The sequence below is a fragment of the Lepidochelys kempii genome, chromosome 6 (genome assembly GCF_965140285.1).
Source record: "Lepidochelys kempii isolate rLepKem1 chromosome 6, rLepKem1.hap1, whole genome shotgun sequence".
Classification (NCBI taxonomy): domain Eukaryota; kingdom Metazoa; phylum Chordata; order Testudines; family Cheloniidae; genus Lepidochelys; species Lepidochelys kempii.
Genome location: NC_136385.1, coordinates 2747318 through 2818200, shown reverse-complemented (window position 1 = coordinate 2818200; position 70883 = coordinate 2747318). Strand labels below are relative to the sequence as shown.

Sequence of the window (70883 nt, the reverse complement as noted above, 5' to 3'; positions counted from 1 at the left end):
ATTGCAATGATCCATTATTATATTCCACGCTGTAGAATGGGCATGTGAACTATACCTCCTCCTCGTAGTTAGTGATGGAATTCCAACATCTGGAAAACAAGGAGGAGAGGGAATTGATGCAAATTAGATACTCTGTAGTCAAACATGCAAATGAGGCATCACGTCATTTGTGTAATGCCTCCTAGAGCCCAGAGTTTTCGTAGGTGTGCAATAAAACATGGCTGATGTCGTCGGTGGTAGGTGGATGTCTCTGTCTCTACAACAGAGATAACTTACAGAACCGCCTGCCACTGGATTGTCACTAATTCTGGACCTCTGTGTGTCTGTTCCTCTAGGCTGTTCAGAGGCTGACGGCCTCTCCTTGGTGCGGGAACCCATCATATCAGCCATGCCCAGATTTGGTGCCTTCATCCCCCTCCTCCTCTTCATCTTCCCTGGGGCCTCCTCCCATTGTCACACAGGCACGGTCAACGAATGCAAGAAGCACACGGCCTTTGTGCCCGGGCACAGCCTGGCTGGGGAGGGCATCGATGTGACCACGATGGCCAGAAAGGGGGCCTCTCTGGTAGACAGCAGCCTCTGGCAACATCAGGACAGCACCTGCACCCTGTGCCAGAACCGACTTCAAGGAGGGCAGTGGCAGAGGCTGCCACTGGCCGTGGTGGACTGGCAGGTCCGCGTCTCGTGCCGCCGGAAGCTGAGCAGCTCGGTGCAGCAGTCGGCCATGCGCATCTTGGAGTTGGCGGAGTCCGCGGTGCAGAACGACTGGAAGGTGGGGCTGGACGTGCCTGTGAAGCCCAAGGTTAATGTGCAGGTGGCCCTGGCTGGATCACATTCCAAACTGGCCAGTTTCGTGGTAGCCCACACGCGGAAGGACAAATACAGCTTCATGAGCCACGAGGTCTCCTGCGGCTATTACGGGTGAGAGCCAGCTTGGGTCAGGAGGGCTGATCTGGAATTGGGATCAGAGCAATACCACACAGAGATACGGGGCCTTTCCCCTCTATGGGGTACTGGCTCTGATCCATGCCCAGGACGGGGGACTGGCTGTCTCAGGGGTCCATTGAATGTGACACAGAACGTTTCCTCTCTAGGGAATGCCAGATTCAATCTGGCCCCAGGGCGGGGGACTGCCTGGCTAGGAAGGCAGCAGGGATTGGGACATGGAGCCCTTCCCCTCTAGGAGATGGCGGTTACCACCTAGGACTGGACAGCTATGGGGGATTTTCTTCTCGTGTGTGTCAGGACAGCCTGGCGACCTGCTGTAGCCAGAGTAGGGGATGTCTGTCTCAACTATCAAGCAGCTGACAGTATCCCCAGCAATGTGGTCAAGTTCAGCTGACTGGGTGACTGCTTTGAGTAGGAGCTACCTGCTTAGATCATTGCTTGTGGGTTGGTTAGGGCCTTAGGATACACTGCTGTCTCAGTAGGCTAAGCACACTCCTTGCCTTTTGTCCCTGACCAGGTTCCGGGTCAGCGAGACGCCCCCGCTCACCAGCCATTTCACTCGGGCGCTGAAGAACCTCCCAGAGCAGTACAACAGCAAATCCAAGGTGGAGTATCAGCAGCTAATCAACAACTACGGCACCCACTACATATCCCAACTGCATCTGGGGGGCCGGACACGGGACTTGACAGCCGTGCGGGTCTGCGAAGCGTCAATGAGCAGCTTGAGTGACGACGAGATCAAGGACTGCTTGAGTATGGAGGCGGGTGTGAGTATCGGAATGGGCTCAGTCAAGGGTGGGCACAGCAAGTGCGAGGAGAAGAAGAAGGGGAAGGTCCAGGGGAGCTTCCATGAGACGTATCGGGATCGCCACGTGGAGGTGGAGGGAGGAGAGAGCACGACTGATGTGCTCTTCGGGAGTGATGCCAAGGTCTTCTCCACCTGGATAGAGAGCCTCAAAGCCAGCCCCGGCCTGGTGTCCTATTCGTTGCACCCCATCCACATCCTGGTGGAGCAGGGCAACCGCAAGCGGGAGGCACTGAGGCGGGCAGTGAGTGAGTACATCCGTGAGAGGGCCCTGTGGAGGAATTGCACCCAAAGCTGCCCCTCAGGGACTCAACGCAGCGCCCATGACCCCTGCTCCTGCCTCTGCCCCGGGGATACCATGACCAACACCATGTGCTGCTCACGGGAGCGCGGCCTGGGGAAGCTGATGGTGACAGTGAAGACGGCCAGCGGCCTGTGGGGGGATTACGTTACTGCTACGGATGCCTTCGTCAAGGTCTTCTTTGAGAGAAGGGAGATCCGGACCGGCACCATCTGGAACAACAACAGTCCCGTCTGGAACGTCCCCTTGGACTTCGGTACCGTCCGCATCACCAGCACCAGCAAGATCCGCATAGAGGTCTGGGACGAGGACAACAAGTGGGACGATGACCTGCTGGGAAGCTGCGACATCCCGCTGGTGTCTGGGGGCCCCACCAGAAGGATTGCTACCTGAACCACGGCCGCATCTGGTTCCAGTACAGCCTGCGCTGTGGGCCCCACCTCGGGGGCCGGAGCTGCTTCGACTATGTCTCCCAGCCACCCCAGCAGAGCACAGCCAAGGGGAAGGAGGTGGAGGCCTTCTGGTGAGCCCCACAGACAGGGGATCCGAGAGGGGCATGGGTGTGCATTGATTGTTCGTGCTCCCTGTTCCCCAGAGCATTTCCTAGTTCCCCCTCCGCTGATGCTACTGGGCTTCATGCTGTCATCCCTGCTTGGGAATCTGTGTCTTCTATGCCACAAGAGACGGCCTGCTCCTGTGGGCCCATCATCCTCACAGCTCCCTCTGGGAAAATACCCCACCATGAACCGCCCATTCCAGATCCCTCAGACCAGTGTGCCCGATGATTCCAGTCATCCAATGTATACATCCAACCAACAAACCAAAGTATTTACCTTCTGCATCCAACCTATCTGCCCCCCACATCCAGCCAACTGCCAGCCAACCAACCAATTGTTGCATTTACTTTATCCAACATATTCAACCAGCAAGCCATCAACCAATGAATGTATCCAGTACATCCATACAACCTACACATTTTATCGAGAGCTGCCAATGTAAAAAAGCCAGCCCGCCAGCTAACCAACCAGTGGATATGTTCAGGTTGTCAGATGTAACCAGTCAACCAACAAATGTGTTGAGCATATCCAGCCAACCTGCCAAACTATTCAACCGACGTATCCACTGCATCCAATGTATCCAACCAGCCAACCAACCAGTGTATGTACCTCGTCCATCTGGTGTATCCGACCAACTAATGCCTTACGTACGTCCAACCAACATGTGTAGCCAGTGCAACCAACCAACCCATGAATGTCAAGTTCATCCAGTCAACCAATACGTGCCGGCAGTGTGACTAATCCCCCAGCCCACGTATCCATTCACCCACGGTCATTACCTGTCTAGTGCATCGAGCTGAAAAGAGATCATCAGGAGCAAAGCTCACCCCCTGTCCTATTGTGGCATCAGGGATTAACCCTCTGCAGAAACCCGACGATACTCCAGCGATGGGCACAGTTCTAAACACCCAGGGCATGGGATGGGCTCCCAGAAGGAAGATTCACTCAGAGGCTGTTTTCTGGTTGTGATTTTTCTTGCTTTCCACTATTACCCAGCAGCTCTGGGGTTAATTATCTCATCCTGAATGTTCAGGCCCCACCCACCATCCAGCTGGATGTTCATTCCTCAGATGATCAGGAGCGATGCTGATATATCACTTGCCATCCATAGAAATCAGAGTTAAATGATGGAAGTCATGCCACAGGACTGCTGATTCCGGCTGTCAGCAAGCTCAGAGAGAAGGCACCGTATTGGGGTCGCATTGGGAAGGGCATCTGCCTCTAATGCGGGGATTAAAGCATCTTCCTGGTTCACCCCAATCTGCATCTGTGGGATCCTAGATAAATAGCGCCATTGTGCAATTAACTGGTGAATGAGGGTTGTTAACTCTGAACCCTACCGACTGCAAGTTAAATATCTCCTCTGCCTGGAAAACCGCCATGCTGCTTTGCAGCTCCACGTCAAAATTACTTGCTTCTGGGAGGATTCTAGATCTCTGAATTCTTTCAAATGTATCTCCCTGCTTCAATAAACATTTGTGAAAGCAAATTTCTAAGCAAAAAGCCTTGTCATTCTTCCAACCTCAGTGGGCTGGACCCAGATGTAGAGTAGAAATGAGTGGCTGCACTATACGCTTGGGAAAAGTATGGGAGCTCTGGGCTGGAGGGGAGTGTGGCATGGCACGACAGGGGAGCTAGACAGCTGGACAAATTTGCTGGTATAGGGAATCCAGTGTAATGTGGTTAAAGCCAGTCAAAGGGAGTGGCTTCTGTTGGGGACAGAGTGGGGTGGGTGGGAAAGAGATACAGGGAGATGAGCCATGTTCTTAGGGGTGCATTAATGTCCCAAAGCTGATATTAGCAAGACACTGCTATTGCCAAGGGATCCAGGAGGGGATATGAGGATTTTTACCTCTAAGGGGATTCAGCTCTGAGCTGACTCTTCAGCAGGGGGATTGGCTGGCTCAGGAGGCTGGGGGATGGGACACGGGGCCTTTCCCCTCTAGGGGGCGCTGGTTCTGATCTGGCCCCATGACATGGCTGGCTCTGGGGACTGGAGAATTAGAAGTAATAGTCCTCCTTTAATGGTACAGCTCCGATTCCTGCCAGCAGATGGCAGCCTGTTCTCATATAGCCCCCGACCGGTTGATCAACTAAATTTGGGGTAGGCAAACTAAGGCCCACATCTGGCCCATCAGACCTTTTAATCTGGCCCTCAAGCTCCCACCGGGGGATTTCCGTGTGGCTCCCGGAAGCCTTGGCATGTCCCCCCTCTGGCTCCTACCCATAAGGGCAGTCATGAGGCTCTGCACACCCCAAGCGCCGCCCTCCACAGCTCCCATTGGCTGGGAACCACCGCCAATGGGACAGGTAGGGGCGGTGCCTGCGGACGCGGGAGTATGCAGAGCCATCTGAGCGGTGCCACGCCTCTATGTCGGAGCCAAAGGGGGGACATGCTGCTTCTTCCGGGAGCTGCTTGAGGTAAGCACCACCTGGAGCCTTCACTCCTGACCCCTTCCCAGCCCCGCAACCCCCTGTCCCAGCCCCAATCCTCCTCCTGCCCTCAGAACCCCTTGGTCCCAGCCCAGAGCACCCTCCTGTACCCCAAACCCCTCATCCCCAGCCCATCCCCGGAGCACACCACCCCAGGCAGAGCCCTCACCCTCACTGCACCTCAACCCCCTGCTCCAGCCCAGAGCCCCCTTGTACACCATGAACTCCTCATTTCTGGCCCCACCTCAGATCCCACACCCTGAGGCAGAGCCCTCACCAGCTTCTGCACCCCAATCTCCAATTTTGTCAGTATTCACGGCCCGCCATACAATTTCCGATATGTGGCCACCCCGAGCTAAATGCATCTTGCACGTCAGTTCTAACAGTGCATGGAAGGTGTTATCAGGGGGTGGGGAACGGCTCTGAGTTCCTGACCTGCACATGGAATGAAGGCTGGGATCCTGGTGCAGAGGCTGAGAGATGGGGAGGCTCCGGAGAGCCGATGGGAGTGCGGTTGTGATGCATGGTGGACAGGAGAGGATCTTTCCATAGCCTCCTTCTGCTCCACCACACACCCAGTGGCTTCAGAGCAAGCCCCTGCAGGGTACATGGTCCTAGCTGGCACGGCATGAGGCGGGCGGTGAGTGAGTACATCACCGAGAGGGCCCTGTGGAGGAATTGCACCCAGCACTGCCCCCCAGGGACCAAATGCAGCTCCTGCATCTGCCCTGGGAATGCCACAACCAACACCATGTGCTGATCATGGGAGTGCATCCTGGGGAAGCTGACGATGATTGTGAAGCAGGCCAGTGAGAGACCACTTGACTGCTACAGATGCCTTTGTCAAGATCTTCTTTGAGAGCAAGGAAATCTGGACTGGCACCATCTGGAACAACAACAGTCCCGTCTGGAATGTCCACTTGGACTTTGGTACCATCCGCATCACCAGTGCCAGCAAGATCCGAGTCCAGGTCTGGGACGAGGACAACAATTGGGATGATGACCTGCTGGGAGGCTGCGACATCCCGCTGGTGGCTGGGGGGCCCCAAGCTGACCCCTTATATGTCACTGGCCTCAGCAGGCGGGGTCGAGCAGCACTTCCAAGCTATCACCCTCCTATGCCATGGACACTGCACCAGAATAGAGCACGTCTGAGCAGGCCGGGTTGAGCAGCACTTTCAATCTGCCACCCTCATAGGCCCCTGGTTCAGCATGTCTCTAGACCCACTTTCACATTACAATTTTTCTGGTAGTAACCCACTTGATGAGAAAATCCCACAGGATTTTTGGGCGCTGCAGGGATTTTTTAGCTTAGGTAAGAGGAGCATTGCTGCAGAGCGAATGAGGAGACCAAAAAAAAACCACCCACAAGGGGGAGAGAGAGAGAGAGAGAGAGAGAGAAGCAACCAGCTTAACCATGAAAGTTATTTATTGCTAGGTAATAACCACAGGGGAGCCAAACAAGCAAAACAGTGATAATATTAAATCTAACTTAAATTTGGTTATAAAAGTCGGGTTTACAAAACTATAACTGATCACACAAGTCAGGGTCAGAAGGCTATACCGAGACAGAGAGAGAGAGGGAGAGAGATCCGTTTTTACCACTCCATTAAGCTTGAATCGATCGGGGGTCCCAGGTGGTGGTAGTATCTGAGAGTCCGGAGTGCGGGAGACAGGCAGAGCCCCCAGCACAATCAGTCAGGAGAAGCTGAAGTCCCAATGGACCTGATGCAGAGTTTGGATCCAGGCATCAGAACACTTACTTGAGCATAGGTATCCAGTACATCCAAAGAACCAATGAATTTATCTTGAGCATGCGATGTAAAAGCCAGCCAGCCAGCCAACCAACCAGTGAATGAGTTTATTATATAGAAAATTTCCAGCCAGCCAACCAACAAATGTATTTAGTGTGTCCAGTGTAACCAGCCAACTATATCAAATATATTTAGCATATCCAGCCTACCTGCCAACTAACCAGTGTATGTATCTAGTGCATATCTATTCTCAACCTATTTACCATTGTGGGATGCATACACAGCTCTCTATGTGTTATGTGGGCCACATCCACAATATATATATATTATCTGTATGGCCCTCGGGATGTGATACGGGCTACAGCTGTGTTCCGATTGGGGCACAAGCGGCCCATGGGCCACGGGTTAAGAACTACTGATCTAGTGCATCCAGTGTAACTAACCAACCAACCAACTAAAGAGTTACGTACATCCAACCAGCCAACCACTAGGTGTAGCCAGTGCAACCAACCAACCCACAAATGTCCTAAGTGCATCCAACCAACCAGTCAACCAATATGTGCAGGCAGTGAAACCAATCCACAGCCCCATGTATCCATCCACCAACTGTATTTATCTGCCTAGTGTATCCACTTGAAAACCGATTGTCTCTACGGGAAAGGTGTTACGAATTACACCTGATAGGACACGCACACCAATGCTGCGAATTACACCTGATAGGTCACGCACAGTTCGAATCTAGGCTGAGGCACAGAAACAAAGTCCACAGCTGCAGAGTTCCCAAAAGACACTAAGTTTATTACGCTCGAGCGTGGGGACCCTGAATACAGATTATACAAAGGTTATATACTTTTTTAGCAAAGCATGTTGCCCTCGTGCATTGGAAACCTTAGCCAATAAACAAACCCTTGTCTTATCTACCACCTATCCCTGCTTGGTGCATTCCTCGTGCTATACCAGTATGTTAATTACACAGCATGGTCCTAAAGCCATGCATCAGTAACTTTTATTATCAGGATGGGAGGCCTCACATCAAGGCCAAGAGACAGGGAGTTAGAGACTGACAAAAACCAGATACTGGGAGTCAAGGCAGGCTGGAAACAAGGAGGAGGATTTTCACAGGGATTCAGTATCTAAGGATCACTCCTCCTGGTGTATGATGTGCTGGCATTTAAACAATGGTGGGCCCCAAACCAAAATGGAGTCACATGTGCTAACTTTTCCTTAACAAAGGAAAAGGTGCAAAGCTCAGGTCTGTCCTATTGTGGTTCAGTGATTAACCCTCTATAGAAACCCTAAGATGTTCCAGGGTGGACAGGGTTCTAAACACCCAGCGGATGAGCCGGGGTCCCGAGGGGAGGATTCATTAGGGGGCTGTTCCCTAAGTGTTGTTTCTGTTGCTTTCACAATTACTCAGCTGCTTTGGGGTTAGTTATATCATCATGAATACACAGGCCCCGACCACCACCCAGCTGGATGTTCTCTGCTCAGATTGTAAAGAAAGATGGTGATGTATCACTCACCATCAGTAGGCTTCAGAGTTAATACACAGGAGAACACACCACAGGGCTATTGATTCAGGCTGTCAGCAGGCTCAGGGAGATGGTCCTACATTGGGGTCACATTTGGAAGGGCAAATTCTCCCTAATTCGCGGATTAAAGCTTCTTCCTGTCTCACCCCATCTGCATCTGTTGAGAGCCTAGATCAATAGCTCCATGGTGCACCTCACTGATGGAGTGGGGGTGGTTAACTCTGAACCCTACTGACTGCAAGTTAAACATCTCCAGCCTGGAAAACTGCCAAGCAGCTTTGCAACACCATTGCAAAATGATTTGTTTCTGGGAGGATTCCAGGTCTCTGGATCTTTGCAAATGTATCTCCCTGCCTCAATAAACATGTGTGAAATCAAATTTCTAAGCAGGAAGTCCTGTCATTCTACAGGTGTGGCAAGTTGTATTAGCCCATGGACCCCGGGCTCTAGCAAATTCAGGGTCTGGTGGGCACAGCTCCACCAATGTTAGGGGCCGGGTCTCTCTGCCGTCCCCGCCTGTTGCCCCTGCACACCTCCCCCGGAGTGTCCCTGAGCCTCGCCTGCTTCCCCCGCACACCTCCCCTACCTGCCCTGGGCAGTGGGTGGCTGCCCCCTGCAGCTCCGCACTGTGCTCCCTTACCGGCCACTGGCGCAGCTGGCTACAAGGGAGCAGTGTCAGGGGCGAGCTGAGGCGACTCCAAGTCAACTCCGGGGGGTAGGGCTTATCCTGGCTGGATCTCCTGAGTAGCAGCCTGGGGGGCTTGGGTGAGTGTTGGGCCAGGGGGTCCAGGGAGGGCCTCCCCTCCAATGGAGCTCGCTGCTGCTGGCGGGGAGGAGGCTTGGGGGAGTCCTCCTCTCTGCCCCCCAGCCCCAGGGCAGCCTGCCTGATCCACCCCAAACTCTTCATCCCCAGCCCAGTCCCATTCCCCACATCCCAACTCTTTGTCCCAGCCTAGAGCCCGCAGCCAGCACCCAAACCCCCTCCGAAAGCCTGCACCTAGCACCCAAACCCCCTCTTGCACCCAGTACTCCAAACTCCCCCGGCACCCCCTCCTGTACCCCAATCCCCTGTACCAGCCCAGAGCCCACACCCAGCACCCAAACTCCCTCCCAGAGCTCACACCCAAACTCTTTCCCAAAACCTGCACCCCAAACCACCTCTTGCACCCAAACTACCTCCCAGAGCCCACACCCCGCTCCCCTCCTGCACCTCAACCCCCTGAGTCAGCACCCAGCACCCAAACTACCTCCCAGAACCTGTACCCCTTCTGTACCCAAACTTTCTCCCAGTGAGTTGGAGGGAAGTGTATGGGACTCATAGCTCAAGGGGTAAAGGCTGTTCTCCACACTGAGGGAGGGGGCAAACATTATGAGCCTTTATGAGTGCTCTGTAATGAACTCACAATGGTCAGCGTGGGTGACTGGGACTGGCTTGTGCTACTTCTCGCTCTGGCCAAGTTCTCGGTAGCGCTCCATCTCATGCCCACTGTCATAAATATAAAGGGAAGGGTAACCACCTTTCTGTGTACAGAACTATAAAATCCCTCCTGACCAGAGGCAAAACCCTTTCACCTGTAAAGGGTTAAGAAGCTAAGATAACCTCGCTGGCACCTGACCCAAAATCACCAATGAGGAGACAAGTTACTTTCAAAGCTGGAGGGGATGGGGAACAAAGGGTCTGTCTGTGTGATGCTTTTGCCGGGACCAGGTCAGGAATGCTCTTCAGAACTTCTGTTAAGTTAGTAAGTAATCTAGCTAGAAATGCGTTAGATTTTCTTTTGTTTAAAAGGCTAGTAAATAAGCTGTGCTGAATGGAATGGATATTCCTGTTTTTGTGTCTTTTTGTAACTTAAGGTTTTGCCTATAGGGATTCTCTATGTTTTGAATCGGATTACCCTGTAAGGTATTTACCATCCTGATTTTACAGAGCTGTTTCTTTTACTTTTTCTTTAATTAATATTCTTCATTTAACAACCTGTTTGCTTTTTCATTGTTCTTAAAATCCAAGGGTTTGGGTCTGTGTTCACCTGTACCAATTGGTGAGGATTTTTATCAAGCCTTCCCCAGGAAAGGGGGTGTAGGGCTTGGGGGATATTTTGGGGGGAAAATGTCTCCAAGTGGGCTCTTTCCCTGTTCTTTGTTTAACACGCTTGGGGGTGGCAGCAGAGGGTTCAAGGACAAGGTAAAGTTTGTACCTTGAGGAAGTTTTTAACCTAAGCTGGTAAGAATAAGCTTAGGGGGTCTTTCATGCAGGTCCCCACATCTGTACCCTAGAGTTCAGAGTGGGGAAGGAACCTTGACATGGTGGCAGAGCGGTGGGATCATTTTAAGATTTTTTTTTTTAGATAATTTTGAGATTTTTTTTTTTAGATAATTTTGAGATTTTTTTTTCAATCATTTGAAGCAGAAGCACAGTAGGATTTTAAAAGGACATTTTTTTCCCTTTGGGCTGCTTGGAAACAGGTTTTAAGCTGAAAGCAGTTAGAGTTTTTTTGTCTCTGCCTGTGGGCCAGAGCAGAGACAAAAGGGATTTGTCTTTTTTGAGCTGGAGTTTTCTGTATCTCAAGGCAAGGTAGTTAACCTCCTGCAGGGAAATTCACAAGTTTTTCACAGACCTGAAGAGGTTGTTTTGTTTTTTTTAGGTAAGAGCAACTAGAGCGTTTTTCTGTCTATTTGCCTGGAGACAAAGGATTTTTCTGTAGGCTGAGAATAGCTATCAGAGAACATAGGTATCACATTACAGCACAAAAAAAAAACTACAAGCCAGTTTTTTGGGTTTTTTTAACTCTCGGGTGTAAAGTTAGTTAAAAACAGAGAGTGGTGGCAGCAGAGGGTTCAAGGACAAGACAAAGTTTGTACCTTGAAGAAGTTTTTAACCTAAACTGGTAAGAATAAGCTTAGGGAGTCTTTCATGCAGGTCCCCACATCTGTACCCTAGAGTTCAGAGTGGGAAAGGAACCTTGACACCTACCAATACATCTCTGAGCATGGATGGGCTGACAATGGTGTTCTACTCTGTGTTCTGGGACATCCTCGGCCCGGACCTTGCCATTGTCTGGGGCTAGTCCTTGGGGAGCGGGGTCCTCCCTCTGTTGTGCAGGCGAGCCGTGCTCGCCTTGCTACCAAAGAAGGGGGACCTCTGCGACCTTCAGAATTGGCATCCCCTCTCACTCCTCAGCATGGACTACAAAGTCATAGCAAAGGCCATCTTGCTGCGGCTGGGGTCTGTGCTGGCGGACATGGTCCATCCAACGAAACCTAGACTGTCCCAGGCTGCACCATCTTTGATCATTTGTATTTGGTCCAGGACCTCCTGGATCTTGGGTGTACGGATGGTCTGTCATTCGTCCTCCTGTTTCTGGACTAGGACAAGGTGTTTGACAGGATAAACCACAGGTATCTCCTGGGTACTCTACGGGCATTTAGCTTTGGGCCCCAGTTTGTGGATTTTCTCCAGGTGCTGGATGCTTTTGTGGAGTGTTTGGTCAGGCTACACTGGACCTGACCAAACTGTCAGCTTCGAGCCAGGGGTCCATCAGGGCTGTCCACTGTCAGGCCTGCTGTATACTCTACAATCAAGCCCTTCCTCTGTCTCCTCCACCGGAGGATGACACGGTTGGTGATTCGTGAGCCGGAGTTGCGGCTGGTCCAGGACCAAAGAGACCTGGTGCGGGTGGAGGCCTCCCAGGGGATCTACTCAGTGGTCTCCTTTGTCCGGGTCAGCTGGGTCAATGGCTCTGTCCTGATGGTCGGAGATGGGTGCCAGATGAACTCCCTCCCCCCGCGCTTCAAGCCATTCGGTGGAGTGCGGGTCCACTGCCCTATCTTGGCGGTTACCTTTCTGCCATATATCCTTCTCCACTGGAGAACTGGCAAGATTTGGAGGCCAGGGTGGGTGAGTGGCTGCGGAGGTGGACAGGACTGCTCCGTTGCCTTTCCCTGTGGGAGAGGGCACTGGTGCTCAACCAGCTGGTCCTGTCCATGCTTTGGCACCGACTCAACACCCTGAGCCCAGTCCCAGGGATCCTGGCCAGGCTTCAGAGGATGGCTCTGGAGTTCTTCTGGCCAGGACTGCACAGGGTCTCTGCGGGGGTTCTGAGTCTACCCCTGGAGGAGGGAGAACAGGACCTGGTCTGTCTCTGCAGCCAGGTCCATGTCTTCCACCTCCAGGTCCTGCAGAGACTCCTTTATGGTGCAGGTAGTCTGGCATGCAGCACATTGGCACACACCTTCCTCCGCTGCCTCCGAGGGCTCCGATACGACCGGCAGCTCTTTTTTCTCTATCCGAGGGGTCCTCCAAGATCTCTCCAAGCTGCTGGTCTTCTACCAGGACCTCCTCCGGACCTGCAAGCTGTTCTCGGCAACCAGGTCCGTTGTGGCCACCGAGGGGGCAGACCTGCTCGCGGAGCCCCTGCTGCATGACCCCCCAATATGTAAGTGGCGGAGTCGCCCTTGATTAGCCAGAGGCTGGTCCTGGCAGAAACCACAAGAATCTGAGACTTCCTGGACTAAAACAGGAGGGACTGGGTGGATCCCTGAGCACTCATTTGGTGCCTGGGGCTCTCCACCCTTCTCCACCCTCCACTCCTGTGTGCGTACTCCAGGAGGTGGGGGCAGCCTTATTGCCCACCTCTCAGGTTTTCCTTGAGCAGGTCCTGCGAGGGGGTGCTCCCCACCCACCCCTCACCCCAGGTCCTCCAGAGCTTTTAGTCTGGCCACTATCCCACAAGCCCCTGACTGCCGGCCCCCCTACTCTCCATAGGCCGAGCTGCCTGCGCGCCTTGAAACCGGTTCATTTCCGAACTGTGCCAAGGGAACAATTATACAAGGTTGTGCTCACACGTTCCACTTCCTCACACTGGTGCGCTGTGCTTCAGGGTGGGGGGGCTCAGCAGGGGGCGCTCTCCCTCGGCAGGCAATGCTGGCCCCAATGCCCCAGTGTGGCATTAGGGGCTTCTCTGCTGCAGGGTGGGGGCTCAACGGGGGACACTCTCCCCGAAAGGCAGTGCTGGCCCCAGTGTAGCACTAGGGGGTGCTGTGCTGCAGGGCGGGGTGCTCAGGAGGGGGCCGCTCTCCCCGGGAGGAAGTGTTGGCCCCAATGACTCGGTGCAGAGTTTGTCTCACTGTGGTTTCCTTTGCAGACTCTCTAGCTCATCATACACTGGGTCAAGACCCATGGGAACCGCGTTTGATCCACCACAGGGGTGGAATAATTGCTGGCCACAGCTTCCTGTTGAGCTGGCTGTGGCTGGGGGTGTGAAAGGGGGACAGGAACTCAGCGCTGCGGGGAGCGTGAGGACGGCTGAGACACTGAGAACACGGGAGCCCCTTTGTGGTGCCTTGATCCACCTTCAGAGCTCATCTCTCCCAGCAGAGACACAGACCTGCCCGGGACGCCGACAGGCCCCAGGGCCGAAATATACCTCAGCTCAGTTCCTGAAGCAGGTAAGTGATGGGTGGGTCTGCTCAGACCCTGGCCAAGATCGGGGACCCCATCGTGCAGGATGCTGCTCAGACCTCGGCCGAGATGGGGAACCCCATTGCACTGGGTGCTACACAAATCCTGGCTGAAATGAGGACTGTGCTGAGATTGAGGCCCCACTAATGCGGGGCACTGCACAGATCCCCCCAGTCCCAGCCTGTTCACCCCATGTGCTCCACAGACCTCAACCAATATCATGGTCCCCACTCCCTCCTGCTCTAACCCACTTGATCCCACTCCCCTCCTAGTGTGACAAGAGAACCCAGGAGTTCTGACTGCCAATCCCGCGCTCTACCCACTAGAGCAGTGGTTATAAAACTGCGGGTGGCAACCCAGTACTGGGTGGCAGAATGTAAGGCCCTGGGTCGTGGCGGCTGTGGTCAGCACTGACGACTAGGCTCGTAAAAGTCCAGGTGGTTGTGGTGCTGCCTGGCTAAGACAGACTAATCCCTATCTGTTCTGACACTGCTTTGCGACCCTGAAACGGCCAGCAGCAGGTCTGGCTCTTAGGCGGGGGGGCCACAGGGCTCCGTGCGCTGCCCTCACACCGACCACCAGCTCTGCACTCCCATTGGCCAGTTCCCAGCCACTGGGAGCTGTGGGGGGTGGGGGTGCCTGCAGGCAAGAGCCACGCAGAGCCACTTGTGAACCTCCGCCTAGGAGCCGGACCTACCCAGAGACCCTTCCTGCACACCAAACCCCTCTTCCCTGGCCCCACCCAAAGCTTGCACCCCCAGCCCAGAGCCCTGACCCCCTCCCTCACCCTAACCCCCTGCCCCAGCCCAGATCACCCTCCTACACCCTGAACCCCTCATTCCCGGCCCCATCCCACAGCCCTCACCCCCATACCCCAACCCTCTGCCCTAGCCATGAGCCCTCCCACACCCCAAATCCCTGATCACCAGCCCCGTTGGATCATGGGAATCAACCATTTTCTTCAGCTGGGTCACCAGAAAATAAGTTTGAAAACCACTGCTCTGGACCACATTGCCATTCAGCTTTTGATAATTAATTTACGTCTTTTATACCTTTCATATCAGGGGCATCTTGCAATTTCAGGCTGTTTGATTTTCTATTGGCAACAAAGCAGTGGGGCAGCAGGTCAGGACTGAGGAGCACCAGCAGAGTTGGAGAGGGAACCCCAAGGAAGGACTTGCAGAGGGCTGCAGGCCGGGCAGAATCAAGCAGTCAATATTCAAGTGAGTTTTTCCTGCCCGGTTCTGCTGGGATGAGTTCAGACATTTACTGTCCCCTCCCAGTCAGAGCCTGCTACAATCATAGCAGAGCGGACACCCTTTCCTGCCCCATAGCCAGCATTGCTGTGCAGTTCCAACCCAAGTGAAACACAATTCAAATCTACATTTAACCCAGCATCCCTCGTGGTTAGTAAGGGGAGGGACACAAAGAGAAAGGTGAGGTGGTCAGGTACCTGGTGAGAAAGGAAGGGGACAGGATACCAGAGTAGATGGGGCCCATGGATCTGCTCTTGCATGGTAGGGAGGGGGCAGGATACCAGGCTAGATGGGCCCATGGGCCTTATCCAGGGCAAAAGGGAGGGAGCAGGTTACTGGGCTGGATGGGACCAGGATCTGTTCCGGGGCAGTGGCATTTCCTTCCTTCTTTCCCCAACAGCCACAGTGTAAAGCTGACAGCGCTAGATGCTGGGGCTGATGCTGACCATGAGAAACCCCAGAAAATGACCCTCCATCAGTGGTTAAACATTACCAAAACCACCACTTGGCGTGACCAGAAGGGGGACCCAGAAGATTCTACAGTGAGGCCAGTCATGGCTAGCGTGGCCCAAGCTCCCACTGCTCTCGCTGGTTATGAAAGCCACCACCCCCAATCTACGGGTTGTGCCTGGCTTTGAACTTCCCCCTAGTGGCCAGACCCAGCCACTGAATCAGCTCACTAAGTACAAGCCACGGACACTGTCCACGTGGCACCGTCCTCTAGTGGCCCCATTGAGGAATTGCAATGACTCATTATTATATTGCACGCTGTAGAATGGGCATGTGAAACTATACCTCCTCCTCGTAGTTAGTGATGGAATTCCAACATCTGGAAAACAAGGAGGAGAGGGAATTGATAAAAATTAGATAATCTGTCGTCAAACATGCAAATGAGGCATCAGGTCATTTGTGTAATGCCTCCAGGTTTCCTAGAGCCCATCAGTTTTCATAGGTGTGCAATAAAATACGGCAGATGTCATGGGTGATAAGTGGATGTCTCTGTCTCTACAACAGAGTTAACCAAGAGAACTGCCTGCCACTAGATAGTCACTAATTCTGGACCTCTGTGTGTCTCTCCCTGCAGGAGGGTTCAGAGGCCGACAACCCCACCTGGGTGAGGGAACCCGTCACATCAGCCATGCCCAGATTTGGTGCCTTCATCCCCCTCCTCCTCTTCATCTTCCCTGGGGCCTCCTCCCATTGTCACACAGGCACGGTCAATGAATGCAAGAAGCACACGGCCTTCGTGCCCGGGCACAGCCTGGCTGGCGAGGGCATCGATGTGACCACAATGGGCAGGAAGGGGGCCTATCTGGTTGACAGCAGCCTCTGGCAACACCAGGACAGCACCTGCACCCTGTGCCGGAACCGACTTCAAGGAGGGCAGTGGCAGAGGCTGCCGCTGGCCGCAGTGGACTGGCGGGTCCACGTCTCGTGCCGCCGGAAGCTGAGCAGTTCGGTGCAGCAGTCAGCAATGGGCATGATGGATTCGGCGGCATCCGTGGTGCAGAACGACTGGAAGGTGGGGCTGGATGTGCCTGTGAAGCCCAAGGTTAATGTCCAGGTGGCCCTGGCTGGATCGCATTCCAAACTGGCCAGTTTTGTTGTAGATCACACGCGGATGGACAAATACAGCTTCGTGAGCCACGAGGTCTCTTGTGGCTATTACAGGTAAGAGCCAGCCTGGGTCAGGAGCATTGTTCTCTCTAAGCTGTGTGCCTGGGCGTGCACACACAGATACTAAACCCCACATACACGGCGAAACACCGAGCGCACAGAAATTTGCACAGAAAACATTTTTTGCACACACGACCTGTCAATAATTGGAGGGAACATTGGTCAGGAGGGCTCACCTAGAACTGGTATCAGTGCAACATCACACAGTGATATGGGACTTTTTTGACCTCTAGGGGGTGCTGGCTCCCACCTGGGAGTGGACAGATATGGGGGTGTCAAGGTTCCTTCCCCACTCTGAACTCTAGGGTACAGATGTAGGGACCTGCATGAAAACCCCCCAAGCTTACTTTTACCAGCTTAGGTTAAAACTTCCCCAAGGTCCAAACTATTTTACCCTTTGCCCTTGGACTTCCACTGCCACCACCAAACGTTAATCTGGGTTACTGGGAAAGCGTTGTTTGGAAACATCTTTTCCCCCCAAAATCCTCACCAAAACCTTGCACCCCGCTTCCTGGGGAAAGTTTGGTAAAAATCCTCACCAATTTGCATAGGTGACCACAGACCCAAACCCTTGGATCTTAGATCAATGAAAAAGCATTCAGTTTCCTTACAAGAAGACTTTTAATAGAAGTAAAAAAGAATTACCTCTGTAAAATCAGGATGGTGAATACCTTACAGGGTAATTAGATTCAGAACATAGAGAATCCCTCTAGGCAAAACCTTAAGTTACCAAAAAAGACACACAGACTGGAATATCCATTCCATTCAGCACAACTTATTTTCTCAGCCATTTAAAGAAATCAGAATCTAACGCATATCTAGCTAGATTACTTACTAAGTTCTAAGACTCCATTCCTGTTCTGGCCCCAGCAAAAGCATCACACAGACAGACACAGACCCTTTGTTTTTCTCCCTCCTTCCAGCTTTTGAAAGTATCTTGTCTCCTCATTGGTCATATTGGTCAGGTGCTAGAAAGGTTACCTTTAGCTTCTTAACCCTTTACAGGTGAGAGGATTTTTCCTCTGGCCAGGAGGGATTTTAAAGGTGTTTACCCTTCCCTTTATATTTATGACAGGGGGATTTTCCTCTCTTATGTCTCAGGACAGCCCGGTGACCTGCCGGGACCAGAGCGGGGGCAGTCTGCCAGAACAGTCAAGCAGCTGGCAGTATCCCCAGCAAGTTGTGAGGTTCAGCACACTGGACGGCTGATGCTAATGATCAGAATGCACAGCTAATGATCTCAGCTGATAACTGGGCTGATCACACTCCTCCCCTTGTGTCCCTGACCAGGTTCCGGGTCAGCGAGATGCCCCCGCTCACCAGCCATTTCACTCTGGCGCTGGAAAACCTCCCCGACCAGTACGACAGCAAATCCAAGCTGGAGTACCAGCAGCTAATCAGCAACTACGGCACCCATTACTTGTCCCAGCTGCAGCTTGGGGGGCGGGCGCGGGACGTGACGGCCGTGAGGGTCTGCGAAGCAGCAATGAGCAGCTTGACTGACGACGAGATCAAGGACTGCTTGAGCATGGAGGCGGCCGTGAGTATCGGAATGGGCTCAGTCAAGGGTGGGTCCAGCAAGTGCGAGGAGAAGAAGGGGAAGGTCCAGCGGAGCTTCCACGAGACGTATCAGGAGCGCCACGTGGAGGTGGAGGGAGGAGAGAGCACAACTGATGTGCTTTTCTCTGGCAGTGATGCCGAGGTCTTCTCGGCCTGGAAGGAGAGCCTCAAAGCCAGCCCCGGCCTGGTGTCCTATTCGTTGCACCCCATCCACATGCTGGTGGAGCAGGACGACCCCAAGCGGGAGGCGCTGAGGCGGGCGGTGAGTGAGTACATCCGTGAGAGGGCCCTGTGGAGGAATTGCACCCGAAGCTGCCCCCCAGGGACTCAACGCAGCGCCCATGACCCCTGCTCCTGCGTCTGCCCCGGGGATACCATGACCAACACCATGTGCTGCTCGCGGGAGCGCGGCCTGGGGAAGCTGGTGGTGACAGTGAAGAAGGCCAGTGGCCTCTGGGGGGACCAATCTACTGCTACGGATGCCTTTGTCAAGGTCTTCTTTGAGAGAAGGGAGATCCGGACCGGCACCATCCGGAACAACAACAGTCCCGTCTGGTATGTCCCCTTGGACTTTGGTACCGTCCGCATCACCAGTGCCAGCAAGATCCGCATAGAGGTCTGGGACGAGGACAAGTGGAACGATGACCTGCTGGGAAGCTGCGACATCCCGCTGGAGGCTGGGGGGCCCCACCAGAAGGATTGCTACCTGAACCACGGCCGCATCTGGTTCCAGTACAGCCTGCGCTGTGGGCCCCACCTCGGGGGCCGGAGCTGCTTCGACTATGTCTCCCAGCCACCCCAGCAGAGCACAGCCAAGGGGAAGGAGGTGGAGGCCTTCTGGTGAGCCCCACAGACAGGGGATCGGAGAGGGGCATGGGTGTGCATTGATCAATAGCACCCCTGTCCCCCAGAGCATTTCCTAGGTCCCTCTCTGCTGATGCTACTGGGCTTCATGCTGTCCCTCCTGCTTGGAAATCGGTGTTTCCTATGCCCATAAGAGACGATCTGCTCCTGTGGGCCCGTCATCCCCACTCTGGGAAAACATCCCATCATGCACCATCCATTTATAATCCATCAGACCAGTGTCTCCAATGATTCCAAACATCCAATGTATCCATCTAATCGACAAATCAACGTATGTACCTACCGCATCCAAACTATCTGCCCCTCCCCCATCCAGCCAACCAACCAACAAATGGTTGCATTTAGTTTATCCAAGGTATTCAACCAGTAAACCACAAACTGGATTTAGTGTATCCAATTTATCCATCCAGCCAACCAATCAAAGAACATATCCAGTGCATCCGCCATATCCATCCATCCATCCATCCATCCAACTAACTAAAGCATGTATCCAGTGCAGGGGTTCTCAAACTGGGGGTCAGGACCCCTCAGGCGGTTGCAAAGTTATTACATGGGGGGCAGTCGTGAGTTGTCAGCCTCACCCAAAACCCTGCTTTGCCTCCAGCATTTATAATGGTGATAAATAAGTTTAAAAGTGGTTTTAATTTATAAGGGGGGGGTTCATTCAGAGGCTTGCTATGTGAAAGGGATCACCAGTACAAAAGTTTGAGAACCACTAATCTCGTGCCTCCAATGTATGCAACTAGCTCACCAATGAATGTATCCAGTGCATCCAAACAATCAATGAATTTATCTAGAGCATGCAATGTGAAAGCCAGCCAGCCAACCAACGAACGTATTTATTATATATAAAATATCCAGCCAGCCAATAAACAAATGTATTTAGTGTGTCCAATGTAACCAGCCAACTAACAAATATATTTAGCATATCCAAATCTATCTGCCAACCAATGTATCCCATGCATCCATCCAGCCAACTTACCAGCGTATGTATCTAGTGCATACATATTCTCAAGCTATTTACCATTGTGGACTGCATAGGCATCTCTCTATGTGTTATGTGGGCCACAGTCACATTATATATATACTATCTGTATGGCCCTTAGGATGTGACACGGGCTGCAGCTGTGTGCTGACTGGGGCACAAGTGACTCACGGGCCACCGGTTGAGAACTACTGATCTAGTGCATCCAGTGTAGCCAACCAACCAACTTAGATCTTAAGTACATCCAGCCAACCAACCAACCAATATGTGTAGCCAGTGCAACCAACCAACCAATGAATGTCCTAAGTGCATCCAACCAACCAGTCAGCTAATATGTGCAGGCCGGGCAACCAATCCACTGCCCCATGTGTCCATCCACGAACTGTATTTATCTGCCTAGTGTATCCATTTGAAAATTGATTGTCTCTACAGGAGGGGATAAGGTGCACAACTCAGGCCTGTCCTATTGCAGCTTCAGTGATAAACCCCCTGTAGAAACCCTAAAATATTCCAGGGTGGGCATGGTTCTAAACACCCAGAAGATGAGCCGGGGCCCCGGGGGGAGGATTCATTAGGGGACTGTTTCCTAAGCAAATTCTCCCTAATTCGTGGATTGAAGATTCTTCCTGTCTCACCCCTATCTGCATCTCTTGAGAGCCTAGATCAATAGCTCCATGCTGTACCTCACTGATGGAGGGGGGGTTAACTCTGAACCCTACTGACTGCAAGTTAAATATCTCCAGCCTGGAAAACTGACATGCAGATTTGCAGCACCACTGCAAAATGATTTGCTTCTGGGATGATTCCAGCTCTCTGAATTCTTGCAAGTGTATCTCCCTGCTTCAATAAACATTTGTGAAAGCAAATTTGTAAGCAGAAAGCCTTGTCATTCTTCTAACCCCAGTGGGCTTGACCCAGATGGAGAGTAGAAATGAGTGGCTGCAATACACTCTTGGGAACAGTTGGGGGAGCTCTGGGCTAGAGGGGAGTGAGGTATGGCAAGACAGGGGAGCTAGACAGCTGGATGAATTTGCTGAAACAGCAAATAGAGTGTAATGTGGCTAACTCCAGTCAAAGCAAATGGCTTCTGTCGGGCACAGAGTGGGGTGGGTGGGAAAGAAATACAGGGAGATGGGCAGTATTATTAGGGGGTATTAATATCCCACAGATGATTTTTGCAAGACACTGCTATTGCCAAGAGATCCATGAGGGGATATGAGAAAGTATCCTTCTAAGGGGATTCTACTCTGATCTGGCTCTAGGGCAGGGGGATTGGCTGGCTCAGGAGGCTGGGGAATGGGACATGGGGCCTTTCCCCTCTAGGCAGCGCTGGTTCTGATCTGGCCCCATGACATGGCTGGCTGCGGGCACTGGGGAATTAGAGTAATAGTCCTCCTCCAATGGTGCAGCTCCAATTCCCGCCAGCAGGTGGCATCCTGGACTCGTGCAGCCCGGAGCCGGTTGATCAGCTAAATCCATCTTGCAGGTCAGTTCTGAGAGACCATGGAAGGTGTTAGCTAGGGAGCTGGGGGATAAGCTCCTGATCTGCCCCTGGAATGAAGCCTGGGATCCTGGTGCAGAGGCTGAGAGATGGGACGGCTCCGGGAGTGCTGCTGTGATGCATGGTGGAGAGGAGAGGATCTTTCCATAGCCTTCTTCTGCCCTGCCGCACACCCAGTGGCTTCAGAGCAAGTCCCTGCAGAGTAAATGGCCCTATCTGGCATGGCCCACCTTCAGTCCACTGCCCCCTGGCCCTAGCCCTTCCCCATACCCCAGTGCCCTGGGGCTAGGAGAGGTAGAGTATGAATCAGCTAGTTGCTGCAGCGCCCTGGGCCATACTTTAAGCTGGCAGGGAAAGCAAACCCCAAAGCAGTTTATTCCCCATGCCTCTGATAGGCCTCCTGTGACTCGATCCCCAAGGTAGAAACTCAAACTGGGGTGCCACTGTGCCCCCTTAACTCTCCAACCTGGGCTGTCTCTAATGTTACGAATTACACCTGGTAGGACACACACACAAATGCTGCGAATTATACCTGATAGGACACGCACACCAATGCTGCGAATTATACCTGATAGGTCACGCACAGTTCGAATCTAGGCTGAGGCACAGAAACAAAGTCCACAGCTGCAGAGTTCCCAAAAGACACTAAGTTTATTACGCTCGAGCGTGGTGCCGCCCTGCTAGCCAGGAGGGGACCCTGAATACAGATTATACAAAGGTTATATACTTTTTAGCAAAGCATGTTGCCCTCGTGCATCGGAAACCTTAGCCAATAAACAAACCCTTGTCTTATCTACCACCTATCCCTGCTTGGTGCATTCCTCATGCTAAACCAGTATGTTAATTACACAGCATGGTCCTAAAGCCATGCATCAGTAACTTTTATTATCAGGATGGGAGGCCTCACATCAAGGCCAAGAGACAGGGAGTTAGAGACTGACAAAAACCAGATACTGGGAGTCAAGGCAGGCTGGAGACAAGGAGGAGGATTTTCACAGGGATTCGGTATCTAAGGATCACTTCTCCTGGTGTATGATGTGCTGGCATTTAAACAATGGTGAGCCCCAAACCAAAATGGAGTCACATGTGCTAACTTTTCCTTAACACTAACAATGCTTTGCCAGTCACAAGCAGCAAAACCCCTTCAGGGGCTGAGGTCACTCTGCCAACAATAGGCAAGGGGACACCCAGCTAAATTGCATGAATACTCTAATTAGACAGAGACAGACACCAGCAAATCTCCCCAGCCTTGCACCACAGAAATGTACCATTTTACATGGCTCAAGAAATTATCTTGAACAATTCAAGCTCATTAATTTGTTCGCCACTTTGTCAAAGGAAAGTGGACATGCGCCAGCCTTTGTAACTTGAGCCGATTCCCCAAACCCTCTAGGCAAACTCACTGGTAAGGATAAAATGTTAAAGTCAGTTTATTAACTACAGAAAGATAGATTTTAGGTGATTAGAAATGTTAGACACAGAGGTCAAAGTTGGTTAAACAATAAATAAAAATAGAATTGCAGTCTAAATTGCTTAGTCTGTTAAACTTAGAAGATTTGAATCCAAGAACTTTTCTCACCCCACTGGGTGTTCCAGGCAGTTGACAGTTCTCTGTACACAGGCTGGATTCCCTTCTCAGCCTGGGACCAATCTCCCCAGTTCAAAGTCTTTGTCTTCCCAACGATGTTGAGATGGGGGAGGAGAGAGGCCAAGTGGTGATGTCACTGGGAGTCTGGATTCTTCTTGATGGGCCATCACCAGGGGTCTGGCCCATTCTCATATAAATGTGTCTTGTTTGTTATGCCTTTTTTGCCACTGAAAGGCGTTTTTCCCATTTACCACATGTTTCAAAAGCAAACATAGCAACACTTGATAACCTCACTTACAATGATAGCACTCACCGTTCAACAGGATATTCATGTTCAACAGATCATGACTTCTTCAATGATATCTCACAAAGCATGTATTGTACAAAACCTCTCAGTCATAACACAGTGGTTCCCAGGTGTTATTTTGAGGTACAGAGTAGCATACCTCCACCCCCAGCTTGTAAAAGCATGGGGGATCAGGAGAGAGAAAAGCAGGGGGCAGCCTGGGATGGAGTGAGGGGGACCCCTGGCAGAATAATGGGGGGTTCAGGCAGTGAGGTGACCCCTGGCAAGATAAATGTGAAGTTTAGGCAGTGGGAGGACCTCTGGCAAGATAATGGGGGTGCAGGGGGATGGGGTCATATCAGCAGTGGGTTGGAGTGACAGAATCCTCTGATGGGGGGCACACAGGGGCTATCATGGGGGCTGTGGGACCCTGGGGTTGGAGTCCCAGGGGATGAAAGCATGGATAGAACAAAACACGGGAGAACAGAGAGAGAAGGAAACCTCAGACCTACTCTACAGCAGCCCAGGGCCATCTCCCTTCCACCCCTGCCCTCAGTGCCCCATGTCCCCACTCCCACCACAGCCTGCCCCACAGGGCCAGGGCATTGGGCTTGATCCAGATTTACCAGGGATCAGAATCCAGGCCTGGTTCCATTGGCATCAGTGTGGTTGCTCCACATTTACACTGGGGTCCCTGAGGCACTAGGTGCTGGCTACAGTGCGGCACTAGGGGGTGTTATGCTGCAGGATAGGGGCTCAGCAGGGGGCAAATTTCCCCCAGCAGACAGTGCTTCCCCCCAATTTCCCCCCCCAGTGCTCCCCCCCCGTTCAGGGCTTCTCTCACTACAGGTTCCCCTGCACCCTGTCTATCTCCTCACACCCTGGATGGGGACCCACGGGAGGCGCGTTTGATCCACCCCGGTGATGGAATATTTGCCAGCCACAGCTTCACGCCCAGCTGGGGTGAGACAGTGAGAAGAACCTCCGGAGACTTTTTCTGGTGCCTTGATCCATCTTCAAAGTGTGTCTCTCTGAACAGAGCCACAGCCCAGCCCTGGCCGCCGGTAGGAGTCATGGCAGAACAGCTCAGCTCCTGAGACAGATGAGTGATGGGTGGGTGTGCTCAGACTGTGGCCATCATCAGGGGAACCCATCACACTGGACAATGCTTAGACCCCAACTGAGATCAGGGCCTCCATCACTCTAGGCAGTGCACAACCCCCCCGCCCGCCCCCACCCCAACCAAGACTGCGGACCCCATTGCGCCGGGCACTTATTAGACCCCAACTGAGATTGGAGTCCCCATCACAGTGGGCATCGCACAGACCTCAACCAAGATCAGGGCTCCCAGTCCCCCCACTGCTCTCACCCGCCAGACCCCACTCTACTCCCAGGGCTGTGGATAGAACCTGGTGTGACATTCCCCTGGTGTTATCTGGACTGGTGATCTGCTAGGTCGCGCCAATCCTCGACTCTGGGAGCCAGCCTTTCCCTGCTCTGCTGTGAGAACCCCCACTCCTGGGCTGTTCACGCACAGCCTCTGGCATGTAAGCTGCTCCCAGCTACGTGAGTGAGCACTTCTGGCCAGCCGCTGCTTGGATTGTGCAACCAAATGGCACTAGCCACTATCTCCGGTCCCAGACACAACCCTAGGAACCTCCATCTTGCAGTGTCCAGTTATGCCCGCTGGATGCTGCAAGTTTATATGAGTTCATCAATTTAACAAAGAAATTGATATTTACCAGTCTTGTTATCCCAAGGGGAATCTCTGACATGCTTCAAACCAAACACACTGCTTCGGGTAGAATAAACAAACAAATTTATTAACTACAAAAAGTAGATTTTTTATGTGATAAAACGTCAAAGCATGAGAAATCAGATTTGGTCAAATGAAATAAAAGCAAAACGCATTCTAAGCTGATCTTAACACCTTCAGTGCTCTTATAAACTTAGATGCTTCTCACCACAGGCTGGCTGGTTGCTTTTCAGCCAGGCTCTCCCCTTTGATCAGTGCTTCAGTCCCTTTGTGGTGGTGTCTGTAGATGTAGGTGGAAGAGAGAGCCAGTATGATAAACGTCTCTCCCTTTTATCATGTCCTTTCATCCCTTGGCTTTGCACCCCCCCCTTCAGAGTCAGCTGAGCATTACCTCATCATAATCCCAAACTGACCAAGGGAAGGGAGGTGACTCACTCGAGAGTCCAGCAGATCCTTTCTTGCTGCCTAGGCCAGTGTCCTTTGTTCCTGAGAGGCTGGGCTGGGTTTGTCCCATACATGCCCTGATGAGGTGTGAACTGCCCCTCTGTTCCTGGAGAGTTTTTACTGGGCTTGTTTTAAGCCATGAGGACACATTTTTAGCCTCATAACTATATACATGAAATTACAACCTATAACAGTACTATAACAACAATGCTCGGTGCATCAAGAGCATTCCGAAGACACCCGACATGACAAATTTTGCATTGGATACCACACAATCATATTATAAGCCTGCATATGGGGGTGCAGACTGTTCCCCCGAGATACAGAGAGTCACACCCAGGCATCCTGGTCCCCAGCCCCCCCCCCTCTTTAACCCACTCGACCCCACTTGGCTTGGAAATAGTGACCATAATATAATAACATTTAATAACATTTAACATTCCTGTGGTGGGAAGAACACCTGAGCAGCCTAACACTGTGGCATTTAATTTCAGAAAGGGGAATTTTGCAAAAATGAGGAGATTAGTTAAACAGAAATTAAAAGGTATGAAGTGAGCTGTAGCTCATGAAAGCTTATGCTCAAATAAATTTGTTAGTCTCTAAGGTGCCACAAGTACTCCTTTTCTTTTTGTGGATACAGACTAACATGGCTGCTACTCTGAAACAGTGACTAGAGTGAAATCCCTGCAAGCTGCATGGACACTTTTCAAAGACACCATAATAGAGGCCCAACTTAAATGTATACCCCAAATTAAAAAACACAGTCAAAGAACTAATAAAGAGCCACCATGGCTTAACAACCCCGTAAAAAAAGCAGTGAGAGATAAAAAGGCATCTTTTAAAAAGTGGAAGTCAAATCCTAGTGAGATAAATAGAAAGGAGCATAAACACTGCCAAATTAAGTGTCAACAAGTAAAAAGAAAAGCCAAAAAGGAGTTTGAAGAACAGCTAACCAAAAATTCAAAAGGTAATAACAAAATGTTTTTTAAGTACATCAGAAGCAGGAAGCCTGCTAAACAACCAGTGGGGCCCCTGGACGATTGAGATACAAAAGGAGCACTTAAAGACGACAAAGTCAGTGCGGAGAAACTAAATGAATTCTTTGCTTCAGTCTTCATGGCTGAGGATGTGAGGGAGATTCCCAAACCTGAACCATCCTTTGTAGGTGACAAATCTGAGGAATTGTCACAGATTGAACTGTCATTAGAGGAGGTTTTGGAATTAATTGATAAACTGAACAGTAACAAGTCACCGGGACCAGATGGCATTTGCCCAAGAGTTCTAAAAGAACTCAAATGTGAAGTTGCAGAACTATTAACTATGGTTTGTAACCTGTCCTTTAAATCAGCTTCTGTACCCAGTGACTGGAAGATAGCTAATGTAACGCCAATATTTAAAACGGGCTCTAGAGGTGATCCTGGCAATTGCAGACTGGTAAGTCTAACGTCAGTACTTGGCAAATTAATTGAAACAATATTAAAGAATAAAATTGTCAGACATGTAGAAGAACATAAATTATTGTGCAAAAGTCAACATGGTTTCTGTAAAGGGAGAAACTTACTAATCTTACTGTTTTACTAATCTATTAGAGTTCTTTGAGGGGGTCAACAAACATGTGGACAAGGGGGATCCAGTGGACATAGTGTAATTGGATTTCCAGAAAGCCTTTGACAAGGTCCCTCACCAAAGGCTCTTACATAAATTAAGTTTTCCTGGGATAAGAGGGAAGATCCTTTCATGCATTTAGAACTGGTTAAAAGACAGGGAACAAAGGGTAGGAATAAATGGTAAATTTTCAGAATGGGGAGGGGTAACTAGTGGTGTTCCCCAAGGGTCAGTCCTAGGACCAATCCTATTCAACTTATTCATAAATGATCTGGAGAAAGGGGTGAACAGTGAGGTGGCAAAGTTTGCAGACGATACTAAACTGCTCAAGATAGTTAAGGCCAAAGCAGACTGTGAAGAACTTCAAAAAGATCTCACAAAACTAAGTGATTGGGCAACAAAATGGCAAATGAAATTTAATGTGGTGTGACAAAGATCTGTCCTTGCCTCCGTGGGTCCCACGTTTCCTGGCGGATTTCGCTAGCCTCAGAGGCTCACTGTGACCCTCCATGTAACCCTTCTCTATCTGGAGACAAGGGTCACAGTCTACTGAGCCATTTTCTTCATAAGCCAGCAAGGGAGGTGAGGAGAAGTTATCCTTCCTTGCACAGTCTCTGTTGTCTCCCAGTCTCAGTGATTAATCAGGGGGCAAAGGGGGGGAAGCCCGGGCCCACCCTCTACTCCGGGCTCCAGGCCAGGGACCCTAATAGTATCAGCTATGGTTGCTGAACTTTTAGAAACATGACATGTACAATTCCCTGGGCTACTTCCCCCACAGCAGCCCTCACTTCCTCAAGCTCCACTTCACCCTTACCTCAGGGCCTCCTTCCTTGTGCCTGATATGGTGTGTACTGCTCAGTCTCTCCAACAGCGCAACTTCCTCCCACAGCTCCTGACATGCGCACCCACCCGACTAACTGGGAGGCTTTTAACTAGTTTCAGCCAGCCCCTGATTGTCTTCAGGTGTCCCAATCAACCTAGCGTTCTCCCTGCCTTCTGGAAAGTTCTTAATTGGCCCCAGGTGTCTTAATTGACCTGGAGCAGCTGCCATTTCACTTATCCTGGTACCAGGGATTTGTTTAGCCTGGAGCTAATATATCTATCTCCCACTACTTTTCTATAGCCATCTGGTCTTGCCCCGTCACAGTGGATGAATGTAAAGTAATGCACATTGGAAAAAATAACCCCAACTATACCTACAATACGATGGGGGCTAACTTAGCTACAACAAATCAGGAAAGAGATCTTGGAGTCATCATGGATAGTTCTCTGAAGACATCCACACAGTTTGCAGCGGCAGTCAAAAAAGCAAACAGGATGTTAGGAATCATTAAAAAAGGGATAGAGAATAAGACGGAGACTATCTTATTGCCCTTATATAAATCCATGGTATGCCCACATCTTGAATACTGCATACAGATGTGGTCTCCTCATCTCAAAAAGCCTATACTGGCATGAGAAAAGGTTCAGAGAAGGGCAACTAAAATGATTAGGGGTTTGGAACGGGTCCCATATGAGGAGAGATTAAAGAGACTAGGACTTTTCAGCTAGGAAAAGAGGAGACTGAGTGGGGATATGATAGAGGTATATGAATTCATGAGTGGTGTGGAGAAAGTGAAGAAGGAAAAGTTATTTACTTGTCCCCATAATAGAAGAATTAGGGGCCACCAAATGAAATTAACGGGCAGCAGGTTTAAAACAAATAAAAGGAAGTTCTTCTTCACAAAGCGCACAGTCAACCTGTGGAACTCCTTGCCTGAGGAGGTTGTGAAGGCTAGGACTATAACAGGGATTAAAAGAGAACTGGATAAATTCATGGAGGTTAAATCCGTTAATGGCTATTAGCCAGGATGGGTAAGGAATGGTGTCCCAAGCCTCTGTCTGTCAGAGGGTGGAGATGGATGGCTGGAGAGAGATCACTTGATCATTACCTGTTAAGTTCACACCCTCTGGGGCACCTGGCATTGGCCACTGTTGGTAGACAGGATACTGGGCTGGATGGACCTTTGGTCTGACCCAGTCTGGCCATTCTTATGTTCTTATGAGTCCTGGCTCTCAATCCAATGCTCTATCCCCTAGACCACGTTGCCAATCAGCTTTTGACAATTAATTTACACGGTTGATATCTTTCATATCAGAGGCATCTTGCAATTGCAGGCTGTTTGATTTTCTATTCTCAACAAAGCAGTGGGGCAGCAGGTTGGGACTGAGGCGCACTGGCAGAGTGGGGGCAGGGGGGTGGAACGCCAGGGCTGGGCTAGCAGGGGGCTATGGGTTAAGGTGACCAGACAGCACGTGTGAAAAATCGGGACAGGGGGTGGGGAGTAATAGGAGCCCATATAAAAAAAATCCCCAAATATCTGGACTGTCCCTATCAAATCGGGACATCTGGTCACCTTTCTACGGGTGGGGATTGAGAGGCACCAGCAGAGCCAAGCAGTTAATATTCAAATGTGATTTTCCTGACCAGTGATGCTGGGGCAAATTCACACATTTACTGTCCCCTCCCAGTCCGAGCCTGCTACCCTGACAGGATGCAGAGCTGTCACCCTTTCCTGCCCCACAGCCAGCATTGCTGTACAGTTCCAACCCAAGTGAAACACAATTCAAATCTACATTTAACCCAGCATTCCTTGTGGTTAGTAACGAGAGGGACGCAAACAGAGGGGTGAGGTGGTCAAAGCATCTGGGGCAGAAGGAAGGGGACAGGATACCAGAGTAGATGGGCCTGGGGTTTGTTCCAGAGTTTTAGGGAGGAGGCGGGATACCAGGCTAGATGGGCCCATGAGCCTGATGCAGGGCAAAAGGGTGGGGACAGGATACTGGGCTAGGTGGGCCCAGGATCTCCTGCAGGTTGGTAGGGTTTCCTGCCATTTTCCCCAACAGCCACAGTGTAAAGGACACAGCACTGTATGCTGGGTCTGATTCTGACCATGAGAAACTCCAGAAAATGACCCTTCGGTGGTCGTTAAACATAATCAAATCCACAACTCTGTGAGGCAACTAGGGGGGCCCAGCGGCTTCTACAGGGAAACCAGTCACAGCCAGCATGGACAAAGCTCCCACTGGTGTCGCTGGCTATAAAACCCACCATCTGGGGGACTATGTCTTGCAAGCCACGGGTTGTGGGTGGCTTCTCACTTCCTCCTAGTGACCAGACCCAGCCACGGATTCTGTCCACATGGCACTGCCCTCTATTGGTTCCACTGAGCAATTTCAGTGGTCCCTTATTATATTGCATATTCTAGATGGGAATGTGAAACTATACCCGCCTCGTGGTTAGTGCTGGGATTACAACACCCAGAAAAGAGGGATGGGAGGGAATTGATGCAAATTACGTAATCCAAAGTCAAACATGCAAACGAGATATCACGTCATTTGCATAATGCTTCCAGGCTTCCTAGATCTCAAATTTTTCATAGGTGTGCTACAGAACATGGCTGATGTCATGCGTGGTAGGTGGATGCCTCTGTCTCTACAACAAAGTTAAACAACGGAACTGACTGCAACTGGATTGTCACTAATTTTGGACCTCTGTGTGTCTCTCCCTTTAGGGACGTTCAGAACCAACAGCCCCTCCTGGGTGGGGGAACCCGTCATGTCAGCCATGCCCAGATTTGGTGCCTTCATCCCCCTCCTCCTCTTCATCTTCCTTGGGGCCTCCTCCCATTGTCACACAGACACGGTCAATGAATGTAAGAATCACACGGCCTTTGTGCCCGGGCACAGCCTGGCTGGGGAGGTCATCGATGTGACCACGATGGTCAGGAAGGGGGCTTATCTGGTGGACAACAACCACTGACAGCAAAAGGACAGTACCTGCATCCTGTGCCAGAACCGACTGCAGAGGCCAGTGGCAGAGGCTGCCTCTGGCCGCAGTGGACTGGAGAGTCCACATCTCGTGCCGCCGGAAGCTGAGTAGCTCGGTGCAGCAGTCAGCGATGGGCATTATGGAGTCCGCAGCGTCCACAGTGCAGAATGACTGGAAGGTGGGGCTGGACATGCCTGTGAAGCCCAAGGTTAAGGTCCAGGTGGCGCTGGCCAGATCGCATTCCAAACTGACGACTTTCGTGGTAGACCACACACTGATGGACAAATACAGCTTTGTGAGCCACGAGGTCTCTTGCGGCTATTACAGGTGAGAGCCAGCCTGGGTCGGGAGGCATCACCTGGAATTCAGATCACAGCAACACCACACAGAGATATGGGGCCTTTCTCCTTTAGGGGGTGATGGCTCCAATCTAGGTCCAGAAGGGAGGGACTGGCAGGCTCAGTGGGGCAGGGAATGGGACACGGAGCCTTCCCCTCTAGAAGGCACTATCTACCACCTGTGACTGGCCAGCTATGGGGGATTTTCTTCTCTTGAGTCTCAGGACTGCCCAGCAACCTGCCGTGGCCAGAGTGGGGGCAGTCTGTCATAACTATCAAGCAGCCGGCAGTATCCCCAGCAAGATTGTGAGATTCAGCAGAGTGGGTGGTTGCTTTGAGTAGGAGCCACCTGCTTAGATCCTTACTTGTGGGTTGGCTGGGGCCTTAGGATACGCAGCTAATGACCTCAGCTGACTCACCGGGCTGAGTAGCATCCACCTCTTGTGTCCCTGACCAGGTTCCGGGTCAGCGAGATGCCCCCACTCACCAGCCATTTCACTCTGGCGCTGGAGAACCTCCCAGAGCAGTACGACAGCAAATCCAAGCTGGAGTACCAGCAGCTAATCAGCAACTATGGCACCCACTACCTGTCCCAACTGCAACTGGGGGGCTGGGCATGGGACGTGACAGCCATGCGAGTCTGCAAAGCGTCAATGAGCAGCTTGACTGACAACGAGATCAAGGACTGCTTGAGTATGGAGGTGGCCATGCGGGAGAGCGGCCTGGGGAAGCTGGTGGTGATAGTGAAGACAGTCAGTGGCCTGTGAGGGGATTACTTTACCGCTATGGATGCCTTTGTCAAGGTCTTCTTTGAGAGAAGGGAGATCCGAACTGACACCATCTGGGTCAACAACAGTCCCATCTGGAACGTCCCCTTGGACTTCGGTACCGTCCGCATCACCAGTGCCAGCAAGATCCGAGTCCAGGTCTGGGACGAGGACAACAAGTGGGACGATGACCTGCTGGGAAGCTGCGACATCCCGCTGGAGGCTGGGGGGCCCCACCAGAAGGATTGCTACCTGAACCACGGCCGCATCTGGTTCCAGTACAGCCTGCGCTGTGGGCCCCACCTCGGGGGGCCGAGCTGCTTCGACTATGTCTCCCAGCCACCCCAGCAGAGCACAGCCAAGGGGAAGGAGGTGGAGGCCTTCTGGTGAACCCCACAGACAGGGGATCGGAGTGGGGCATGGGTGTGCATTGATCAATAGCACCCCTGTCCCCCAGAGCATTTCCTAGTTCCCGCTCTGCTGATGCTACTGGGCTTCATGCTGTCACCCCTGCTCGGGAATCTGTGTCTTCTATGCCACAAGAGACTGTCTGCTCCTGTGGGCCCGTCATCCTCACAGCTCCCTCTGGGAAAATATCCCAGATCCATCAGACCAGTGTGTCCAGTGATTCCAGTCATGCAATGTATCCATCCAACCAACTAACCAAAATATATACCTACTGCAGCCAACCTATCTGCCCCACCCCATCAAACCAACCATCAGCCAACCAACCCACAAATTGTTTCATTTATGTTATCCAACATATTCAGCCAGCTAACCACCAACCAATGAATGTATCCAGTGCATCCAAACAAACAATAAATGTTATCTAGCATATCCAACGTAAAAAGCCAGCCAGCCAACGAAGGTGTTTAGGCTGTCCCATGTAACCAGCAAACCAACAAATTTATTTAGCGTATCCAGCCAACCTTCCAACCAATTCAACCAATGTATCCAATGTATCCATCCAACCAACCAATCAGTGTATGTATCTAGTGCATCTGATGTATTCAAGAAACTAATGCCTTATGTACGTCCAACCAACCTGTGTAGCCAGTGCAAGCAAGCAACCAATGAATGTCAAGTTCATCCAGTCAACCAATATGTGCCGGCAATGCAACTAATCCCTCAGCCCATGTATCCATCCACCCACTGTAATTACCGGTCTAGTGCATCCAGCTGAAAAGAGATCATCAGGAGCAAAGCTAAGCCCCTGTCCTATTGTGGCATCAGGGATTAACCCTCTGCAGAAACCCAAAGATATTCCAGGGAGGGACATGATTCTGAACTCCCAGGGAATGGACATGGTTCTGAACTCCCAGGGTCCTCATTCACTAGGGGGCTGTTCCCTAACTGTCATTTATCTTACTTTCCACTACTACCCAGCAGCTTTGGGATTAATTATCTCATCCTGAATGTGCAGGCCCCACCCACCATCCCTGCTCAGATGGTCAGCAGTGATGCAGATATATCACATCCTCTTGGTAGGAAGTCATGCCACAGGGCTGTTGATTCCAGCTGTCATCAGGCTCAGGGAGAGGGCACTGCATTGGGGTCACATTGGGAAGGGCAAATTCCCCCTAATTTGGGGATTAAAGCATTTTACTGCTTCACCCCTATCTGCATCTGTGAGAGCCTAGATTAATAGCTCCATTGTGCAGTTAACTGGTGAATGATGGTTGTTAACTCTGAACCCTACTGATTGCAAGTTAAATATCTCCTGTCTGGAAAACTGCCATGCAGCTTTGCAGCTCCACAGCAAAATTATTTGCTTCTGGGAGGATTCCAGCTCTCTGAATGTCTTACAAATGTATCTCCCTGCTTCAATAAATGTGTGTGAAAGCAAATTTCTAAGCAGAAAGCCTTGTCATTCTTCCAACCTCAGTGGGCTGGACCCAGATGTAGAGTAGAAATGAGTAGCTGCAATACTTGGAACACTAGGGGGAGCTCTGGGCCAGAGGGGCTACAGTGTAAAGTGGCTAATGCCAGTCAATGCGAATGGCTTCTGTCGGGGACAGAGTGGGGGTGGGAAAGAGATACAGGGAGATGGGCAGTGTTCTTAGAGGGGCATTAATATCCCCGAGCTGATATTAGCAAGACTCTGCTATTGCCAAGGGGTTACGAGGAATTTTCCCTTAAAGTGGATTCAGCTCTCATCTGACTTTTGAACAGGGGGATTGGCTGGCTCAGGGGGCTGGCGAATGGGACACGGGGCCTTTCCCCTCTAGGGGTCGCTGGTTCTGATCTGGCCCCAAGACATGGCTGGCCCCGGGGGCTGGGGAATTATAGTAATAGTCCTCCTCTACTGGTGTATCTCTGATTCCCTCCAGCAGTTGGCAGCCTGGATTCGTAAAGCCCCCAGGCAGTTGATCAGCTAAATCAGGGGTGGGCAAACTACAGCTTGCAGGCTGCGACTAGCATGTCAGACCTTTTAATCCGGCCCTCGAGCTCTTTCTGGGGAGCAGGGTTGGGGGCTTTCCGTGTGACTCCCAGAAGAGGTGGCATCTCCCTTCTCCGGCTCCTACTCGTAGGGGCAGCCAGGGCGCTCTGCACACCCCAAGCGCCGGCCCCCAAAGCTCCCATTGGCTGGGAACCATGGCCAGTGGAAGCTGCAGGGGCGGCACCTGCAGACGTGGCAGCGTGCAGAGCCGCCTTGCTGGCACCAGACCTCCGCATAAGAGTCTGAGGGGAGACATGTCACTGTTTCCAGTAAGCGCCACCAGGAGCCTGCACCCCTGATCCCCTCCCAGGCCCCAAACCCCTGCCCTAGCCCTCATCCCCCTCTCATACTCGGAACCCCTTGGTCCCAGCCCAGAGCACCCTCCTACACCCCAAACCCCTCAACCCCAGCCCCGCACCCCAAGCCAGAGCCCTCATCCCCTCCCGCACCCCAACCCTGAATTTCATGAGTATTCATGGCCCTCCATACAATTTCCATATTTGGCCCTCAGACCAAAAAGTTTGCCCAACTGTGAGCTAAATGCACCTACAGGTCAGTTCCTACAACGCATAGAAGGTGTTAGCAGGGGGTGGGGAGCGGCTCTGAATTCCTGACCTGTCCCTGGAATGAAGGCTGGGATCACGGTGCAGAGCCTGAGAGATGGGGCGGCTCCGGAGAGCCGGCGGGAGTGTGGTTGAGACGCATGGTGGACTGAAGAGGATCTTTCCATAGCCTCCTCCTGCCCCACCACACACCCAGTGGCTTCAGAGCAAGCTCCTTCAGGGTACATGGTCCTAGCTGGCACAGCCCACCTCCATCCTGCTGCCCCCTAGCCCTCCCCCTGCCCTGGTGCCTTCACACTGGGAGATGAGGAGCATAAAATCAGCACGTTTCTGCAGTGCCCAGGGCAACATTACAAGCTGATAGGGGGCAGCGGGCTGGGCGGAAATGGGAGCCCAGCGGCTGGTGGTACAGCAGAGATTAGGGAGTGGGGGGGAGATCAAGGACGTGGCGACACTTACGAGACACACGGGCCAACACAGGCATCTCGTAGCTTGAACCATGGCCCAGTTGTGGTAGTGGAAGGGGGTGCAAACATTCATCCCAGAGCCCGGATCAGGAAGCGGGGAGCCACAAAGGCCAGGCCAGGATGGGGCTGGGAGGCAGGAGACCGCAGGGCAGAGTGGTCCCACCTGCAAGCTACTTCTGCACCGAGGGAGGTGCAAACTGTGGCCGAGTGCTAAGGTCACAGAGCCCAGTTGGGGAACTGGGAGCCAAGCGGTGCAGACCAGGATGGAGCTGGGGCGTAGCCCACCCCAGAGCAGAATGCTCCTGCTGGGAAGCAGTCGGGTGGAATCATGGGGCACAGGCCAGGAGAAAAAGGGGCCTGGGAGATGTGGCAGAACGGGGACGGGATTCCCGTAGCCCCCTCCCCTAGAGTGATGGCCCCCCTGCCTCGCACATGTAGCCCCTCTGACTCAAGATGCAGCATCGGGCAGCGCTGCTCTTCTAGCGGCAGGAAGAGTGGTTCTGACCACAGGCTTCCCCCCGCCCCTCGCTGCAGCTGCACGGTGCTGGGGCAGGGAGAGAGCGCCTGCGACGTCAGTGATGGGGGAGTGGGGGGAGATCCCAGAGCTCCCTGCCACACCCGCTGCCGCGCCAGTCAGAGCTGCCCCGCCGTCCAAGCCTGGGCCTTTCTCATCGGCCCTGCCAGCCCCGGGACAGTCACCCCCAGCAGGTGAGTGAATGGTGGAGGGAGAATCTCTGGGCTCCCAGGCCCCTCCTGGAGCTGGGGATAGAACCCAGGAGTCCTGGCTCCCAGGTCTTCCCCCCTCCCCGGCTCTAACCCACTTGATCCCACTCCCCTCCAACAGCCAGGACAAGAATCCAGGTGTCCTGACTTCCATCTCCCCTTCCCCCCAAACATCAAGCCTTTCTCATTAGTACTAACTGGGGATGTAGAAAGCTTCACTTTGAGATCTGTCAGATTGTTTCTTTCTACCAGATCTAGACCCCAGAGGTAGGAAGAGTTTAAGATGTGAAGAAGTTCTATCTATCTATCTACCTATCCCCATACACCCCTCTCATCTATCTAATCTATCTATCTATCTATCCCCATACACCCCTCTCATCTATCTATCTATCTATTTATCTATCTATCTATCTATCTATCTATCTATCTATCTATCTATCTATCTATCTATCCCCATACACCCCTCTCATCTATCTATCTATCTATCTATCTATCTATCTATCTATCTATCTATCTATCTATCTATCTATCCCCATACACCCCTCTCATCTATCTATCTATGTATCTATCTATCTATCTATCTATCTATCTATCTATCTATCTATCTATCTATCCCCATACACCCCTCTCATCCATCTATCTATCTATCGAATCGTCTTATATGACTGTTTATCACACTGAAAGGAACTTCAAAATTGATGGGCACCCGCAGAGCTGTGGGGGTGGGGGGAACCCCGTTCTGCGTTAGCAGGGGGCTGTGGGTTGGGGTTGAGGGGCACCAGCAGAGCTGGTCGTGGGGAGCTCAGTGCAGGGCGAGCAGCGGGCCGTGGGTTGAGATTCCTCTTTCCCTTCCACGGGTCAGAGCTCCAGCCCGTATGTGACGAGTGGAAACACATACACACACAAGCTGGGGTGACATCCCACCCCCGCCCCTCTCCAGCTTCACTCTAAGTTTCAGTTTCATGTTCTGAGACATCCTGTGTCAGAGAGATTTTCACTCCTTCAACAACAGCCCCTGTGACCCACAAATCATGTTGGGGCATAGTCCCACCCCCCTGGTAGAGAGTATGTGGGAGGGCAGGATACCAGGCTAGCTGGACCCATGGGTCTGATCCAGGGTGGCAGGGAGGGGGCAGGATACTGGGCTACATGGGACCATGGGTCTGATCGAGGGTGGCAGGGAGGGGCAGGATAGCAGGCTCGCTGGACCCATGGGTCTAAACTAACTGCAGTGCACCTAAAAGAAAAGGTGTTAACTATGGATATAGGAGAAGTGCAAGGCACCCAGACTCCCAATTTCACTGGTATTTGGGCCCTGCTTTGAGGAGCCCAGTGTGGATGTAACTTTAACAGCATGTTAATGTGTGGAACTGCCAGCCACAGGATTGTTGTTAATGCAGAATCTCTCCGTGATTCTCCCTGCAGGGTCATTCAGAGACCGACATCCCCTCTCGGCCATGCCCAGACCCAGGTCCTTCTTCCCCCTCCTCCTACTCATTCTCCTCCCTGGGGTCTCCACCCATTGTCACACGGGCACAGCTGAGGAGTGCGAGGAGCACACGGCTTTTGTGCCTGGGCACAATCTGGTAGGAGAGGGCATCGACGTCACCACACTGGGTAGGAAAGGGGCCTACTTGGTGGACACCAGCCACTGGCAGCGCCCGGATGGGACCTGCACCCTGTGCCGGAACTCGCTGCTGGAGGGGCAGCTGCAGAGGCTGCCGCTGGCTGCGGCGGACTGGAGGGAGAAGGTTTCATGCCGCAGGAAACTCTCCAGCGCCGTGAAGGAGTCGGCCATGGGCATGGTCCGTGCGGCGAACGCCGTGGTACAGAATGACTGGAAGGTGGGGCTGGAAGTAGAAGTGAAGCCCGGCGCCAACACCCAGGTGACGCTGGCCGGCTCGCACTCCAAACTGGCAGAGTTCAGCACGGAGAAGTCTCAGCAAGACAAATACAGTTTCACCAGCCATGAGGTTTCCTGCGCATACTATACGTAAGGGGCAGGGGAGGGGCAGGAGGGAGAAGAAGACTAGAGGTAGGGGTTAGCATGAAGATTAGAGGTTATGTGTTGGGTGCCAGTGAAGGCTGGGGCTGAGGGGGAAGGTCAGGGGTTGGGTACAGGTGAAGGCTGGGGGTGAGGGGGGAGGTCAGTGGTTGGTGCTTTTAAAGTCAAAGGGTGAGGGGCAAGGTCAGGGGTTGGTTGTTCCTGAAGGCTGGGGGTGAGGGGGAAGGCCAGGGTGTGATGGCTTGGGTCAAAGAGACCCCCTTGGGACAGCCACCTGATGTGCTGAGAGTACTTCTGAGCCCATTTTCCCTGGCACCTTGGGACTTCAGTATCCTGTCTTCTTGAGCCAGACACATCTGGTCTGAACCACATCCCCCAAAAACTGCAGGGTTAACTAAAAATGGCTTAAAAAGTGCTCCTGTCTCTAGCATCAAGACACCCAGTTCCCAATGGGATCCAAACCCCAAATAAATCCGTTTTACTCTGTATAAAGCTTATACAGGTTAAACTCATAAATAGTTTGCCCTCTATAACACTGATAGAGAGACATGCACAGCTGTTTTCTCCCCCAGGTATAAATTACTTGCTCTGGCTTAATTAAGAAGCAAAGAGTGATTTTATTAAATATAAAAAGTAGGATTTAAGTGGTTTCAAGTAATAACAGACAAAACAAAGTAAATTACCAGTCAAAATAAAACAAAAACATGCAAGTCTAAGCCTAATACAGTGGGAAACTAAATGCAGGTAAATCTCACCCTCAGAGGTGTTCCAATAAGCTTATTTCACAGACTAGACTCCTTCCTAGTCTGGGTCCAGCAATCACTCACATCCCTGTAGTTACTGTTCTTTGTTCCAGGTTCTTTCAGGTATCTCTTGGGGGTGGAGAGGCTATCTTTTGAGCCAGCTGAAGACAAAAGGGAGGGGTTTCCAGGGCCTTTTATATTCTCTCTCTTGTGGGTGGAAACCCCTTTGTTCTCCTGTGCAAAATCACAACAACAAGATGGAGTCTGTAGCCACCTGGGCAAGTCTATGGATGATTCAGCTTTTTCAGGCCGACGCCATTGTTTACATGTTTGTTTGAACATTCCCAGGAAAGCTCAGGTGTGGATTGGCATCTCTCAAGGTCCATTGTTAGCTAAATGCTCCCCATTACTTGAATAACCCCTTCACACTATGTCAACTAAATCTGCCTTAGGTGCTTCCTACAGCAAACACTTTAAATACAAGCATAGAGCCAACGCTCATAACTTCAGACATAAAAATGATGCATTCATATGAATAGGATGAATATATCCAGTACATCATAACCTTTGCAAAGATATGTTACATGGCATATCTAGCATAAAACATGTTCCAGTTATGTCATATTTACATTCATAAGCATATTTCTATAAAGCATTATGGGGTGCAATGTCACACAGGGGTTGGATGCGGGTGAAGGCTGGGGATGAGGGAGAAGGTTGGGGTTGGGTGCTGGAAAAGGCTGGGGGTGAGAGTGAAAGTCAGGGGTTGGGTGCTGGTGAAGGCTGGGGTGAGATTGAAGGTCAAGGATTGGTGCTGGTGAAGGCTGGGGGTGAGGGGGAAGGTCAGGAGTTGGTGCTGGTGAAGGCTGGGAGTGAGGGGGAAGGTGAGGGAGCTGCTGAAAGCTGAGGGTGAGGAGGAAGGTCCAGGGTTGATGTTGGTGAAGGCTGAGGGTGAGCAGGAAGGTCTGGGGTTGGTGCTGATGAAGACTGGGGGTGAGCAGGAAGGTCAGGGGTTGGGTGTCGGTGAAGGCTGGGGGTGAGGGGGAAGGTCAGGGGTTGAGTGCTGGTGAAGGCTGGGGGTGAGGGGGAAGGTCAGGGGTTGAGTGTCAATGAAGGCTGGGGGTGAGGGGGATGGTCAGGAGTTGAGTGTCGGTGAAGGCTGGGGGTGAGGAGGAAGGTTGGGGTTGGTGCTGGTGAAGGCTGGGGGTGAGGGGGAAGGTCAGGGGTTGGTGCTGGTGAAGGCTGGGGGTGAGGAGGAAGGTTGGGGTTGGTGCTGGTGAAGGCTGGGGGTGAGGAGGAAGGTTGGGGTTGGTGCTGGTGAAGGCTGGGGGTGAGGGGGATGGTCAGGGGTTGAGTGTCGGTGAAGGCTGGGGGTGAGGGGGAAGGTCAGGGATTGGTGCTGGTGAAGGCTGGGGTGAGGGGGAAGGTCAGGGGTTGAGTGTCAATGAAGGCTGGGGGTGAGGGGGATGGTCAGGAGTTGAGTGTCGGTGAAGGCTGGGGGTGAGGAGAAAGGTTGGGGTTGGTGCAGGTGAAGGCTGGGGGTGAGGGGGAAGGTCAGGGGTTGGTGCTGGTGAAGGCTGGGGGTGAGGAGGAAGGTTGGGGTTGGTGCTGGTGAAGGCTGGGGGTGAGGAGGAAGGTTGGGGTTGGTGCTGGTGAAGGCTGGGGGTGAGGGGGATGGTCAGGGGTTGAGTGTCAGTGAAGGCTGGGGGTGAGGGGGAAGGTCAGGGGTTGAGTGTCGGTGAAGACTGGGGGTGAGGGGGAAGGTCAGGGATTGGTGCTGGTGAAGGCTGGGGTGAGGGGGAAGGTCAGGGGTTGAGTGTCAATGAAGGCTGGGGGTGAGGGGGATGGTCAGGAGTTGAGTGTCGGTGAAGGCTGGGGGTGAGGAGGAAGGTTGGGGTTGGTGCTGGTGAAGGCTGGGGGTGAGGGGGAAGGTCAGGGGTTGGTGCTGGTGAAGGCTGGGGGTGAGGAGGAAGGTTGGGGTTGGTGCTGGTGAAGGCTGGGGGTGAGGAGGAAGGTTGGGGTTGGTGCTGGTGAAGGCTGGGGGTGAGGGGGAAGGTCAGGGGTTGGTGCTGGTGAAGGCTGGGGGTGAGGGGGAAGGTCAGGGGTTGGTGCTGGTGAAGGCTGGGGGTGAGGAGGAAGGTTGGGGTTGGTGCTGGTGAAGGCTGGGGGTGAGGAGGAAGGTTGGGGTTGGTGCTGGTGAAGGCTGGGGGTTAGGGGGATGGTCAGGGGTTGAGTGTCGGTGAAGGCTGGGGGTGAGGGGGAAGGTCAGGGGTTGAGTGTCGGTGAAGACTGGGGGTGAGGGGGAAGGTCAGGGGTTGGTGCTGGTGAAGGCTGGGGGTGAGGAGGAAGGTTGGGGTTGGTGCTGGTGAAGGCTGGGGGTGAGGGGAAAGGTGAGGGGTTGAGTGTCGGTGAAGGCTGAGAGTGAGGGGCAAGGTTAGTGGTTGGTGTGGGTGAAGGCTGGCAGTGAGGAGGAAGGTCAGTCATTGGTTGCTTGTGAAGTTTCAGCGGAGAGTGATTAGTAGAAGTTCCAAAGATTGTTTCCCCTCACTATCGAAAGTGTATACCTTATTTTCAGTCTCCTTTTGTGTAGCTTCAACTTCCAGCCATTGGATCTTGTTACATGATTACTACTCAAACTGTCTTGCTATTCACCTAACAACTCTGTCATGAACTTATGACACAAATGTGTGGGTGTAGCAACAAAACATTTACAAATACACATCAGCCTTGGCCATCTTTAAGCATTTAAGGAATAGGAAGATTTTCAGCAGGAAACATAAGTGTGACCAATCTTCTGGAGAACATTTCCCAACCATCTATGTTCTCCTTCAAGCTGAACCAACAAAGATAGGTCCATGGTGCAAGCTTTTTAAAGGTTTTTATTTTAATAGGGACTTTCCTAGATTCCCTTGTGGGGTGGTTTGACACCAAGTTTTTTTCTAGCAAAGTTTCAGGTTAAAGAAATCTTCACTTTGATGAGATTGTTTGTGGCTCTCCATAGCATAGTCACAGATAACATAATTGCTAGCTAGTTTACCCATGGAGCAAAAGACTTTTAGATCTACAATGTGCCTCTGAGCATGTTTACGACCAGCACTTAAAGATTTATATCAACTCTCCTATGCAGAGCATGAACCCCCAAAGTACTGTCACCAGCTGGCCTGCCCTTTGAAGCAAGCTGGGCTCAGTTTTGCCTGTGATTTAGCAGCTAGTCCTCAGTTGATGAGCTGGCAAGATCAGGGCTAACTAGTAACACCTGCTGGGTGTCCTGGGGCTTGATTAGGAGGACTGACTTCAACTGTGGTGGTGAAGCAGGGAGGACACTACTTAAACAGAGCTGGGAACCTAGTGGAAGGAGAGACCCAAGATAGAGGAATGAGGGTGAGTTCCTGATGAGGAAGAAGATCCAGTTGTTTGGAAGTGGTGGTGGCCAGAAAGCAGAGCTGTAGGAGCAGGGTTACCTCTTGGAGAGGAGAGGAGAGGAGCCGAGCCGAGCCGAGCCCTGAGCCAGGGGTGGTGAGTACCCACATGTGATAGAAGTCCATGAAAGCCAGAAGGCTAGTTTAAGTGGTACTTGGACACCCAGAAGGGAAAAGCCCAATGTCGGTCAGTACCCGGACAAGGGGGATGAACTGAGGTGGAGCCCCTAGAGCTGAACCCTGCAAGGGGATTTGGACGGAGAGCTGAATCACAGAAGACCCAGAGAGGATGTCCGGGGAAGAGACCAGCTGTGATATATCACTGCGGCTGAAAAATTAGCCCCCAGAGGCAAAGTCCCTTGCAACACCGTGGCCAGGCATGAGGGGGCGCCCTCAAGGTGAGGGTGCACATTTGCAAAAATGTACTTACTTCTTCCACAACGTAGACTAACAGCAAATAGTCTAAGATGTCAGGAAGCACTAGGAAAGGAATAGCTAATAAAACAGAAAATATCCCAAAGCCACTATATAAATCCATGGTACGCCCATCCCTTGAATGCTGAGTGTCGTTCTGGTTGCCCCATCTCAAAAAAGATTTCTTACAAACGGAAATGGCCCAGGGGGAGCTTCCATAGGAGGAGGGATTAAAAAGACTCGTCAGCTCAGAAAAGAGACGACTAAGGGTGGGGTGGATATGACAGAGGTCTATAGAATCATGACAGGCGTGGAGAAAGCGAATGGGGAAGAGTTATTTACCCCTTCACATAATACAGGAACCAGGGGGTCACCCGAGGAAATTAACAGGCAGCAGGTTTCAAACAAACAAAAGGAAGTATTTCTTCACGCAATGTACAGGACTCGTACTGTGGAACTCATTGCCAGGGGATGTTGTGAAGGCCGAAGGTATAACAGCATTCAAAATATATTAGATAAGTTCATGGAGAGTAGGTCCATCCGTGGTTATTAGCCAAGATGGGCAGAGACTTAACCCCATGCTCTGGGTGTCCCTAAACCTCCAGCTGCAAGAAGCTGGGACTAGACGACTAGGGATGGATCACTCAAAATTGCCCTGTTCATTCTCTCTGGGGCACCTGTCATTGGCCACTGTCGGAAGACAGGACACTGGGCTAGATGGACCTTTGGTCTGACCCAGTATGGCCGCTCTTATGTTATAAGCTGCATAGGGCTGTTTTATGGCCAACGGTGTTATCTAGTTTGGCATATGAGGTCTGTAATGTTGACAGAAGACAGGATTCCTCCTAGGCATTGGTTTAGCCAGCTTAAATCTTTCATATAAGGCAATAACATGGTGTAACCGGTTGGCTCTGGGGCAAACCAACCCAGAGAAAAGCAGGAGCCACATCTGGGAGAGATCAGGGGGGTGGTTGTATAATGAGAAGCCGGAGGCCACAGCAAGTGGGAAAATGCTCAGATTCTGGCCTGGTAGGCCTGGGAAGAGGAAGAGAAAACTTGGTTGTGTGGACTTTTGAACCGACTTGAAACTTTATTTTGAATATTTGTTCATGGACTGAAACCCAACCGGAGAAGGGATGTGAATGGACAGAGGTGCTCGTTGAGTATCTTGAACAGGCCAAGAGGGGAACCTGAGTCAGGCTGCCAGGAGCATGATCATAGGCCATGGGCGGGGGGGGAGGGAAGGGGGCAGTTACAAGCAATGAGATCACAAGCGCATAAAATACACTAGTATGTACTCCAAGCATCCTGTGTAACCTGTATAAAAGTAATTGAATCTCGCATCAATTCAGTAAAGGTGCAGGCAACATATAAGACTAAATTACCATGGGAAGCAAACCCTTGGTCATGAGCTCTTCAGTCTAGCAGAGGGAGGTCTAACATGATCCCGTGGCTGGAAGTTGAAGCTAGACAAATTCAGACAGGAAATAAGGTGTGAATTTGTAACAGTGACAGGATTAATCACTGGAACGATTTACCAAGGGCTGCAGTGGATTCTCCATCATGGCCAATTTTTAAATTGAGATGGATGTTTTTTCTTAGAAGACCTGCTCTAGTTCGAACGGGAATCAATTCAGGGCAGTTCTCTGGCCTGTGTTATCCAGGAGGTCAGACTAGATGACCAGAAGGGTCCCTTCTGGACTTAGAGTCTGTGGATCTAGAACACTGAGCTCTACCCCTACAAGTTGCCGATGTCCAACAGTACGTCACATGGTGGCCATTTCTCTCTCCCAGGTTCCGCATTACCCACAAACCTCCTCTCACCAGACATTTCATCCGGGCCTTGAGGGACCTCCCGGAGGATTACACCCGCAGCTCGCGGCTCGAGTACCGTCAGCTGATCAACACCTACGGCACCCACTATGTGTCCCAGCTGCAGCTGGGGGGCCGGGTGCGGGATGTGACGGCCGTGAGGGTCTGTGAGGCAGCGCTGGATGGGGTGACAGCTGATGAGGTCAAGGACTGTCTGAGCCTGGAGGCCTCTGCCAGCATTGGGGCCGGGAAAGGCAGGGCCCAGGCGGCCTTCAGCCAGTGTGAGGAGCAGAAGAAGAAGAAGAACTTCAAGCGGACCTTCCACGAGACCTACAGCGAGCGTCACACCGAGGTGACGGGCGGCCACAGCCACGCTGACCTGCTGTTCTCTGAGGGGCAGGACGCCGGGGTGTTCTCGGCCTGGATGGACAGCCTCAAAGCCAGCCCCGGTCTGGTGTCCTACTCACTGCACCCCATCCACAACTTGGTGAGGCAGGACAACCCCAAGCGGGAGGTGCTGAGGCGGGCGGTGAGTGAGTACATCGCCGAGAGGGCCCTGTGGAGGAATTGCACCCACAGCTGCCCTCCGGGGACCCAGCGCAGCGCCCATGACTCCTGCTCCTGCGTCTGCCCCGGGGACGGCTCCACCAACACCATGTGCTGCTCGCGGGAGCGGGGTCAGGGGAAGCTGACGGTGACGGTGGAGCGGGCCAGCGGCCTGTGGGGCGACTACACCAGCCGCACAGACGCCTACGTCAAGGTCTACTTCCAGGACCGGGAGGTGCGGACGGCAACCGTGTGGAACACCGACAACCCGGTCTGGGACGTCCACCTGGACCTGGGGCACGTGCGGGTGGCGGAGACCAGCCAGCTCCGCCTCCAGGTCTGGGACGAGGACAACAAGTACGACGACGACCTACTAGGGACGTGCGACGAGCCGCTGCGCTCTGGAGAGAGTCGCCACCAGGTCTGCTACCTGAACCACGGCCGGCTGGACTTCCGGTACAGCCTGGTGTGTGGTCCCAGCCTGGGCGGGCCCCACTGCTTGGACTATGTCCCCCAGGGCCCCGGGAACTATGGGGCAGCCCAGGGTTAGCTCAGAGGGATGTTCCAGGACAAGCAATTCGCCCCACCTCGCCCCCGCAGCCAGGGGTCTCCCCTCTCCCCCGGGGCATCTGCCGTGACCTCACTTCACCAGGAGCTGGGTGGGCTCTCTCTCACGGGGGGTGACGGGGCTCCGGGGGTAGCAATGGAGGGGCGAGAGCATGAGCGTCCCACACAATAAAGGAAAGGGAGAGCTGACTGAGCCGCCCTGGTGTCTCGCTCTGTGGATCCCCCTTTGCCCCCGCCCTAGCACTGGGCCCTCAGCCCCCTCAACTGACCCTCAAGTCCCTCCTTCACCCCCTATCTTACCCCCAGTGCCCCTCCCCCATTTCTTCCCCCGATCCCTACTGGCCCTCCCACCCCATCAATGAAAAATTCCTTCCTGAACCCCAGACCCCAGCCCACACATGGAGGGCGAGGAGACAGGTTTACCCCACACACTCATCCCAGCACACACACGGGCGCAGGGGGGGGCTCGGGTCCCCCCAGTTCTTGGCACACACACGGGGGGGGGACGACTCAGTCCCTCCCGATCTTGGCACAGCCAGGTGGGTGTGGGGGAGAGGCCGGGAGAAAGGCTCAGTGCAGCCCCATGCCTAAACCCTACCACTCCCCCTACCCCGTGTCCCCGCCCCTCCCCACATCTGTCCTGAGCCCCCCCCTCTCCATATAGCCCCGCCCATCACTGGGGGCCCCGCCCCTCACGGCAAGCTTCGCCTGGTGTCATTCATTTTATTTTCTTCTTCCCTCCCCCAGGCTGGGCCCCGAAATAAAATTCAAGCCTTTGGCTGAAGCAACCATGAGTCAGATGCTTTGGTGTCATGCTCGGATTCCTGCCTGAAACTTCCCCGCCTGGGTCTAGGGCAGGGGCCAAAGCACTGCCTCTGGGGGGTGCCCCAGCACCCACAAAGACAGCCTGTCTCCCCAGCAAGTCCTTGGCTTTGAATAGAACCCAGGAGTCCTGACTCCCAGGTCCCCCACTGCTCTAACCGCTCAACCCCACTCCCCTCCCAGGGCTGGGGTGAGAACCCAGGAGCCCTGGCTCCCAGCCCCCCCTGCTCTAACCACTCAACCCCACTCCCAGCTGGGGAGAGAACCCAGGAGCCCTGGCTCCCAGCCCCCCCGCTCTAACCACTCAACCCCACTCCCAGCTGGGGAGAGAACCCAGGAGCCCTGGCTCCCAGCCCCCCCGCTCTAACCACTCAACCCCACTCCCAGCTGGGGAGAGAACCCAGGAGTCCTGGTTCCCAGCCCCTAGACCCCACTTTGGATTGACACTGGGATCAGGGAGATCAGGATCCAGCCCTTCCCCCCAGCCATCTCCCCCTTGCTCCAGTCCAGGGAAAGTCCCTCTTTCTCCCCAGTTGCCAAGCCCAGTGCTGACATCTGTGCCTGGCATGGGTGGGGCGGCCCCTGGAAACTCTGTGACTCCAGCACTCAGCACCGGGAGCTGCGGGGGCAGGCAGCAGCCAGTGGCTAGGGAATGTGCCCTGATCCCCAGCCGGGAGCCCTACTCTTTGCTCGCACAGGTAACCTGGGGGCAGGGAGCCCGGGGGGACAGGATGGGCAGGGGGGCCAGAGCCAGGCTGGGGTGCAGGGGGAGGGAGCAGCTGATATGCTGGGGTCTGTGTAGGTGGGCGGGGGGAGCACTGTACCCCAGTGCCCATGCTGGTGCTTCCCAGGGCTCTCTGGGGGGCTGTTCCCTGGTGCCCCACCCCAGAGGTGGCTGCATCCAGGAGCTGGGCGAGCTGTCCCTGTGCAATGTTGTGTGTGCTGCTGTTATCCAGCTGCCCTGCCCCAGGGGGGTTGCATCCCAGCACCGGGCGAGCCGTCCCTATACAGCATTGTGGCTGGCTCTTCTCCAGCTGCCCCACCCCAGAGCTGGCTGCATCCCAGAACTGGGCAAGCCATCCCTGTGCGCTATTGTGTTTGGCTGTTATCCAGCTGCCCCACCCCAGAGGTAGCTGCATCTGAGTGCCAGGAGAGCCGTCCCTGTGCGGTGTTGTCTGTGCAGCTGTTATCCATATGCCCCACCCCAGAGCTGGCTGCACCTCAGTGCCAGGTGAGCCATCCCCATGCAGCATCACAATCTGGCTGTTCTCCAGCTGCCCCACCCCAGAGCTGGCTGCACCTCAGTGTCATGCAAGGGATCCTGGCACATACAGCAATTTAGGATGTCAGATGAGAAGGGCATTCAGGACAAGGGTGTCTGTCTGTCTGTCCCTGTTGCCCCCTGCTGGAGGGAATCAGGCATTGTGTGTGAGAGAGAGAGAGAGAGAGAGAGAGAGAGAGAGAGAGAGCAATGACACCCTCTAGTGGCTGCAGCTCACATGGGGGATTCAGTTCCAGTCATAATGAGGGGAGGGCCAGGGGTGTGCACAAGCATGCAGGTGCATGTCTGCACCTCCATCTGTTGGAGGAAATGTGAACTACCCACCCACATGTCTCAGGTCCCCTACTACACACAACTAAACCCAGTGCACCCTAGTGGACTGAATCAGAAATGCCAGCCTGTGTGTGTCATAGCCCCTATACTGTCCACACCCAGCAGCAATTCTCCTTTAGGTTCGGAGGGCAAGGTGGGGCAGGTTACAGTGTAGGTGTGTTGCAGATCTCTCATCACAGATCCAGGGAGGGTTGCAGCAGCATAGAGGCTGCTGTGATGCTGCTAGGATGTGATGTGCCTGTGGAACTGCCTGCCACTGGATTGTAGCTAATGAAGGCTCTCTCTGTTTTCTCCCTCCAGGGAGACTTAGAGACCAGGTGAGGGATCCCATCACACTAGCCAAGCCCAGATCCATTGCCTTCATCCCTCTCCTCCTCCTCTTCCTTCTCCAGGGGGTCTCCCCCTACTGCTACACAGGCAAAGCTGAGGTGTGCGGTGAGAACACGGCCTCTGTGCCTGTGCACAATCTGGTGGGGGAGGACACCGACTTCACCACACTGGAGTGGACGGGGGCCTACCTGGTGGACACCAGATTATGCCGCCGCCCAAACAGCACCTGCAGCCTGTGCCAGAACCCGCTGCGGGGGCGGGGGGAGCTGCAGAGGGTGCCTCTGGCTGTGGTTGACTGGAGGGTCCTGCAACCGGGACCTCAGCAGCTCGGGGGAAGCGTCAGCCATGGACGTGGCCCGGGCAATAACGTCGGATGTGAAAAATGACTGGAAGTCGGAGCTGGGGCTGCCGGATGAGTCCCCTGTCCTGGCCCTGGGGGGGGTGTCCCAATCCCGGCTCGCTGGTTATGCCTACCAGAAGGAGCTGCATGACAGGTACATGTTCATATGCCACGAGGTGTCCTGAGTGTATTGCAGGTGAGAATCTCCTGCAGCGCCCCCTGCTAGCCCCCACCCTGCTCCCTGCAGCCCAGTGTCCCCAGCCGGGCCCCTGCCCTGCTCCCTGCAACCCAGTGCCCCCTGCCGGCCCCCTGCCCTGCTCCCTGCAGCCCAGCGCCCCCTGCCGGCCCCCTGCCCTGCTCCCTGCAGCCCAGCGCCCCCTGCCGGCCCCCTGCCCTGCTCCCTGCAGCCCAGCGCCCCCTGCCGGCCCCCTGCCGGCCCCCCGCCCTGCTCCCTGCAGCCCAGCGCCCCCTGCCGGCCCCCCGCCCTGCTCCCTGCAGCCCAGCGCCCCCTGCCGGCCCCCCGCCCTGCTCCCTGCAGCCCAGCGCCCCCTGCCGGCCCCCCGCCCTGCTCCCTGCAGCCCAGCGCCCCCTGCCGGCCCCCCGCCCTGCTCCCTGCAGCCCAGCGCCCCCTGCCGGCCCCCCGTCCTGCTCCCTGCAGCCCAGCGCCCCCTGCCGGCCCCCCGTCCTGCTCCCTGCAGCCCAGCGCCCCCTGCCGGCCCCCCTGCCCTGCTCTCTGGAGCCCAGCGCCCCCTGCCGGCCCCCCTGCCCTGCTCTCTGGAGCCCAGCGCCCCCTGCCGGCCCCCTGCCCTGCTCTCTGCAGCCCAGCGCCCCCTGCCGGCCCCCTGCCCTGCTCTCTGCAGCCCAGCGCCCCCTGCCGGCCCCCTGCCCTGCTCTCTGGAGCACAGCGCCCCCTCTCGGGCCCCCTGCCCTGCTCTCTGCAGCCCAATGCCCCCTCTCGGGCCCCCTGCCCTGCTCCCTGCAGCCCAGCGCCCCCTGCCGGCCCCCTGCCCTGCTCCCTGCAGCCCAGCACCCCCTAGCACTGCATTGAGGTGATAAGGTCAGCACTGACTGCTAGGGATGCCACAGGGAGGACACTTGGGAAGGTGGGGCCAGTTTGTTCAGGGGGAAGGTGCCAGGGGTCTCTCTGGTTGGCTCCGAACTCCTCTCTCTTTCCCCTCTGGGCAGGTTGAGGATCCCCCAAGACCCCCCCGCTGACACCCCACTTCTCCCGGCCCTGAGCCGCCTCCCACCGAGCTATGACTCAGCCGCATACCGGCCCTTCCTGGCCATGTATGGCACCCACTACATTGGCCAGGCGGTACTGGATGGGCTGACGGCTTCCGACATCAAGGCGTGCCTGGTCTCACAGTTCTCACTGAACCTGGGCTTGGGGCCACTTCCCTCAAACTCTGCGGGCCGTGAGTGGAGCAGCCACTGGTACAAGTGGCTCTCCCAGGCGGCCTGGAGCACCGCACCGTGCCGACCTGGGGTCTTCTCGGCTTGGGTGGAGAGCCTCAAAACCAGCCCCAGCCTGGTCTCCTACTCTCCGACGCCCAGCCACGCCTTGGTGGGGCCAGACGACCCCAGGCGGGAGGCACTGAGGCAGGCAGCGAAGAAGTACGTGGCTGAGCGGGGACAGAGGAGGAGTTGCCCTCGTAGCTTCCCCGAGGGGGGCAAAACCTACTCCTGGGACCCCTGCAAATGCGACTACTCCATGAGCCGCCTCACCGACTCCACATGCTGCTCACACGAGCGGGGCATGGCCCAAATGAAGGTCCACTTGTTACGGGCCGAAGACCTGCGGGAGGACCCCACGTCTGCCACCGACGCCTACGTCAGGTTCTTGTTCCAAGGCCAGCGGCTGCAGACGGGCTACGGTGAGGAAGATAACGACCCCATCTGATTCAATGACCTGGACTTTGGGTGACGCTGCCGGCGTGGCCCAAAATGGAAATGGAGGGGTGGGACAGTGACCTGTGGGAGAATGACCTCGTGGACCGCTGCTCCACTGACCTCGAGGTCAGCAGGGATGTCAGACATACCTGCCACCTCGCACATGGCCACTTGAAGTTTTCCTACACGCTGGAGTGCGGGCCCAACCTCGGGGGCCACCGCTGCCAGGAGTACGTGCCTGCGAGAGGCTGAGGGGATAGAACCCAGGAGTCCTGGCTCCCAGCCCCCGCTGCTGTAACCCACTAGCCTCCCCTCCCCGCCCAGAGCTGGGATCCGAAACCAGGGGCCCCAGCTCCAAGTCTCACAAGAAAAAAAAAAGGGCCTGAAACAAGCCCAACCCATCTCAGAGGAATGAGTTGTGTGTGTATTTGTGTGTGTGTGGGGGGGGGGGTGTTATACAAATTCCATTCTCTTTTTTTCAGTAGTTCCAGTTCTTTGCTGCCAAAACAGGAAGTTACACATTAAAAATAATAAGCGCTCACGGACTTCCCTTGTTAAGGAAAGAGGTCACCCTCTCGCTCGCCACCCGCCGCGGGCTCCGGTGCCTCGTGGTGGGACGTTCCCGCGTGGAACCGTTGAAGCATCTTCCGGCGCGGGATGCAGCGAGGGGGCGGGATTTTCTTCACTGAGCGGGAGCGGGGGCTCCTCAAATTCTGATGACGGGCATGAGTCACCGAAACCGCGCCGACCACCGGTTTTATGGCGCGACTTTGGTAGGGTGAGCAGACGTCCCGCTTTCATAGGGACAGGCCCAAGAGTCGGGGCTCTGTCTTACAAAGGAACCCCCCGGCTCCGTCCCGATTTTTCGCATTTGCTCTCGGGTCACCCTACACTTTGTGCCGAAGACTCTTCGTACACAAAGGAAAGAAGCTACCTCCAAATAAAACAAGCCCCCAAACTCCCACAGGCCGCCGCTCTCAAAAAAATTGAAGCAAAGCCAAAATACACTTATTCGAAGTGGACTTGACCACGTCTGGTGCCCTCTGGCACCTCCTCCCGGGAACGCCCTCCAGGAGCCCCGCTCCCTGCTGCTCTGGCCCCGCTCTGGTGGGCTGGGAATCTCCTGACCAGGCTTAGTCCTTGTCAGGTGTTAAACTAGGGGGGTTGCACCCTCCGATGCTGCTGGAATTTGAGCTCATTGCACCAGCGCTCTCTGTGCCCCCCTCCCTGTGACTCCTCCCCCCATTTCCCAGGGACTCTGTGTGCCCCTGTCTTCTCCCCATGCCGGGGACTCTATGCCCCCCCCAATTCTCCTCCCCCTATGCTGGTGGCTCTGAGGGTCCCCCTTCCCCCTCCCCTCATGCTGGGGGCTCTGAAGGTCCCCATCCCCCTCCCCCCATGCCGGGGGGTCTGTGGGCCCCCCCATCCTCCTCCCCCCATGCCGGGGGCTCTATTGCCCCTCATTGTCCCCCTTCCTCATGCTCTGTGGGCCTCCATTGTCCCCCCTCCCCCCATATAGGGGCTCTGTGGGCCCCTCCATTGGCCCCTCCCCCCATACCAGGGGCTCTGTAGGCCCCCCATTCCACCTCCCACTATGTCAAGGGCTCTATGTGCCCCCCATTGCCCCCTTTCTCATGTCTTTTCTTCCTACCACAGAGCTCCATGGGTCAGGGCATTGACATTTTCAATGCCGTAGGGACACAAGGGAAGAGATGACTGGGCCCTTCTGAGATGCTGGCAGGAGTTAATCTGGCTCCAGGGCGGGGCACTGACTGACTCTCATGGGGTAGGAAAAGGGATCTTCCCCCTCTAGGGGGCGCCGGCTCCTATCTTAACCCAACAGCCACCCCCACCCAAGGGGTGTGTGAGATGCAGCTGCCTCTGGGGTGGAGCGGAGGGGACCTGTCAGGGCGTGGCCATTTCCTTCCCATTTCAAAGGGGACCTCGCAATCCACATCAAAGCCCGCAGCCATGCGTGGGGCCAGGGCTGGGCTGTAGATGGAGGCAGAATGCTGCAGCCTCTGGGGCCCACCTTTTTTGTGGCCACATGAGTCACGGGCTGCCAGTAAACTCGTGAGCAGAGACGGCACCAGGATGTGGCCAGAAGCCTGCTCCCACCAGCAGGCAGCCTTGCACAGCTGCCATCCCTCCCCGTGGGGAGCGTGAGAATCAAGACCACAGAGGTCAGCGCAGCTCTGGGGGGCAGAGCCACATCAGAGCAGGGCTGGGCCCTGTGCAAAGAGAAGTGAGCATCAGTTGGATTGTTTTACAGCTGGGGACACTGAGGCACGGAGAGGGCGTGGGTAAGCCAAGCAGGAGGCTGGGGATAGAACCCAGGAGTCCTGGCTTCCGGTCCCGTCCCCCCTGCTCAACTCTAGCCCCTGGACCGCACTCCCCTCCCAGAGCCCAGGATGGAACCCAGGAGTCCTGTTTACTAGCCCCCTCCCCCCGCAACCCACCAGAGCCTACTCCCCTCTCAGAGCTGAGGCGGGAACTCTAGTGGGTTAAGTCTGTGTGGCCTTGTGTGACAGACACAAGAAGGAAGGACACTGGGAGCCTTTGCAATGGAAACTAGGCCATGGAGACCTTTATTGTGCCAGTAAGCCATACTCCCTTTCCCAGATCCAGCCCCTGAGCTGCGGGGCTGGTTGGGAGCAGGACATGTGGTCTTTCTCCTCTAGGAGGTGCCGGCTCCACTCCGGCCCTAGGGCACGGGACAGGCTGGCTCAGATGGGTGGGGAATGGGATATAGGGCCTTTCCCCTCTAGGGGGCGCTTTCTGCTCCAATCCCAGTTTGGGGGTGGGTGGGACTTGACCTTGTGTTTTGATAAGGACTGAGGTGGGGTTCTATCTGAAACGAACTGTCCTCTGGGGCTGGGGGGAGCCATGGGTGGAGCTGCTGGGGATGTTGCTGCTGTGAAAGGCCGACCTTGTCTCCCAGAAGACCCAACAAGACCAACACACACAAGAGTGGAGAGAAAAGACCGGCAGAGAGAGAGAAAAGCTCAGCAGCTGTCACTGGCGTTGACCCTCCCTTGTAGCCTCACAGCTGGAGAAACACAGCCCCAGGAATAGTCCCTGACTCTGGGGGTGCTCCAGGGCTGGAGCACCCAAGGGGAAAAAATGGAGGGTGCTGAACACCCACCAGCAGCTCCCCAGTCAGCACTTCCCCTCCCTCTCCATGCCTCTCATCAGCTGTGATCAACTGTTTTGCAGCGTGCAGGAGGCACTGTGGTGGGGGCGGGAGGAGCGAGGGCACGATGCACTTGCGGGATGGAGCATGTCAGGGTTCCCTCCCCACTCTGAACTCTTGGGGTACAGATGTGGGGACCTACATGAAAGACCCCCTACGCTTATTTCTACCAGCTTAGGTTAAAAACTTCCCCAAGGCACAAATTCTTCCTTGTCCTTGGACAGTATGCTGCCACCACCACGTGAGTTAGACAAAGATTCAGGAAAAGGACCACTTGGAGTTCCTGTTTCCCAAAATATCCCCTCAAGCCCCTTCACCCCCTTTCCTGGGGAGGCTTGAGAATAATATACCAACCAATAAATTAGCCAAGTGAGCACAGACCAGACCCTTGATTTTTAGGACACTAAAAACCAATCAAGTTATTAAAAGCAGAACTTTATTATAAAGAAAAAAGTAAAAGAAAAACCTCTGTAAAATCAGTATGGAAGGTAATTTTACAGGGTAATAAGTTTTAAAACACAGAGGATTCCCCTCTAGGCAAAACTTCAAAGTTACAAAAAACAGGAATAAACCTCCCTCTTAGCACAGGGAAAATTCACAAGCTAAAACAAAAGATAATCTAATGCATTTCCTTGCTTTACTTACAAATTTTGTAATCTTAGATGCTTATTTCAGGTAGGGTTTTAGGAGAGGTTTCTTTCCTGCCTGGTCCCTCTCTCTGTCCCGAGAGAACACAACAAAGAGACACAAACAAAACCTTCCCCCAGAGATTTGAAAGGATCTTCTTCCCTTATTGGTCCTTTTGGTCAGGTGCCAACCAGGTTATTTGAGCTTCTTAACCCCTTACAAGTAAAGGAGGGATTTTTTGCTACCCTTAGCTGTATGTTTATGACAAGGTAGAATGTGGCAGGAAGAGGCAGGGCAGGGGTGGGGCCTTGGGGGAAGGGGTAGAGTGGGGGGGGCCTGGGGCAGAGCTGGGGGTCAAGCACTTGTGGCCCCAGGCCCTGCTCTGATCAGTCACTTCAAGATGTGGCAAATTTGTCCCAGCGATGGGCCCGTTTCAGGGCTGCCTGTTGGGGATGGACATATTCCTGGAGGTTCTATCGCATTAATGAAAGATTAATCTTCAATTCCTGGAGACTCCAGGCCAATCCTGGAGGGTTGGCGAACATGGCCATTTCGGGTGTTGCAAAAGATGTGGCCTGGGCCAACTGAACCAGACTCTTCTCAGAGAGAGGCGAAAAGAGCGAGAGAAAGAGGTGAGAGAAGAAAGAAGAGGGGGAAGGAAAAGACGAGCAAAAGGGAGGGAGAGGGAGCAGGACGACCACATCTCACCTCCCCGGCTGTGTTTGGGATTTAGCCAAACCCAGTGGAGGTGGCAATGTCACCCGGGTGCCTCTGTCTGGCCTGATCCCAGCTCAGCTCCAAGGCCCAGGATAATGAAGGCCCAATGACATCATGGTGGAGCCCCGAGATGGTACCGATGGCTCCCATCTGTCCACCCAGCTCCCTTCATCCCCACCCCCAAGTGCTCCCTGAAAGGGGGCAGTTGCCGGAATACCCCTCCCCTCCCACTTTTGTCCACCATTCAGGATTGTTTTATTTTTTAAAACCCTCAAAGCATTTTATTTGACAGCACGTAATATTTTTTATGGGCTTTCACTTTGCCAAAAAACTGAATTTTTGGTGGGGGGTTAAGCCAAAATGAAATCCCCACTGCCGAGTTTTTGGCATCACTCCAAGTCATTACATTTGAGGAGGATTTGATGTAGGGAAGGACCAGGGGCGAGAGTGGATCACAAATTCAATGAGTCAAGACCGTGATGCAGATGCAAAAAAGGCTTAAGGAAAGATGCGGACACACTAGAGAGAGTCCAGAGGAGAGCAACAAAAATGAGAAAAGATTCAGAAAACCTGACCTGTGAGGAAAGGTTAAAAAACTGGGCGTGTTTAGTCTTGAGAAAACAAGGGGACTCAAGAACAGTCTTTAAATATGTTCAGGGCTGGTATAAAGAGGACGGGGATCAACTGTTCAGGTAGGACAAGAAGTAACGGGGTTAATTGGCAGGAAGGGAGATTTAGGTTAGAAGAGAGCAGGAAAAACTTTGATCAGCAGCACAGAAAAGGCCCCTTCCCTGCATTTCTACTCGGCTGTCGCCTTGTAGGGCCTTGTCTTCTCCCCTTAGGCCCAGCAAGGTCCGATGAGGATTTATGACCCCGCCCCTCGCACTGCTGTGCCCTGATCTCTCTTACAGGGACAGAATCCCAGTCTAATGCAAGGAGCTCAGAGCTCGCTTCAGAGGTTCCATCGCTGCTAGGTTGACCAGAGTTCCCATGGCAGGGTTTAGTCGTAAATCACTAGGGCAGATATTAAGCTTTACACCCATGGAACCTCGGCACGTGTCTTGATCCCTTGCTTTTTGCCTAGCTTCTGAAAGGGCACCCATGGCTGAACAAGCCGTGCATAGTCCTGGCGGCACCTTCTGGATTGGATATTCATGATTAAGAAGGACAATGGAACGGGGAATGAACAGAGCAAATCTGGAGGGTTGGAAATGTGGCCAGATGGGTGGACAAAATCAGGAGCGGGGGCTATTTTGACTACTTCATTTCCAGGATGAAAAGAGAGCCAGGTGGACAGATGGGAGCCACCGGCACCATCTCCTGGGCTGCACCATGAAGTCATTGGTCCTTCAGTGTCCGGGTCTAGGAGCTGAGGTGGGGTCAGGCAAGACAGGGGGACCCACGTGATGTTGCCACCTCCGCTGCCTCCGGCTGAATCCCAGACCCACCCCAGTACGTGAGACATGGATTCCTGCTCCCCCCCCTCCCCCATGCTCTTCTTTTCCTTCCCCCCTTGTTTTTTCCGCCTCTCCCTCAGAAGAGTCGGACTTAGCTGGCCAAGGCGGCATCTTTGGTTGCCAACCCTCCAGGATTGTCCTGGTGTTTCCAGGAATCGAAAGTTAAACGTCAATGAAAGATTATGTTGTGATGAAACCTCCATGAATACATCCAACCAAAAGTACTCACCTGTCACTGGGACCAGTTTGCCACTTCTCGGCATGGCCCACTGGAGCCAGGTCTGGGCTTGTGTTTCTCCAACCGGGAGGCTACGAGGGAGAGCTAATGGTTGCTGCCAAAGGAGGTGCTGTTGTCATCATGAATAGGTCGGAATATGAACAAGAGGCTGCTCGGCAGCTCTCCAACACCACTTTCTACAAGCCATTACCCTCTGATCCCACTGAGAGTTACCAAAAGCAACTACAGCATTTGCTCAAGAAACTCCCTGAAAAAGCACAAGATCAATTCCACACAGACACACCCCTGGAACCCCGACCTGGGATATTCTATCTACTACCCAAGATCCATAAACCTGGAAATCCTGGGCGCTCCATCATCTCAGGCATTGGCACCCTGACAGCAGGATTGTCTGGCTATGTAGACTCCCTCCTCAGGCCCTACGCTACCAGCACTCCCAGCTACCTTCGAGACACCACTGACTTCCTGAGGAAACTACAATCCATCAGTGATCTTCCTGATAACACCATCCTGGCCACTATGGATGTAGAAGCCCTCTACACCAACATTCCACACAAAGATGGACTACAAGCCGTCAAGAACACTATCCCCGATAATGTCACGGCTAACCTGGTGGCTGAACTTTGTGACTTTGTCCTTACCCATAACTATTTTACATTTGGGGACAATGTATGCCTTCAGATCAGCGGCACTGCTATGGGTACCCGCATGGCCCCACAGTATGCCAACATTTTTATGGCTGACTTAGAACAACGCTTCCTCAGCTCTCGGCCCCTAACGCCCCTACTCTACTTGCGCTATATTGATGACATCTTCATCATCTGGACCCATGGAAAAGAAGCTCTTGAGGAATTCCACCATGATTTCAACAATTTCCATCCCACCATCAACCTCAGCCTGGTCCAGTCCACACAAGAGATCCACTTCCTGGACACTACAGTGCTAATAAACGATGGTCACATAAACACCACCCTATACCGGAAACCTACTGACCGCTATTCCTACCTACATGCCTCCAGCTTTCACCCTGACCACACCACACGATCCATCGTCTACAGCCAAGCTCTGTGATACAACCGCATTTGCTCCAACCCCTCAGACAGAGACAGACACCTACAAGATCTCTATCAAGCATTCTTACAACTACAATACCCACCTGCGGAAGTGAAGAAACAGATTGATAGAGCCAGAAGAGTTCCCAGAAGTCACCTACTACAGGACAGGCCTAACAAAGAAAATAACAGAACGCCACTAGCCGTCACCTTCAGCCCCCATCTAAAACCCCTCCAATGCATTATTAAGGATCTACAACCTATCCTGAAGGATGACCCAACACTCTCACAAATCTTGGGAGACAGGCCAGTCCTTGCCTACAGACAGCCCCCTAACCTGAAGCAAATACTCACCAACAACCACATACCACACAACACAACCACTAACCCAGGAACCTATCCTTGCAACAAAGCACGTTGCCAACTGTGCCCACATATCTATTCAGGGGACACCATCACAGGGCCTAATCACATCAGCCACACTATCAGAGGCTCGTTCACCTGCACATCCACCAATGTGATATATGCCATCATGTGCCAGCAATGCCCCTCTGCCATGTACATTGGTCAAACTGGACAGTCTCTACGTAAAAGAATAAATGGACACAAATCTGATGTCAAGAATTATAACATTCATAAACCAGTCGGAGAACACTTCAATCTCTCTGGTCACGCGATTACAGACTTGAAAGTCTCTATTTTACAACAAAAAAACTTCAAAACCAGACTCCAGCGAGAAACTGCTGAATTGGAATTCATTTGCAAATTGGATACAATTAACTTAGGCTTGAATAGAGACTGGGAGTGGCTTAGTCATTATGCAAGGTAGCCTATTTCCCCTTGTTTTTTCCTAACCCCCCCGCCCCCTCAGACGTTCTTGTTAAACCCTGGATTTGTGCTGGAAATGGCCCACCTTGATTATCATACACATTGTAAGGAGAGTGATCACTTTAGATAAGCTATTACCAGCAGGAGAGTGCGGTGGGGGGAGGTATCTTTTCATGCTTTGTGTGTATAAAAAGATCTTCTGCACTTTCCACAGTATGCATCCGATGAAGCGAGCTGTAGCTCACGAAAGCTTATGCTCAAATAAATTGGTTAGTCTCTAAGGTGCCACAAGTCCTCCTTTTCTTTTTGCGAATACAGACTAACACGGCTGTTACTCTGAAACCAATGGTTGCTGTGTTTTTCTTGCCCCTTTCGTGCATGTTCATCTTGTTGGTTGTTATGATAAATGAAGGCGGGGTCGCTCCCTTTTATGGACACCCAGCTAGGCAGTTAGCTATAAAGTCCCTCTTGGTGGCTGTTCTCTGTTTGCTTTATCTGTAAATGGTTAAAAAAGTCCCCCAGGTAAAGGAAAGGGAGTGGGCATCTGACCAAAAGAGCCAATGGGAAGGCTAGAACTTTCCAAATTGGGGGAAAAAAGCTTTCCCTTTGTGTCTGTTCTTGGTTCTCCGGGAAAGAGGGGAACAGGGAGCAGTTATGCTATGAGAAGCTTTAAGCCAGGTATGATCATAGATCATCATATCATACCTATGTAGTAGTGGGATTTTATGTTTGTATTTTGTATCATTTAAAATGAAGGATAAAGAATAATAATGTAGCATGTATTAAATGTTTTGGTGTATGATTTGACCATATCCTGTCAGCCACCCTTTTTGAAAGCAGAAAGGAACGGCCTAATGGGGCATTGGTAGAGATGCATCAGCTAGAATCGGTGTCTGTGCTGATTTCAAGGCAGTGACAAACCTTTTAGGGTCACCACTTAGTTGTAGGTTTAGCATTTTAAAATAAGTAAAAGAATGCAATGGTTGTTTTCCTCTTGCATTGCAATTTGATGTTCCTGTTCAAATGCTTTGTGTAAATCAATTCTGTTTTGTGTGGGAATGAGGAATGTATGTGTTAGAAGATAACTGTAAAGGCCATCACCGAACCAGATGTTCTAGGGAGGAACCGAAGACAGACACAAGGGCACCAGGAGGTTGCAACACGTCCCTATTGAAATGTCAGAGGAGGGCAGATTGACGACTCTAAAGATGAGACAGGCTCCTATCAATAGGGACAAGATAGCTGTGATCAAAACCAGCATGGGATAATTCCCTGAGAGACTTAATGAAAGAACAAGATAAAGGATGAGAAGGACAATTTAAGAAAAAAAGGATTTGTCAAACAACAATTGATTAGAGCATGATGGTGCAAAACTCATTGGTCCCAATGAAGGAAAATCACTATATAAACAGGGTGCCTTGCCATGAAACTTTGGGTTCATCCTGCCAAGACTTCCCTGGAGCATCGTGTCATGACCAACAGAACCTGGCTCCTCCCTACCTGTGATCAATCTAGCTGGCCACTAGATTGATCAGAACTAGTAACTATAACATCGACTGGTGGGACAGTTTTCAGAGTAACAGCCGTGTTAGTCTGTATTCGCAAAAAGAAAAGGAGGACTTGTGGCACCTTAGAGACTAACCAATTTATTTGAGCATGAGCTTTCGTGGGCTACAGCTCACTTCCTCAGATGCATATCGTGGAAACTGCAGCAGGCTTTATATATACACAGAGAATATGAATATATTTGAGAGGCCACTTGAGCTGGTGCTTGTAATTTAAGAAACATTTTGTGTGTCTAAAAGCACATACAGCACATTCCTAGCAAGCAAATACAGGATAATATGAGCAATGGGTGGAACGTGGTAGACATTATGCCCTTAGAAGTCGGGGACCAGCCTGTGATGATGTAACACATACACATTTTCCGTTGTACAAAACACGTGTCACATTTTCTAGTTCATCCCATACACGTGTTCCCAATGATGTGTTGCTGCTGCATGGTTCTAGGGTGACCCACGTCTGAGGGCTCCCCTCCGTATGCCCTCGGGTGTCCAATGATTTCTTCTTTTTTCCTGCCCACTGTCCCATAATTTGGGGTAGCCAAAAGGATCCCATGGCCAATTTTGGGAGCGGGTTCCCTTTCCATATTTCTGTCTCCACACACTGTTGGTGAGCCATTTTAACACTAATCTCACCTAATAACAGATTCGGCGTAATGATGCTGGAACCATATTGCATCCATTTATATTTGTAGGTGTCGAACAAGGACCTTTTTTGGTGCTTTAAAAGATGCATCAATACCCGAACATTCCCAGATATTACCCCAAACATTTTGTGTTCAAGGGACGCTAACCTAAGAATTCACGTCTCAGTACATTTGATGGCCAAGGCAGTTTTCTTTTTTTAAACTCTATTTGTTGTTTATACAGCAGCCAGGAGGTGGTGTTTGGCCACCACCACATCTTTTATGTTGCTTTTAGGGTTCCCAGTCCGATTTGTACCAAGTCCACAGTAACATCTGCCTGCTTGTGAATGAAACTATCTTGCAGTCGTGACAAGGAACTTAACTGAGTCTTAATTATCTCCAGGTCTACAGTATTCATAATTCCTGCTCCAAAACCAGTCTCTCCTAATATGGTGTCTGCTACATGAGGATGTTTTCCTGGTAACAGACCGGCATTCCTTGACCTCCACCCTTCTGCAACATTGGTTTCTGTAAATACAGGTAAAATGCTTATTAATCCTTTTCTGCCTAATGCAGTATTCTTTTTGTAGCACAATACACAACAATGCTAACAACAAGACAAACAACGCAAGACAAAACACAAAACATAAAACACAATCTTTGTTGTGACAGTAGATTCATGGTATTCTGGGTTGCTCTTCAGCAGGTACCAGTTTTTCCTGATTTTCTGAAGGACAAAAATAAGATGTTTCTACCCCTTCTGGGGTGGCAGATTATTGCTTAAAATGCCCTTTCCTTTTACAGGTTTCAGAGTAGCAGCCATGTTAGTCTGCATTCGCAAAAAGAAAAGGAGGACTTGTGGCACCTTAGAGACTAACCAATTTATTTGAGCATAAGCTTTCATGAGCTACAGCTCACTGATTGCAGGCAAAACAGAAAAATTACCCCTATACTGTCCTGTGTTTTTGTTCTATAGGCAGGCCAGGTTTCAATGGCTCCTACCTTTTAAGGGTTTAGGGGAAATTATCCCACTATCCAGTTATTAAAGTTATGAAGTGGTATACCTCAGTTTTCCTTCTTATACAGCAGACCAATTTTGTAATGTTTTTTTCTGCTGTGCTAAGCTTTAAGTTTGATCACAGGTAATAGCTGAGAAGCATCATTACCATATGACCTTAAAGGTTATTGTATTTTTTTTTCAAAAATCATACACACTATGCATTGTTACAGGGGTACTTATTAACATTAAGTTTATCTCAATGTTTAATATTAACATAAAATCTATTAAAAGTATCTTGTTATACCATGCCTTATATTTAGACAGTTTGTTTTTGAGGCCCATGTGTTCAATGTTCTCTTGAAATCTTTGCATAGGCTTTTTAATTCAATTATATCCTTGGGGTTTTGGTGAATTAAAAGGTAGGGGTGTCATGCATATAAGCCAGGGGTGGGCAAACTTTTTGGCCTGAGGACCACATCGAGGTTCTGAAACTGTATGGCGGGCCAGGTCCCTCTGTTATTCTTAGGCTTGACTCCTTTGTGCTGCCATTTATGGGCAGGTCTCTCCTTTCTCTATCAGTTAGGTAATTTGCACCAACACAGATGCTCTCTGGCTTGCTTTTGGATCCAATCCCATCCGCAACTCAGAGACTCTGTTTTAAAAGGGACACAATCAACTTCCACCAGAGTTCTGATTACTTTCCACTTCTAACTCCTGCTTCCAAAACACACAGCAATCTGAAAAAGAAAACACAACCGATTGTGGCTCCCTTTGGAGTCCTTATAGGATTTTAATTAAATAGCGTGTTTTGTTTGCATTTCTTTTACCCATTGTACAATATACACTGCACACGTCCTGGGGAAAATGCACATTGCTTACATAGTTTAACTTTTACATTAGCCATATCAATTTTTACTTAAGGTGTAAGTGTTTCTTTTGTGCTCACAGAGTTTTCATGTACCCTTATCAAAGTGACAGTCTGATTATTCAGAGCCACCTAAAGGCTCAGTGTTTCTAATGTTGCTTTCTTGATTTGTGCACCTCACCCCGCTGTTGCTCCAGAGGGGCACTGTCTTTTTTTTTTATTTCTTATTCTTTTACTACAGCTCTTATCTGCTGTTTTGTTGCAAGAAAACAAATCCAGAATCTCTTCCCATTCTCCTGGGTTTGACTGCCCTGAGCAGCCACGACTTTGGTCTTCAAATTTTTTTTTTTGAACTTTATAAAGCATTGAGGTACCTTAAGGGTTAAATACCAAAACCAAACAACACTAGTTACCTGTGTCTGGCAAAAAGTCTGTCAGGTTTTGCAACTTTAAATGAAAGATAAACCTACAAAATAAAAGTTTTACAAACAAGGGATGTTGATTTAGGTCCTTAAAACCTCACATATTTACACAATATATTTCCACACAAACACAGATACATACATACTCTTTTGCTTAACATTCCTTACACTGCTGTAATTTTTTACACAGCTGTATATAGATTACATTTGTATACATTTGGGGGCAATTAAGTTCCAATCGAAACCCCTTATGTTCTTTTAGTAAATTGGACTAAATTGTTCATCGTCAAATTATTTAAATCAGATTGTCTCCTTGTCTGGATTATTTACAGACATTTCTTTGGAAAAGGGCCCATTTTTTCTTCGGAATGGCTGCAAAGAAACCAAGAATTCTCCTGTAACACTTTTTCCTTTTTTATCATTTTTACAACATTTAACTGCTCAATTCCCTTCAAGCTCTGCAGAGTTAACTTCTCACTCTCTTTCCTTAAATCACTTGCTTATCTCCCCAAATGACACCCTTCTTCTACTCAGATTTCACCATTCCAAGTATTGTCCCAGAGATCTGAATTCCCCAGGCCTGTACTTCCTTCTTTTCTTACTTCTGCCACTATGCCCTCAGGGCTCCCAACCTGTTTTCCAATCTCTTTATCTGTTGCCTGCCTGCTTGTCTGGGCCCGATCCTGCTTTCCTCAAGGAACCGTCCCTTCCCATGGGCACAAGCTTTGTCCCACTAACCATTTAGTAAGAAGGGTGGGCTCCTTAACTAGCCCTCACTCCTCCTGGTCCCTTTTTAAAAACATTTTTCTTAAAATTGTGAAATTACCACAATATCACTCACAAAAAATACTACACTGCCCAAACTCCTATGTCCTTCAGAGTTAGCTTTAGCAGAGCAAGACTGGTTTAAAAGGATTAATCTCTTGAACAAAGTATCATCTTTGGATTGCTTCCTTTTAAACATTTTTACAAGGTGCTACCACTATTTGCCCACACTCCTATATCCTTCAGAGTTGGGTCTCACGTAGAATATACCACCCAAACATATTTTTTAATGAATCTCTTTTACCCTTATAACTTTCCTGTGCCCAGGCTTGTGCTGGGACTTACACAACACAAAAAGTCTATTCCCACTAAAAACTCTGCCTGACAGAGCCGGAGTGGGGAACGCTAAGCCCCCTACCTTTTGGGCTTGATCCTGCTATGACCGAGGGTATATTCACCTATGCCATTTTTCCCCAATAGATGGCTGGGAACGAGGACTCAAACCCTCCCCCTGAGGGCCCAGCACCTCTATGACTGGGGGTGTATATACTTGGACAGTTTGTACAAAAAGTTACTATATATCTATCTGTATAGTTTTCCCCGAGAGATGGGTCAGAGCAAGGACTTTAATCCTCCCCCTATTGCCCGGCACCTCTATGACTGGGGGTTTGCACACCTGAATGATCGATTACTTTATACGTATGGTATGCCTTTTAGCAGTATTTAGCAGTATTTTCAACAATCACAGTGCATGTCTTCCCCCTTTTGCAATTCTCCACCAAAAATGTTATGCTTATAAGAAGCACACGGGATCTTTTTCAGGAGAAAAGGCAATACGCTGCGTTTATTGAAGATACAACACCACACACACACACAAACACACACTGTCCCACCAAAAAGAAAAGGAGGACTTGTGGCACCTTAGAGACTAACCAATTTATTAGAGCATAAGCTTTCGTGAGCTACAGCTCACTTCCTCAGATGCATATCGTGGAAACTGCAGCAGGCTTTATATATACACAGAGAATATGAAACAATACCTCCTCCCACCCCACTGTCCTGCTGGTAATAGCTTATCTAAAGTGATTTCCAGCACAAATCCAGGTTTTCTCACCCTCCACCCCCCCACACAAATTCACTCTCCTGCTGGTGATAGCCCATCCAAAGTGACAACTCTTTACACAATGTGCATGACAATCAAGCTGGGCTATTTCCTGCATAAATCCAGGTTCTCACATCCCCCCCACCCCCATACACACACAAACTCACTCTCCTGCTGGTAATAGCTCATCCAAACTGACCACTCTTCAAGTTAAAATCCAAGTTAAACCAGAACATCTGGGGGGGGGGGGGGGGGTAGGAAAAAACAAGAGGAAACAGGCTACCTTGCATAATGACTTAGCCACTCCAAGTCTCTATTTAAGCCTAAATTAATAGTATCCAATTTGCAAATGAATTCCAATTCAGCAGTTTCTCGCTGGAGTCTGGATCTGAAGTTTTTTTGTTTTAAGATAGCGACCTTCATGTCTGTGATCGCGTGACCAGAGAGATTGAAGTGTTCTCCGACTGGTTTATGAATGTTATAATTCTTGACATCTGATTTGTGTCCATTTATTCTTTTACGTAGAGACTGTCCAGTTTGACCAATGTACATGGCAGAGGGGCATTGCTGGCACATGATGGCATATATCACATTGGTGGATGTGCAGGTGAACGAGCCTCTGATAGTGTGGCTGATGTTATTAGGCCCTGTGATGGTGTCCCCTGAATAGATATGTGGGCACAGTTGGCAACGGGCTTTGTTGCAAGGATAAGTTCCTGGGTTAGTGGTTCTGTTGTGTGGTATGTGGTTGTTGGTGAGTATTTGCTTCAGGTTGCGGGGCTGTCTGTAGGCAAGGACTGGCCTGTCTCCCAAGGTTTGTGAGAGTGTTGGGTCATCCTTTAGGATAGGTTGTAGATCCTTAATAATGCGTTGGAGGGGTTTTAGTTGGGGGCTGAAGGTGACGGCTAGTGGCGTTCTGTTATTTTCTTTGTTAGGCCTGTCCTGTAGTAGGTAACTTCTGGGAACTCTTCTGGCTCTATCAATCTGTTTCTTTACTTCTGCAGGTGGGTATTGTAGTTGTAAGAAAGCTTGACAGAGATCTTGTAGGTGTTTGTCTCTGTCTGAGGGGTTGGAGCAAATGCGGTTGTATCGCAGAGCTTGGCTGTAGACGATGGATCGTGTGGTGTGGTCAGGGTGAAAGCTGGAGGCATGCAGGTAGGAATAGCGGTCAGTAGGTTTCCGGTATAGGGTGGTGTTTATGTGACCATTGTTTATTAGCACTGTAGTGTCCAGGAAGTGGATCTCTTGTGTGGACTGGACCAGGCTGAGGTTGGTGGTGGGATGGAAATTGTTGAAATCATGGTGGAATTCCTCAAGGGCTTCTTTTCCATGGGTCCAGATGATGAAGATGTCATCAATATAGCGCAAGTAGAGTAGGGGCTTTAGGGGACGAGAGCTGAGGAAGCGTTGTTCTAAGTCAGCCATAAAAATGTTGGCATACTGTGGGGCCATGCGGGTACCCATAGCAGTGCCGCTGATCTGAAGGTATACATTGTCCCCAAATGTGAAGTAGTTATGGGTAAGGACAAAGTCACAAAGTTCAGCCACCAGGTTAGCCGTGACATTATCGGGGATAGTGTTCTTGACGGCTTGTAGTCCATCTTTGTGTGGAATGTTGGTGTAGAGGGCTTCTACATCCGTAGTGGCCAGGATGGTGTTATCAGGAAGATCACCGATGGATTGTAGTTTCCTCAGGAAGTCAGTGGTGTCTTGAAGGTAGCTGGGAGTGCTGGTAGCGTAGAGCCTGAGGAGGGAGTCTACATAGCCAGACAATCCTGCTGTCAGGGTGCCAATGCCTGAGATGATGGGGCGCCCAGGATTTCCAGGTTTATGGATCTTGGGTAGTAGATAGAATATCCCAGGTCGGGGTTCCAGGGGTGTGTCTGTGCGGATTTGATCTTGTGCTTTTTCAGGAAGTTTCTTGAGCAAATGCTGTAGTTGCTTTTGGTAACTCTCAGTGGGATCATAAGGTAATGGCTTGTAGAAACTCGTGTTGGAGAGCTGCCGAGCAGCCTCTTGTTCATATTCCGACCTATTCATGACGACAACAGCACCTCCTTTGTCAGCCTTTTTGATTATGATGTCAGAGTTGTTTCTGAGGCTGTGGATGGCATTGCGTTCCACATGGCTGAGGTTATGGGGCAAGTGATGCTGCTTTTCCACAATTTCAGCCCGTGCACGTCGGCGGAAGCACTCTATGTAGAAGTCCAGTCTGCTGTTTCGACCTTCAGGAGGAGTCCACCTAGAATCCCTCTTTCTGTAGTGTTGGAAGGGAGACCTCTGTGGATTAGTATGCTGTTCAGAGGTATTTTGGAAATATTCCTTGAGTCGGAGACGTCGAAAATAGGATTCTAGGTCACCACAGAACTGTATCATGTTCGTGGGGGTGGAGGGGCAGAAGGAGAGGCCCCGAGATAGGACAGCTGCTTCTGCTGGGCTGAGAGAATAGTTGGATAGGTTAACAATATTGCTAGGTGGGTTGAGGGAACCATTGCTGTAGCCCCTTGTAGCATGTAGTAGTTTAGAAAGTTTAGTGTCCTTTTTCTTTTGTAGAGAAGCAAAGTGTGCGTTGTAAATGGCTTGTCTAGTTTTAGTAAAATCCAGCCACGAGGAAGTTTCTGTGGAAGGTTGGTTTTTTATGAGAGTATCCATTTCTGAGAGCTCATTCTTAATCTTTCCCTGTTTGCTGTAGAGGATGTTGATCAGGTGATTCCGCAGTTTCTTTGAGAGCGTGGGGCACAAGCTGTCGGCATAGTCTGTGTGGTATGTAGATTGTAATGGATTTTTTACCTTCAGTCCTTTTGGTACGATGTCCATCTGTTTGCATTTGGAAAGGAAGATGACGTCTGTCTGTATCTGTACAAGTTTTTTCATGCAGTTGATCCATTACAATCTACATACCACACAGACTATGCTACAGAAACACTACAGAAAGAGGGATTCTAGGTGGACTCCTCCTGAAGGTCGAAACAGCAGACTGGACTTCTACATAGAGTGCTTCCGCCGACGTGCACGGGCTGAAATTGTGGAAAAGCAGCATCACTTGCCCCATAACCTCAGCCATGTGGAACGCAATGCCATCCACAGCCTCAGAAACAACTCTGACATCATAATCAAAAAGGCTGACAAAGGAGGTGCTGTTGTCGTCATGAATAGGTCGGAATATGAACAAGAGGCTGCTCGGCAGCTCTCCAACACGAGTTTCTACAAGCCATTACCTTATGATCCCACTGAGAGTTACCAAAAGCAACTACAGCATTTGCTCAAGAAACTTCCTGAAAAAGCACAAGATCAAATCCGCACAGACACACCCCTGGAACCCCGACCTGGGATATTCTATCTACTACCCAAGATCCATAAACCTGGAAATCCTGGGCGCCCCATCATCTCAGGCATTGGCACCCTGACAGCAGGATTGTCTGGCTATGTAGACTCCCTCCTCAGGCTCTACGCTACCAGCACTCCCAGCTACCTTCAAGACACCACTGACTTCCTGAGGAAACTACAATCCATCGGTGATCTTCCTGATAACACCATCCTGGCCACTACGGATGTAGAAGCCCTCTACACCAACATTCCACACAAAGATGGACTACAAGCCGTCAAGAACACTATCCCCGATAATGTCACGGCTAACCTGGTGGCTGAACTTTGTGACTTTGTCCTTACCCATAACTACTTCACATTTGGAGACAATGTATACCTTCAGATCAGCGGCACTGCTATGGGTACCCGCATGGCCCCACAGTATGCCAACATTTTTATGGCTGACTTAGAACAACGCTTCCTCAGCTCTCGTCCCCTAAAGCCCCTACTCTACTTGCGCTATATTGATGACATCTTCATCATCTGGACCCATGGAAAAGAAGCCCTTGAGGAATTCCACCATGATTTCAACAATTTCCATCCCACCACCAACCTCAGCCTGGTCCAGTCCACACAAGAGATCCACTTCCTGGACACTACAGTGCTAATAAACAATGGTCACATAAACACCACCCTATACCGGAAACCTACTGACCGCTATTCCTACCTGCATGCCTCCAGCTTTCACCCTGACCACACCACACGATCCATCGTCTACAGCCAAGCTCTGCGATACAACCGCATTTGCTCCAACCCCTCAGACAGAGACAAACACCTACAAGATCTCTGTCAAGCTTTCTTACAACTACAATACCCACCTGCAGAAGTAAAGAAACAGATTGATAGAGCCAGAAGAGTTCCCAGAAGTTACCTACTACAGGACAGGCCTAACAAAGAAAATAACAGAACGCCACTAGCCGTCACCTTCAGCCCCCAACTAAAACCCCTCCAACGCATTATTAAGGATCTACAACCTATCCTAAAGGATGACCCAACACTCTCACAAACCTTGGGAGACAGGCCAGTCCTTGCCTACAGACAGCCCCGCAACCTGAAGCAAATACTCACCAACAACCACATACCACACAACAGAACCACTAACCCAGGAACTTATCCTTGCAACAAAGCCCGTTGCCAACTGTGCCCACATATCTATTCAGGGGACACCATCACAGGGCCTAATAACATCAGCCACACTATCAGAGGCTCGTTCACCTGCACATCCACCAATGTGATATATGCCATCATGTGCCAGCAATGCCCCTCTGCCATGTACATTGGTCAAACTGGACAGTCTCTACGTAAAAGAATAAATGGACACAAATCAGATGTCAAGAATTATAACATTCATAAACCAGTCGGAGAACACTTCAATCTCTCTGGTCACGCGATCACAGACATGAAGGTCGCTATCTTAAAACAAAAAAACTTCAGATCCAGACTCCAGCGAGAAACTGCTGAATTGGAATTCATTTGCAAATTGGATACTATTAATTTAGGCTTAAATAGAGACTTGGAGTGGCTAAGTCATTATGCAAGGTAGCCTGTTTCCTCTTGTTTTTTCCTACCCCCCCCCCCCCAGATGTTCTGGTTTAACTTGGATTTTAACTTGAAGAGTGGTCAGTTTGGATGAGCTATTACCAGCAGGAGAGTGAGTTTGTGTGTGTATGGGGGTGGGGGGGATGTGAGAACCTGGATTTATGCAGGAAATAGCCCAGCTTGATTGTCATGCACATTGTGTAAAGAGTTGTCACTTTGGATGGGCTATCACCAGCAGGAGAGTGAATTTGTGTGGGGGGGTGGAGGGTGAGAAAACCTGGATTTGTGCTGGAAATCACTTTAGATAAGCTATTACCAGCAGGACAGTGGGGTGGGAGGAGGTATTGTTTCATATTCTCTGTGTATATATAAAGCCTGCTGCAGTTTCCACGATATGCATCTGAGGAAGTGAGCTGTAGCTCACGAAAGCTTATGCTCTAATAAATTGGTTAGTCTCTAAGGTGCCACAAGTCCTCCTTTTCTTTTTGGTGGGACAGTGTGTGTTTGTGTGTGTGTGTGGTGTTGTATCTTCAATAAACGCAGCGTATTGCCTTTTCTCCTGAAAAAGATCCCGTGTGCTTCTTATAAGCATAACATTT

General features: G+C 51.7%; 3 protein-coding genes and 2 pseudogenes across 3 annotated transcripts; all 5 read left to right on the top strand.

Moving 5' to 3' along the window:
* The first annotated feature begins 388 nt into the window (after window positions 1-388).
* Window positions 389-2581, top strand: LOC140913716 (perforin-1). The gene is given in 3 exon segments (XM_073350519.2): window positions 389-921; window positions 1466-2424; window positions 2427-2581. Coding segments are annotated over 3 exon segments (1647 nt in total).
* An 11047-nt stretch (window positions 2582-13628) lies between these two features.
* On the top strand, window positions 13629-19125 carry LOC140913715 (perforin-1). Its single transcript, XM_073350518.2, has 3 exons — window positions 13629-13775; window positions 16129-16715; window positions 18012-19125. Exons 2-3 carry the CDS (start codon window positions 16183-16185, stop codon window positions 19123-19125), a joined length of 1647 nt encoding a protein of 548 aa, XP_073206619.2. The 5' UTR covers window positions 13629-13775; window positions 16129-16182.
* An 11780-nt stretch (window positions 19126-30905) lies between these two features.
* Window positions 30906-32226, top strand: LOC140912269 (perforin-1-like; annotated as a pseudogene).
* Window positions 32227-37856: 5630 nt separating this feature from the next.
* On the top strand, window positions 37857-45908 carry LOC140913714 (perforin-1). Its single transcript, XM_073350517.2, has 2 exons — window positions 37857-38412; window positions 44795-45908. Exons 1-2 carry the CDS (start codon window positions 37877-37879, stop codon window positions 45906-45908), a joined length of 1650 nt encoding a protein of 549 aa, XP_073206618.2. The 5' UTR covers window positions 37857-37876.
* Window positions 45909-47399: 1491 nt separating this feature from the next.
* LOC140912234 (perforin-1-like) lies at window positions 47400-51177 on the top strand (annotated as a pseudogene).
* The last annotated feature ends 19706 nt before the right edge of the window (window positions 51178-70883 follow it).

Excerpts from the sequence above, each read along its gene's own strand:
- LOC140913715 (XM_073350518.2), top strand. The coding sequence starts at position 16,183 with ATGCCCAGATTTGGTGCCTTCATCCCCCTCCTCCTCTTCATCTTCCCT. Across the intron at positions 16,716-18,011 it reads GTCTCTTGTGGCTATTACAG|GTTCCGGGTCAGCGAGATGC; the intron begins GTAAGAGCCAGC and ends GTCCCTGACCAG.
- LOC140913714 (XM_073350517.2), top strand. The coding sequence starts at position 37,877 with ATGCCCAGACCCAGGTCCTTCTTCCCCCTCCTCCTACTCATTCTCCTC. Across the intron at positions 38,413-44,794 it reads GTTTCCTGCGCATACTATAC|GTTCCGCATTACCCACAAAC; the intron begins GTAAGGGGCAGG and ends TCTCTCTCCCAG.